The sequence below is a fragment of the Protopterus annectens genome, chromosome 14.part0 (assembly GCF_019279795.1).
Source record: "Protopterus annectens isolate FY-2018-M chromosome 14.part0, PAN1.0, whole genome shotgun sequence".
In the NCBI taxonomy this organism is placed as follows: domain Eukaryota; kingdom Metazoa; phylum Chordata; order Ceratodontiformes; family Protopteridae; genus Protopterus; species Protopterus annectens.
This window is the reverse complement of record NC_056748.1, coordinates 834705325-834777413: the sequence shown is the minus strand read 5'-3', so window position 1 is coordinate 834777413 and position 72089 is coordinate 834705325.

Here is a 72089-nt window from a genome sequence, read left to right as displayed (position 1 = left end):
ACATTAAGCTTCAAAAGATATGTAAGTATGTATTTATATTTTAAGCTAAAACATTTTTCATGATAAAGAATATAAATGATTAGTTTTACTTGTTTACCATATTTACAGTAAAAAAATGTAATATATTTCATTCAACTAAACTTTTATTAATGTTAAACAAATACTTCCTGTAAGAGAATGGTATTACATTATAAGCAATAGAAGTGGTATCTTTAAGACTATTTATGTTAAGAATTTAATTTTGTTTAACTTTGCTTAGTATGTGCATTGCTGGGTTAACTGAATGTCATTTCTAAGTAATATGCTAATTATAAGTATTAAAGTGTTGTTTTTTTCTGTGTAACACATTCCTTTCACAAGCCATTTATGAAACAAGTAACACTGAAACAATTGAGAACAAAAGAATGTTCTATTTGTGTGAGAATGCAAGATTCTTGCTTGCCTTGTTTCCCACCTTGAGCTGTTCTGAAGAAAATCTAGGTCAAAGTTTGTCACTGATGTATATGAAAACAGAAAGGAATTTTTCTTCATTTTTCTCAGTATATATGTACATAAAATAACATATTTTTTCTCCTAGAAGTGAAGAATTGGTAAAATAAAAGCTATAGTAATGTTTTATACCAAGCTGTTGCTGATATATAATTTCCTTACATTTTGCTGTATGTTAATAGCTTATGCTATAGTGTTATTAACTCCAACTGTATATATTAATAGAAAGAAGTTAGATGTTTGTTACTGATTAGGACAGTTTAAAATAATTTAGAAGAAAGAGAAATTTAAGAAAAAAATAGTAGCTGCTGTGTGCTGTGAGTTGTCATTCTCAAATGCAGTAATCAGAACAGCAGTTCACAATGGCTGAAAACACATTTCAAATGAAACAAGTAGGAATTCTTTTATATATAGTCAAGATTGCTTATAATACTAGAATTAATAAGAAGAATAAACATCTTATGAATAATATGCATATGCGCAAGGAATGAAATATCAACTATGTAAGATTAATAAAAGAGCAGTATCAATAAGTTAAGAAATATATACACACAGTGTAATCTCTAATAGGCCACTAATGATTAAATAGCTATTTGATGGGAGAATTTAGAAATACAAGATATAGAGAATAAGGTAGAATATTATGGGGAAATAAGACAAAAAAATATATTTAAATAAATTGCTTATAAGAAAGGTATGTATTACATATACTTGCATATGGCAAAATGTGAATATACAAAGTCTCATATAATTTACATAGTAAATCATATAAAAATATTTTAAAATATCCTGAAAGCTGAAATTTGAAGTTTGGTCATGTGAACTTTAAAGCTTTTTACATATTGTAAGTTATTAGATTCATTAATACTACCTGAAATAACTCATTTTATAAGTCAAAGCTGAAATTTGAGTGTTATATTGCTGAATCACTACATCCATTTTGATAGGAAATAAAGCAGATTTTGCAATATGTTTGAACTTGGGAAGGGAGAATGGGACTTGAATTAATCACATTACACATTGTAACTTCTGAATACAATACAGTGCATTTTGTGACTCCATAGAAATAGCAAGAGATTCTCTTTGACCTCAGCAATGTACATATTTTATGATTAGTTTAATAAGCTAACTGATTTTTAAATATTTTTATATTTATCATATTAAGAGTATTACACAGTTCTGAGATATAGACACTTGTACTTGTAAATTAATTCAGAGCTTTTGTTAGATCTGAAAAATATGTGTGTATCTTTTAGCATGCTAACTATATATGTGCATTGATTTTCATTTTGTGTAACAGTTTAGTATGATAAGATAATATTATCGCTTCAGGTCCCTTTTTTCTATTTGAGATATAGTTATAATTATGTTGAATGAGGGAATAATTTAGGAATATTTAATGGATAATCTATATTATATTACATAAATAAGTAGTACACTATTTATTGGATTATTTAATATTTGTAATTAAAAGAAGAGGATCATTAAACTTTTATGTACTAATGGAGAATAGTTTTAAATTATTTACTTACTTATTTATATTTGTTTACCAGGATGGTCCAACTAGGTGGAAGCCCATTTTAAGCAAAGGCCCAGGGAGAAAAATTCCATAGCATAAATATATAGACTTAAAATTACAAGCACAATTCACAATATTAAAAAGCAGGTTATCAGTGTTATACATCATGAGAGTGGAAAAATGATATAGATAGTTACAAAATCTAATAGACACAAAGCCATTTTACTTTTTTTTAAAATAGCAGGTTACTAGGCAAAAATTTACAATTCTTTAAAAATACTGGGTTACTAGAGTCTTTCAACAAGACAGTGGAAACATTCACATTTTGTACATATGTATTTTTTGGCAGACTGATTACATGGATTTTATGGGCATGGTAGTAGAGGAACATAATTTAAACTAAGCAAAATATATAACTAAATTAATAGTCTCTTATTATTTTAAGTTATATATACTATTATATTAATTATTTGTAAATCACAGTAGCATTTGACTAGTTTTTGATGAATTTTTATGTGTTGTAGGTAAAGAGATAGTGTAGTTTGTCTATTTGATAGGCAAACTAGGAACTTTGATATCTATGGCAGGTTGTGTTTTATTAGTAATATATACAGTTATAGTTGAAGACTTGTTTTTTTTATTTAAGAGTTTTAGTAGTTTAGTTTGTAGAAAGGAAGAATTCAAAATGTGGACTGTTAAGATAGTGATGAAGGAATGCATTAGCATCTTATATACAATTTAATATGGTGGATAAATGTGTCATATATTTTAAAATATGAATAGTTTTGCTCTATCTGTTAATGCAAATTGATTAAATAATGACAAAAGGAAATCATTAACCAGATATCTAAAATTAAATAGAGGAGACATTATATTCTTTAAAGATACTCACTTGATAGATAAATATATACAATATTTAAATATCTTTAATAAAATTAGGTTAGAAATTTTATCATCTGCTTATTTTAACAAAAAGAGGAGAGGAACTGCAATTCTTTGGAGAAAATCCATTGTACAGCCTAAGGTCATGGAATTCATTAATGACACAAATGAATGTCTACATTTGTAAGAACTAAATATAATGGTAAACCCTATACACTAGATAATTTTACTGTTTCACTGGAATAGGTGCAAGAGTGGCTAAAGATCACTTAAACTTACTACAAAGTCATTGGAAGGGTAGTTTAATTCTAGCAGCGAATTTTAACTGCACATCTAATATAGAAGATACAAGTGAACAGAAGAAAACTAAAATTCTGGCAACAGCTAAAGCACTAAACAGATGGATTAGTAACAATAATTTAGTTGATTTAGTAGTAAAAGCAGAAGATAAGTAATTGTTCTTCACTTATTATTCTTATGCACATGGGATGTAAACTAGAATTGATAGGATTTATGCTCTACAGATTTACTTAATAAAGTGAATTATTTTAAAACTATTCCTTGTCCTTTACTTGATCATAAGGCACTAAGTATTACTATATTAAGAGTTATCTTAAGGAAAAAATTGACAATTGTTTATCTTTAAATGATAATAGTCAAGTTAGTAAAGTCATACTATGGGACTCCTTAAAATGCATGTTAAAGATAGAATGGGAAGATGGGCTAGTAATAAAATAAAAGAGTGGGATACAGAGTTGTTAGAAATACAAGATGAAATACACAAGTGAGGTATGAACGACAAATAAATAAGATAATACTGAAATTATTAAAAAATTAATGACTAAATACACCAGTACCCTCCAGGGAATCTTTAAAGTCTGCCAACTCATTACACTCCCAGAAAATATGTTCCCAATTACCTCTTTCTTCCCCATCTCACCTCCAATAACTGCTGTCCACCTGACAAAAAATTCTCTGGAGTCTACTCGGGGTATAAAAACACCTATGAAAACACTTCAAAGCAAAAAATCCTAAATCTTCTATATTTTGTTTAAGAGACACCTCCTTTGACTATGATATTGTATCCTTTATGTGTGGTTTAAGCCAGGTTTCAGTGATTATTGGCTTTACTGGAAAGGCTCACAAAGACTCTGCTACAGCTTGCTGTGAGAGAAAGGTTAGTTTGCTTTTTATTTCTTGTATTTTGTATTATTGTATTGCCTTTTTCTATTTTGTACACTGTGATGTGTTTTCTTTACAATGTGTTCTACTTGTATTCTGCTTTTAATTGCATATTAAAACTTGAAAAGAGACCACAGCTCTGTCTCTTGTGAGTCAGACAGAATTTTTCCCACCCTTGCACCCTGTTACTGTTGTGTTCTTGAGCACCACTGTGTTTCTAGTTGCCTGCCCCTTATGTTAATTTGAAATATATCTCATTCCCTCTCTCGTTTCACTAGCTGGTATGAGTAAGCACAAAATTATCATTTTGTGAAATCACTCCCCTTCAGCTATTTAAACTTATTGGCCATCCTATTGTATTCCAAAGTACCAGAATACAAAAGTGCCCACCCCTTTCAATCTATCTTGCTCTTTTAAAAAATAGTGGCTCTCCACAATTAACTTTTTAAATAGCTAAAACTGAAGTTACCCATTTTCATATCTAACTGCTTAGTGCACACTGCAGTGTTTAGAATAAACATTTTTTTTCTTCATCTTACCTTTAAGCATCTATGGTAAGGCAACCAGTTACTGGAAAGCCCACATTTTGCCTCTCAGTAGTCATCTTGGGATTAGTGCTTCTGTTTTCTCCTGGTGAGAGAATGAGTACAGGGACATTAATTTCTGGAGACTGCTGATCACTAGAAAGCCTAATAACTATTTTATAGGTGACAGCTTGGAATCTGTGCTTATATTCTGATCCTGGTCGGAGAAGGAGCAGAGTGCATTGATTCCTGACTGCTTCTGGTTGGAGAGTGCGTGTCTGTGCTTAATGTACCTGATTGGTCTGGTTGCTATTCAAGGCATTTACCAGAAAAAGGCTACAAGCCTACAGACCCTTGCATCATCTCAGACAAGACTGTGGCTCACCAAACAGGCTGTGGCCTACGTCTCTTCTTGGGAGTGATGCTAACATTTTGCTCCTAATGAGAGAAGAAGCAAAGGAGCATTGTATCCCAACTGAGTGAAGCTGTGATGGGATCATCAGTAGTAGTAGCCATTCATGAGACACCCCTCTTTTCATCATTCTTGACAAGCTAATTCTTTATTTTCAGTAAGTACTGCCTGATTTGTTTCTAACTTCAGAATATCTGCCTAAATACTTCATCCTTAAATTTTCAGTTTTTATGTATTTGCTTCCCCTCAAATGTTTGGCAGTGCTCTGTATAGACTCAGACACCTTGAGTGACATTTTTCCTGTAAAAGCACAATTTAAATTTCTCAAATACCTAGTTGCACACAGGACAACTAGTCTGCAGTGAAAGCACTGCACACAGTTGCAAACCGGATACTACTGTCAGTGACTGATATTCTCACTCCAACTGTCTAATCAATAAAAAAGGGTCAGTTGCCATGGATATGAACTTTCATACCGTCTCCATTACTGGCTTGGTGGATATGGGCATCATGAAGCAATGCAGAAATTGCCTCATGTTTACTGACAACCAGTTAATTCTCAAACAAACTGATATGGTATGTGAGAGATGTATTTACACAATGTCACTGGAGGCAAAGCTCTCACATAAAAGTACTCCTAATATCAATATAAGGCTGTTAGTAGTACACACGCTGCACCCATCACGCACAATTCAAAGCAGATGTATACACCCACATATGCTGAGGCACTTGCATGTAACCTTCCTAAACCATATAGATCTCCTAGATGAAGTACAAATAACAAATACCCTCAGCAGCCCCAAATTTACTCTTTCAAAACAACACCCACATCAACACATACAGCTATATCTCATGGAGCCTCCACCTCTAAGCCAGTAAGGCAAGTCATCACACAATCTAACATTCTAGTCATTGGAGACTCCATCGTGAGACACACTGATGTCCCTCTCACCAGGCTAAGTAAGGGAAAGTTATGGTCAGTTGCTTATCAGGTGCTAGCATCCACCACATTATGCATGCACTCAGATCATTGGACCACAGTTACCAATATAACTCAGTCATTGTCCATGTGGGAGTAAATGACCTGAGACGTACCTCCCTAGACTATATAAAGAGAGACATCATGGAGCTCTTGGAAAGTGTGTCTCAGGCTGGTATGAGCCTAGCAATGAGCAGCATTTTACCCTCTCCAAGGATGATGCCACAATACGAGTTATAATTGGCTTAGTTTCTGGTGTCATTCTAAGGGGGTGCAGTATTTGTCAGCATGGAAGGAGATGGTCAACAGACCACGCTGCTTTGCTAGAGATGGTCTGCACCTCTCCCTTCTAGGCTTTCGAATATTAGATAAAACATTGTCTTCTCCCATAGTGCCTTTTTAGGCAATGCCAAACTGAAAGTAATTTCGACATAGAAAATCAAAACCAAGAAAATCTAATGGTATTACTGTTCAGTGCTAGAAGTCTAAACAAAAAACTCCACTCCCTAGAAGCTCTCTTTACCCTAGAGAATGCTGATGTCTGTAAGGTCACTGAGATATGATTTAAAGCTGTGGAGAGCACACCAACATTGCAAGCTTATAATGCCTTCCACAAATGTAGGCCAGCTACTTCACAGGCAGGGACTAAAGGTGGCGGTGTCTCTATTTACATCAAAAATAAATATTCTTCAAGGCTGGTCAAACAGGACAATACACTTGAGTTGCTCCATGTTCAAACCACCATAGGTAAAATCCAATACCACTCCCTTGCAAGCTATGCGTTCCCCCTCTATGACTCAAGAAACCCATACCATGTATTTAAACTTATTAGAAACACTAACCATCCAACCCAATACCATATTCATGGACAACTTTAATTAGCCCACTATTAACTGGGAATCATATATGACACCAAAAGCACAGGCACAGAGATTCCTGGATTTTGTAAACACAAACTCCCTGGACCAGATAGTCAATACACCAACCAGGAGTGCAACCATACTGGCTCTGGTCTTCACTAATATGGGAGACTGCAGCACACCTCCTACTGTAATGCCTTCCCTGGCAAGATCAGACCACAAAATGGTCTCCTTTGAAGTAAAAATAAAACCTGGGCCACCAGCTAAACCTGGAAAATTCAGGAACTATTCTAAGGCTAACCTCCTGCTATTAAGTGAGAACCTGGCAAAATGTCAAGCCCCCATAAACCATGTGATCACTTCTGCCTGTGCAGAACTATTCACAGAAATCCTGTACAAGCATGTTAATAGCTGCATAGTGACATTTGTACCCAACAGGAGGAAGTATAGAACTAACTCAAAAAACAAGCCACCCTGGTGGAATAATAAAATCAGTCATCTATATAACAGAAGGAAGAAAATCATGGCAAAAATTAGGAGGTGCAGTATCCAGTAGGATGAAAGCACTCTTATCAAACTAAACAAACAACTTAAAGAACAAATAAAGTCTACCAAAGCCAAATTTGAGGTAAGGTTGGCTTCCCAGGCCAAGGGCAATGACAAAGCATTCTTTAGCTATGTCTGCAACCTCAAAGGCAATACACAATTGTATGCAGAGCTCATTGTAAATGGAGCCACCTATATTGTGCCAGAAGATATAGCAAACCTCCTGGCTGATAAATTCAGCTTCAACTTTACTCCTCTCTCCCCCTCAACCTTCTCTTAAGAAATATCATCAAATATAACTCCCCCTACTATCACTAAAGAACAGGTCCTTAATGCACTCTCTAAGACCAAGAACACTGCATCAGTGGGCCCAGACAGTATCCCAGGATGCCTTCTAAATAGCATGAAACATGACCTATCAGGGCCTCTGAAAATTACTATTTAACTGTAGCCTGCAAACAGGCTTCATGCCTCATGAATGGAGAAATGCAACAGTAATCCCTCTGCATAAAGGTGGGTCATCTACAGACCCTGGAAACTACAGACCCATATGTCTTACTAGTCTTATATGTAAAGCCATGGGAAGAATTATCATGGAGATGATCAACAGAGATATAGTAAACCTCCAGACACTGGACCCAACCAAGTTTGATTTTGTCAAGGGCAGATCATGTCTACCCAGCCTGGTAGACTTCTTTGAGAAGGTCACCAAAGCAATGGATGAGGGCAAAATCATTCACACTGCCTACCTTGACCTGGCCAAGGCATTTGACACAATACCCCACTCAGGCATTGTTGACAAATTCAAGAAGTTAGGTACAAATCTGTATGTCACCCGGTGGATAGCCAAATGGCTCACAGACAGGGCCCAGGAAGTTACAATTGAGGACTCCACCTCTACAAAGAGGCCAGTCACAAGTGGAGTCCCTCAGGGATCAGTCCTTGGTCCACTCCTTTTTGGCATTTACTTCTCAGAAGTCAAGGCCAATGGCAGTGGTCTTGGCTGACTAAATTTGCAGATGATTGCAAATTAGGAGCAGTCATTGAATCTCACACTGACCAAATGTTCTCCAGGAAGGGCTGACACAGACAAACAACTGGTGTCACAGCCATGGACTAAAACTAAATGCCAAGAAATGCATAACAGTATCCTTTCAGAAGTCATCCATCCCTGGTAACTATCATATTGATAACACACCCCTTAGAGTTGACCCAGTAGTCAGGGATTTAGGGACACACACAGATAGTAATCTAGCCTTTGATCATCATGTGTCTACAGTGATGAGGAAATCATTCTATGTTGCGCAACTTATAAACAAAGGTATGGCATCTAAGTCTAAGGAAGTCATTGTTCCACTGTATTCAGCATTCATCAGACCTATCATTGAGTACAGCCCCCCTTTGGTATGTACCTAACCAGGCATATCCAACAACTGGAACGTACACAGAGGTTCCTCAATAAAAGTATACAGGGCATAAGTAATATGTCCTATGCTGACCACTTCACAGCCCTATCCCTGTATTTTGTCTCCTACAGGCTTTTGAGGAGAGATCTATGCCTGGGATATAGGGCATTGTCAGACCCCACTCTGATGAACCTCCTGCATATCCACAAAACAAACAGCACCAGAATTAGCCTTTCTAAAGAATTACCCTTTCTAAATACTTAAACTTTGCCTGTGATATAAATAGGACCTGCTGGAGAGATAGGTATGTATCTCAGAGACTACCCAAATATGGAATAGGCTCCCCATCCATGTGAAGCAGAGTTCCTCCCTAACTCAATTCAAGTGCAACTTGGACAATTGGATGGGAAACTGGAAATTCATCCCTGGTTTGGCACCTATGTCTCTAATGGACACAGGTAACCTGTAAATGGTTCATCTCCCAGGCCCATGCTTACACTTATCAAGAGTATCAGAACTTGTCAGAGATTTGGGATTCATAGCTAGGCTTAAAAAGGCCCTTGTGGTCATTAGCCTACTTAACACCTATGAACCTATTACTAGTATGTCAGGAGATTGTGCAGTCATCCAAGCATGCAACTCAGACATTTTCTTGCACATGCTATGTGTGTTTACTCAGATAAATGTAAGCAGATTTTCTGTACCTGAAATATAAGTTGAAGATGTGGATTGTGAGATGTTGGGACCAGGGTTAGGGTGGATGTCACCACAGAGCTGGAGGAATTTCAAGATTGTATAGTAAAGACAGGATTTCATTTTGGTTAAATTTTTGGTTAAATTCTCAGCAAGTATAATGTTAAAAAGGTATAGCTGTCCCTGAAAGACTTTGGGTTTAAAGAACAATATATTGTCTGTATGAAAGCGATGAGTAGTGATGGGCAGGGAGCAGTAATTTGTGTTATTGGTGTAAGAGGTAGTGTCTGTAGGAGAGCTTAGAATAGGTTGGATATGGACTAGATATGATGATAGTGAAGAGAGGGAGGAAAGCATTGGTGAAAGAAGAGTAAGGAGAATCATTTTATATTAGGGATTATTAGAGAGTTAATCAGACAAACTACTTAAGTGGGTAATTTAAGAAGAGTAATAAAGTTTGTAGAAATGACGGAAGGGGAGTAGTATGTAGATAGGGTGCTAGTGTGATATCAATAGGAATATGTTTAGAGATGGAGAATATGGATGAGGAGGGTGGAGCTAACAGAGGAAGGGGATGAGTGGGGTGGAACTGGCAGAGGAATGGGCGTGGTGTGGATAGGTTTAAATGTAGAGGTAGTGGGGCAGGAGGGATTAGAGGGCAGGGTAGGGGAGCAAAGTGAGCATGGAGAGCAACCTGAGCAGGATGACATCCCAGAGAACAAGAACCAGCAGGTAAGTACTCAGAAAAAAAATTATCAGTGAGGCTGCAGCAAATCTATTTAAGATGCTGGTTATAGGGTCAGTTAAGTATGGGGTGCAAAGTAGTAAAGTATATAAGGGTGCATTTGCAGCTTATAAAGAATATTAGCTTAAGGGTGTTTGGTACTCCTCCTTAACTAAGCACAGTGGAATCAGAAACTGCTGAAAGTACAATTCCTAATTAAAATAAGCTGGGAGGGAAGGGTGGTGTGCACACTACACAGATTGCAAGTGTAGCAAACACATTTATATTAAACTATTCAAGCCAAATAACATTGATTATTGAAAAGCCAAAAAAAGGAAAAAACATTTATACACACTTTCTTATTTTTAAAGCATTTAGGCAGATTTGCAGAGAGCTTGCGGGTGATTTTTATTGTTTGAGTCCTGAGTGTTTAAAATCATCCAGGGGAGTGCCTTGTAGTTTAGTGAAGAAGAGAGGATAGCACAATTTATTATTTATAAAACATTTTGGCAGATTTGCAGAGAGTTTGCAGGTGATTTTTGTGACTCTTAAATCAGTTAAAATATGTATTTAAAACTCTATTAATATCAAAATGGAAACTTTTGTGCTTTACCACTGTACACATCTCTACATTTATGGAAACTCATAACAATGTTAAAATGAATTTACAAAAAAGGAATTGATTAGTTATTACGGTCTGATTACTTTGAAAAAGTAAAAGCAAAGTCACCAGAATATTTAATGAAAGATTGCAAGTTGGATGAATCTGTTAAACAGTGAAAATTATCCATCAATAAGAAATTAAATACATTTCTAGATAATATGAGTGAAGAGGAACAGAACAGTATTCCCCATTATATGAATGCTATCATTGGGGGTAAATTGGCCTACAAAGGAAGCTTGCCCAAGTTATATAAGTTAATTATAACTAATAATAATTTTGAGTGCTATACAAAGGAAGTTTGTCCAAGTTATATACGGTAATTATAAATAAATAATTTTGATGCAAAATTCTGGAACTTTTTAGATAGTAGTGGACTGAGTGACTCATTAGATGGTAGAATGAAACTTTGTTATGTAAATCAGTTAGTCAAACTTCTTCAAGTTTATACTGGAACGTTTACGTGGAAATATATACGTAGAATGTTTGTTACGCCTTATAAAATTAATAAAATGACCTTGTCAGTCTGATGGAGATGTAGTAAAGGTGTAGAAGCTGACTGGGCACACATATTTATGGATTGTGAAAAAATCATTGTATATTGAGAAGAGATACGTATGTTTTTAAGGGGGTATGATCTGATAATTGCTTTTTAACTAGATCAATAATAATACTAATGAATGTTCTACTTTCTTTTACTGTAACATGCAAACAACAAAAACTGCTCTGGAGTCTCCTGGCAGCAGCTAGAAAAGTTATTACAAAAAACTGGAAGTCAAATTCATACATTCATAGAATTTTTAAATTTAACAGTAATAGCATATAAAACTGAAAAAGAAGTGATTGGAACTAGAGCTACAAATAATACAAAGACTTTTAATGGTCAGGATAGCCTTGAAATATTGCTGTAAAAATATTAAGACTCTTAATGTGTTAATAGTATAAGATTACTTTGATGATTCAATGCATTCCTGACATTGTATAACAGTTTGTCATGTTAAATTTCTTCCTCTCTGTATATACTGTAAATATGTTAAATTAATAAAAAAAATCTTAAAAAAAAGCAGTGAGGAGATCTTAGCAAAATTAATATTGTAATATTCATTACTAATTGGTCAGTGGTTGTTCTATAATTGTTACAACAGTGTTGCTTTTCATGAAAAAGGTATAGAACATGTTGATTTTTGTAGTTCAAGGAGATAGGATCGTGATTTCCTAGTCTCCCACATATGTGTCTTTCTGTGTAATAAAAGAGATTGTTATTCTCTGAAGAACTGTTGATAAGGAAAGTTATTTGGTACCTTAACAGTTTGGTGCTGTGCTTACTCTGAATTCTGAGCTATTTGTGTGTTGAAATTGCCATTGGGCAAAAAAGAGAGTGAGGTTTTCTGTCAGGTAAGTTTCTGGTGTAACAATATGCAATTTGAAATCACAGCAGAGTTGAAGTGTCTACAGGTAAGCTTTACTAAAGCTTTCTGCACTGGTTTGGATTGAATGTAAGCAGGTTAATTGTATGAATCAAGGAAATTGTATGCATGTGTAATTTGCTATACTAACATGCTTTTGATATAATTATGTGCTAGTGGGGTCTAATCAATATATACAGTGACACAGTATTCTTGTCACAATGACTGAGTTTCCTTGTCAGAAGGACATAGTATCCTTCTCAGGAGTGACAGTGGATTCTAATCAAAAATAAGGAAAAGGAACAGAGAATTCCTTTATTGGAAATGTAAGTGACCCTAATTATAATCATGGATCTATCCCTTCGATATGAGAGTGTTTTTTTTTATAATGGGTACCAGTACAAGTGGCTTAAAATGCCATAGTATAGGACTCCAGGCAAGCACATGTTTAATAGGTATGGTAGAGACATCTGTAATTATCTGATAAAATAGTCCAAGCTCATAAGAAATGATAGAGCTTTAAAGTTTCTGGAAAAAAGGTACTTTTGATTAAAAAAAAATTAGAAAATCTAAAAAAATAAAATAAAACATAGGAGTAATAAGGTACCAGCCTCTTGTTAATCAGCTTTTAATGACTGGCAAGAAGAATCTAAAAATAAGGAAAAGGAATCCATAGTTAGAAGCTTAAAATATAACTCAGCTAGGTTTAAGTCACAGCTGCAGGCAGCTAATAGAACAGTAAATATATTACAAAAATGTGCAGCTCAAAAATCCCATTCCTGGGTTATGTATTCATTAAGACAATTAACAGAAATTATTATTCATGCAGCCAGAATCTTGATGAGTGATCTCCATTACTTTTTTTCACCCTTCCACCTTGTCACCCACCCGTGCCTCAAGAAGCTGACAGTTCTCCCTATCTTAGAGGGCAGGTGGAGGTGATGTTTGCATAAACTACCACCACTTCCCCAAATACAGCCCAAGTTACATCCAGCACTTCCATTCTCTCCTTTAGGTTGTGTTATAATACTAGACTCCATCAATAAGATCATTCAATAATACTGTACAATCAAATGTTAATGCACATAGCTATTAAAGGGAAACAACTGTATCACAAGCATAAATTCAGGGGAAAATTAAAAAGATTTCCTAATAAAAGTCAGTCAGTAAAAACTAGCACTTTGGGTAAAAATGATTTACTTTAACTTTGATTGTCATTGGGGTGGAATTTCAGTAGACATCTCCTGCCATTCAACTTGCAGGAGAAGAGACAGATTATGACTCTTCTACTGATTCTGAAATACCTTCCACACAAATGCAACCCTTGCAAAAAGTACCAAACCCCATAGTAGCAGCAGCAGCTAGAGATTGTGAGTCTGAACCTACCATAAGAGTAGTACAACCATGGAGTACAGTGGATTTTCAAACTATTCTACATTCTCTCCCTCCCATTCGAACACATTCAGTAAAATATGCAAACATCTTCCATCAAAAACCTGAGAGCCATATTAAAAGCCTCAAGACCTCCTGATATTTTTATGAACATAAGGGATAAATCTAACATAGGTGAAAACATTCCAAAACATACAAATGATGGATTTCTTCCTGCTAGAAATAACCTCTTACAAGCCATAACCACAGCATGCCCCTGCCCTTAATTGGACAAGAATAAATACTATTGTACAAAGAGAGAATGAATCTACTAATGCATAATTACAATGCACGAAAGATGTATTTGAGGCCTTCACTAGACATCTAGACCCTACGGAAGGTGCAGCTGCCAGTGGGTTGTCAGCAGCTTTTGTAGAGGAACAAAAAAAAAGCAATAAACTGTTAACAAAACCCAAACGAATGCAAATTGGGTCACAGAAACCAATGATACAACATGAAAACCAGTTTAAGCCACTTGGTTCTAAATCCTTTATTCACCAGTTAATCACTTTAATTCCCAAATAATGGAACTTCATCAGCACTGGTTAATTAAAACCCGCACAATTAATTTATACAATTGAACCACCAATCAGAAATTTAAAAAACATCACATGATACTAAATGAGAAAAAAAGGATTGGAGCCAAGTGGCTTAAACTGGTTTTCATGTTGTATCATTGTTTTCTGTCACCCAGTTTGCATTAGCTCGGGTTTTGTTAACAGCTTTTGTAGAGGGTTTGTTTCCACCTATACAAGAAAAAATTAAGAAGGTTTGTTTGAATTGGCCAAGCTTAGGCATTGATGAAATTGTAAATCAGGTAGAATGTGTAGCAGATAATATACTTTGAAAAGAAAAGGAACAAAAGAAAAAGTTAGAAAATATTCAGCTCCATCAGTTCAATACCAATACCTGAGGGCAGGGAAAGAAAAGAAGAAATCATGAGTGAAGAGACAGAGTCCAATTCTTTTAGCATCTCTCAGGACAGTATTAGCAAAATTATGATTCCCCTGATTCACCATAGGCACCTCAGGGTGCACCATTATTAAATAGTTGTTTTAACTGTGGTCAAACAGGGACTGGAGAAATGTATGCCCATTTGCAGGGTGGCAAGCAACTTTGCCAAACATTCACATATCACAGCAACCTGAAAGAAACCCTCTTGTATGGAACACTGCTTAGCAGCCAACAGTGTGGCAGCAAACTCATTACACCAGCAATAAGCAGGAAGCACAGTCATTTCCCTTGGTACTAATCGTTCAAGATGGTCCTTTTGTCAATATTACAGTGCAATATACAGCTATCCATTTTTTTTATAGTTACAGAAGCTACTAGATCTATGATTACATCAGCAAATGCTGAACAACTTCCACTTTCTAAACATACATTATCCAAAAACTAAAATGGTTCACATTCAAATTGGTCTGCTAGATGATCAGCATTCTTTTATTGTAGGAAATTTGGCTCCTTTAAATCTGTTAGGTAGAGATTTACTATGTAAACTTAGAGGTGCTGTTTATTGTACACCTGATAGTGTATTTTAGATATTCCTAATGAATTATATTCAAATACTATCTGTTCAGATGAAGATGCCCTTTTTGCTTTCATAACAGCAGAGCAAAAGGCAGAAAATACTAGTATGGATGAATTAACTGTTAGCCCTCTGAAGCTCTGGACTACCCATGACAATGAGGTAGGGTTCATAAAAGATGCAGAATCTTTCTGTATAACACTAAAATCTTGTGAGCACTTGCCTATGATAGTTCAGTATCTTTTGTTGGTAAAAGCAGAGAAAGAAATCAAACCTGTTATTTCTGCCTTGTTATAACAAGGTAACATTGTCCCAACTCAGATGTAATACTCCTGTTTTACCAGTTTAGAAAACAAAAAAGTACATATAGGTTTGTAAAAGATTTAAGTGCAGTGAATGCTGTAGTAGAGCCAACATTTCCAGTTGCTCCTAACCTTGCAACAATACTGAACTCTATTCCTTCAAATATCTCCACCTTCTCAATGATAGATAATTCATCTGTCTTATTTTCTATCCCTGTACATATCTGTTTGCTTTTACTTCAAGGACAGTAGTACACATGGACTAGATTACCACAGGGGTATGTAGAATCTTCAACCCTTTTCTCTAGAGAAATGAAGAAACAATTAGACCTGATTAAGTTGCCTTGTCAGTCTACTTTGATTAAGTATTTAGATTATTTGCTTTTAGATTCAAGAACTATACATGACTGTAAACAAGACACTATTTTTCTTTTGATTCAGTTAACAGTATTAGGATTTAAGGTTAATAAAGAAAAAATGCAGTTGTGGAAATCGCAAGTTCAATACTTGGGACATCTCATTTCAGAGGGTGCTAGAACTGATTTTGCCTTCATATATTGTTGCAATACAAACTGCACCATGCCTTACTACATTGAAATAGCTGCAAGCTTTTCTGGGTTTAACTGGTTACTGTTGATAATGGATTTCTCACTATGCAGAAGTGGTAAAACCTTTGTAAGAACTGTTAAAGAAAGATACCGCTAAACTTTTACAATGGCAGAATCATCAGGAACAAACTTTTGTACAGCTGAAAACATTACTTTTAAATTCTCCTGGAATTTGGGTACCAGATTATACCAAAATATTTTTTCCTGTTTTGTAGTGAAAGAAATAATGTATCATTAGGATTGTTAGCACAATGTAGAGTTTTAGACCTGTTGTTTATTTTAGTACAAATCTTGATCCTGTAGCTGCAACCCCACCCACACTGCCTTAGGGTGGAGGCCTGAAAAGTGCACATAGTAGACATAGCGGTTTCAATAACTCTTGGGCACAAGACTTACGTGGCAATTTCGCATTTTGTAGAAGCTTTCTTACTGAAGACCAAAATGCAATATTTATCTACACCATGATTATCTAAATATGATTTGTCTTTACTTAATAACCCACAGATTGCTCAATGTCCTCCACTTAACCCTGCTTTTTTAATACCTACAGTGGATGATGGTGAACCTCACGATGGTGTAGTTATTACTAACACTGTGCTTCCTCCTACATTAGATTTGAAAGGCATTCCTTTACAGAATTCGAACCTGATTCTTTTCTTTGATGGCTCCTGTGTTCGCAGAGATGATGATGAACTTGTAGCAGTCTTTTCCATTTGCACAGAAGACAAAGTTTTATTAAATGGACAATTAAATGGAAATGTATCTGCTCAAGTAGCTGAACTTGAAGTTATAACTGAAGCCTGTAAAACTGGCAAAGATCAGGCAGTAATCATTTTCACTAACTTGTTATGCCTGTGGTGTTGTCCACAATTTTGCTACATTTTGGAAAGAAAGCCAGTTATTACAAATGCTGTTTTGTTACTGAATTGTTACTTGCTTTATTATTACCAAGGTAGATAGCTGTAGTTAAATGTGCTGCATATAAATCCAATGAATCTTTTGTTACGAAAAATAACACATTTACAGTTTTGGCAGAAAGACAAATAGCATTGTTTTATCCTGTTCAGGCTATATTTGTGCAGCAAATGAATGATTACAACAACTTTTCTTTGTAGAAGTTATTGTCTTTTCAACATCAGACAGTGAACTCCAAGAGAACGATGTGGATAACCAATGGCTGCAGTCATTATCTGGACCTTTTGTGGTACCAGATGATCGACTAGTATCCGTACTAAATTTCCTATATCAATTGGTAAAAACCTATGACTTGCCTTTTCATTTGGATAGAAATGCATTAATAAAACAAATTTCCAGTGATTGGTATGCCCCTCATCTCTATGAAATCATTTAACATTTTATAAATACTTGTGTAACTTGTTTAAAATATGTTTTTAAATCAGTACCTGCACATATTCAGTCACTGAAAAAGCCTTGGGGACCCTTCTGTCTCCTTTAGTGGGACTTATCTGAATTTCCTCATGTGTAGAAATTTCAACATGCTTTAGTGATAGTTGATATTTTTCCTAGATGGGGAGAAGCATATTGTGTTAAGAATGATTCACACACAGTAGCAAAAAAAAATTATTGTCAGAACTTATTCCTAGATTTGGTCTTCCCTGTAGCATCCTGTCTAACCAAGTAATACATCAGTATTGTACAGTATTAAACATTAAATTGCAGTTTCATTGCCCCCATTAACCCCAGGCTCTGGGATATTTGAGAGAGATAAATTAGACTATTAAGCTTAGACTAGCTAAAGTTTGTGAAGAAACTGGCCTTAAATGGTGAGAAGCATTATCTTTAGCATTATTTAATATTAGAAGTGCAGTTAGTACCCATAGAAAATTGTCCGCTCTTGAAATCCTCATGGACAGACCCATGAGAATGCCGGCTACCCCACTAAGAATTTAGAATCACAATATATTGATGAAATAATGCTTTCAAGTTGTAAATCCCTGCGTTCTCGCTTGAAGAAATACCATAGTGTCATTCTGCATACAGCCCTATGACCAACAGAGCAAGATCACCATGACCTGCACTCTGAAGACTTTGTATGTATCTAAGTCCATTCCCAGAGAAACTCACTTAGACCCAGATGGAAAGGACCATGCTCGGTTTTCCTCACAACTGCTACTGTCAGCCATTGTGGAGGCCTCCTCACCTGGATCCATGTGTCTATTGTCAAAAAGACTTTCTCTTGTGATGAGTATAACCGAGATACTTCTGACATCAGGCCACAGGAACTAGTAGAATCTATCTCCAGCCAAATAAGATGACAAACCAGGGACATCACTGCACCCAGAAGTCATACCCAAGATATTTTGCCTCCAAACCAAATCAAGAATCATCTGTGAAATATTTGTTCTCCAACCTGTTTCTACATCTGCCATCAAGCTTGCATCCTGAACTTAATACAGTTAAGTTACACTTTCTAATTGACCAGGAAGTTAAAAACTGTGATTCTGCTACCTCATCCTGGTCTGATTCAACTTTCAGTGATTCTTCTTCAAGTCCGACAATATTTTTTCTTACTTCCTATTCCAACATTACTGATTCATCCTGCCTTTTGGACATCAATTTAGACAGTGTCTTATCCAAACAGCATTCCTTTTCAAAGTCATCTGTGATTAAGGCCCTTGGTCTACAACTTTTTGGTGATTGTTTTTGTTTGCTCAATGAACAGCCCATCCAACATATTTGTATATAATTTCTTCACAACTTTCTCCATCCCAAAAATGCTTATTTTTGCTGTGGGCCAATCATCACTACAGTCACTGTGCTTTTCCTCATCATTTTGTTTTGCCTGCTTTTGCCATGCTGAATCATACGTGTTTCATCCTCTGCAACCACTGAAACTGTAAGTACTGATTCATTTCTTAATAGACATACATGCATTGCTAAAAATTGAGACAGATGTTTGGTTAGAACTGAATCAGTAGCTCCTGAATGGGTAGACTTCCAAGATGGCTGCACATTGAGTAACAGCATAATTCTAGCTCTCCAAGTGTGAAATCAGAAACTTAGCAGAGAAAGCCAATGGACCTTGATTTCTGGGTAAATTCCAGTAACTGGTTGGTAAGTGCACTGCCTAGATGCCAGGAAAAAAGAAATACAGAGGAATGGAAGGAAAATCAGCTACAAAAGGTGACAAAAAACCCTGACTGGCAAGAGCAGTGCAGCTGTTCAGCAAAAAGCAGTGCAAGTTCCAGATGACTTCCAGCAACCTAGAGGAAATTATAAGACAACTGCACACCACAGAACTGATTAAAATAAATGAAAAACTGATGGAGTATATCAACTCAAACAATAAAAAGCTGAAAAAATGTAAGAGGTTTTAAAAAGATATTCAATTAAGGCGATAAAACTGCAAAACTCAGAGGTTAAAATGAAGAAAAGGCTGGCTTAATATGAGAGTGCACACCAGGAGATGTTTCAAAAATAATAGAGGACAAAGCACATAAGGAAAACCTGAGATTTTTAGTTGTATAAGAGAAGATAGAAGGAAAAGAGTGTATTAATTTTATGAAAGCACAAATAAGCAATTGGACTTGTATTCCACAACAGGAATTGTTAACTGAAAGGCCACATTGTCTATATGCTCAAAACCTGGCTGTGAGAAAACAACCCAGACCTTTAATAGTAAAGATGAAATCTTACCAGCAGAAGGAGATGATTCTGACAAAACAGTGACAGAAGGACAAAGTACTAAAAGTGAGAGACAGCAGAGTGTAGAGAATGACTACTCATTGTATAACAGGCAGAAAAGGAGTAAATTTTATAGTGGATGAGTTTCTTTGCATGTTATAAAGTTTTTTTTTCAGTTATTTTTAAGTGTAATGGAGATACTGATGTAAATAGGTGCTTCTGTTTTTTTCTTTCTCCCTATCTCTTTCTCCTTGTTCAGTTTTAAGAAATGTACTCACTGCAATGTAAAACAAAATCTGGTTAAAAGAGCATGACAAAAGAAAAAATTGTGTGCTTTTTCTCATTCTTGCATAGGGGAATGACTAGGTTAAGGCCATTAACTTAATCTAGTAACAGGTTTTAAGAGAAAGCAAGTAAATGAAAAAGAATATTGAATATTATACATTTTTTTCTAGCAGACAAAGGTATGCTTTGCAGTTTTATGTCTGTTTTTATGTCTCTAGCAGACAACCTGAGAAAAAATAAATGGCTTGGAGAAAATGTTTTCTCAAAGCATTCAAGTGTTTTCCCAGATGAGAGAGGTATAAAGATATGATTTCCCATATGACACCCATGCAGACAGACAATACAGTTATGACTGCTGAATCCTACACAAATGCACTCTATAAGCACTTACACAAGTGCATGGATCGTGCTGTCCCAAATAGAACCAAGACGCTATCCTCCAAAAAAAGGAAGCTAATTTGGTGGTCCCCTGCCATAAACAAACTCTACAACAAAAGGAAGAAACTGTTGCAAAAGAGAGTAAAATCCCATGAGTGGAGGAGTTCCCTGGTCAGCCTCAGTAAGAAGCTGAGATCCCTTATAAGATCCTCCAAAGCTAGCTATGAAAACAAAATCACCACTGATTCTAGGGACAACCACAAAGCATTCTATAGCTATGTCAAGAATCTCAGTGGCAACACCCAGATCTGCTCTGAGTTACAGCACAATGACATGAAAATTACAGAACCAACTGATATTGCAGATAGGTTCAGTGCTAACTTTACCCTCCCTCATCCCCTAAAGGGCCCATATGTATACAGGAAGAATACAGAGTCCCTGTAATCACAACTATGCAGGTAAAAGCTGCACTCTCTAAAGCCAAAAACACAGCATCCATGGGACCGGACAACATCCCAGGCTGCATTTTACATGAACTTCAGAATGAACTGGCTCCTCACCTAAGCACCATGTTCAATCATAGTCTCACATTAGGCTTTGTGTCCACTGAATGGTGCACAGCAATAGTTATCCCACTCCACAAAGGGGGAGCCACCACTGATCCCAGGAACTATTGCCCTATTAGCCTGACGAGCCTGGTCTGTAAGGCCATGCAACGTATCATCATGGAACTCATAAACAAAGACATTGGTAACCTCCAAACTCTGGACCCCACCCAGTTCGGGTTTGTGAAAGGCTGATCATGCCTCCTGAACCTGATCGACTTCTTTAAGTAGTCACCAAATCTGCAGATGAGGGTAAGGTGGTTCACACAACCTGTCTTGACCTCACCAAGGCTTTTGACACCATCCCCCATTCTGGAATTATAGCTAAACTCACTAAATTAGGTATAAATCCCTACATCACAAGATGGGTTGCCAACTGGCTCACTGACAGAACTCACACTGTAAAAGTTGCAGACTCCAAATCTGACTTCAAACCAGTGACAAGTGGAGTACCACAAGTTCAGTCCTGGGACCTCTCCTGTTTGGTATTTACTTCGCTGAAGTACAGGCTAACATAGAAGGCCTTTGGCTAATGAAGTTCACAGATGACTGCAAACTAGGAGCCATAGTTGAGTCCCCAAATGATTTAGACATCCTACAGAAGGGCCTCACTGAGACAGATGTCTAGTGTTAGAGCCATGGCCTCAAGTTCAATGCCAAAAAGTGCATTGTCATCCCCTTTGGTAAAATCTCTGTACCCATGAACTATCACATAGGCGGCAATCTACTTAACGCCGAATGTGTGATAAGAGACCTGGGGACCCAGGTGGACAGTAGTCTCTCCTTTGATAATCACATTGCCACAGTAGTCAGGAAATCCTTCTACATGACACACCTCAATCACAAAAGGGTTCTCATCTAGGAAAAAGAGGTCATTGTTCCCCTCTACTTGGCACTCATTAGACCCATTATAGAGTACAACACCCCTTTTGGAATGTACTGCACAAGACATCTGCAGCAGCTGGAAAGGCCACAAAAGTACCTCACAAAGAGGATTACTGGCCTCAAACAGATGCCCTACACTGACCGTCTCAAAAAACTCCAGCTTTACTCCGTAGCATATCGCCTGCTCCGAGGTGATCTCTGCCTAATATATAAAGCTATGTGAAACCCAGAGCTGTTGGACATGCTACACCTAAAAAAATCCCAATCCCTTTGAGCTACATACTCCAGGGACCTAAACCTTGTCACCACAATAAACAGGACATGCTGGAGAGATACTGGTAATGGAGGAGGATTGCACTGGCATGTATTTATAGTCCACCGAAAACTGCTATAATGGAGCTTAAGAAAATTCTGGAAGAAATAATCAGTTTTCAGCAAGGAATATTAATTATAGGTGGGGACTAGAATTTGATTTGCAACAGTGAACATGTGTCTGGGGGGCCCAGAATGGAAAATGTAACAAAGGAGAGTAGATATTTTAAAGAAATTTATGAAAATATTTGGCATGGAAGATGTGACTTCAGTACTAAGAGTTCTGAGTGAATTTACATATTATTCTCCAAGATACAAAATCTGGACTAGGTTAGACAGAATTTACATTTTACAGAAACATGTACATTTCATTGAAGATCTTGATATGCATCCAATAATGCTTTCAGACGTGTGCCAATAATAACTAAAATAAAAACACAGGGTAATGAAATGAAAATGAGACACTGGCACTTTCCCACCTATGTGTTGAAAAGAGAAGAATTTAAAGAGTAGGTAGCGGAAAATATTTAGGAGCTATTAGAAAAGGTAGAAATTTCTTCCGAAAAAAATAGCTAGGGAGTGGGATAAAATTAAAGTGGAGTTTAAAAATAGGGTGGAAATAAAAGAAATGGAGATATGGTTAAGAAATAACAAGACTTATTTAGAAGGGATGACAAATGTTAAAGTATTGCAAAATAGGAAGAATCTCATAGAACAAGACGAGGAGCAACTGCAGAATGCTGAACAGAAAATAAGGGATTACCTTGATAATATGCATGAGTTTAGAAAGATTGTTGTTAAGCAACTATTTTTTGATAATAACTAGAGCAAAAAACTTTTAGGACAATGACTCAGGCAAAAGAAAGTAGAAAGGGCTGTCACCATAGTATTAGAAATATGTTGGAAATTCTATGAAAGTCTATATAAAGCAGAAAAATATGGAAATCAAGAAAAGGTACAAATGGAAATGTTTATGGAAGAATTAAATATGCTAAGGTTAGAGGTAGATGAGGCTCAGTTACTAACAGTTAGGATAGGAGAAAATGAGATAAAAATGGTGATCTATAACCAATCTAAAGGAAAGTCCCTAGAAATAGATGGTACTCCTGTGGAAGTCTGGAAGCTAGGAGGGAAAGAAACTGATAAAGATCTGTAAAGTTTTGTTTGACAGTATTTAAGAGGAGGAGATGTGCCAACATCTTGGAAGAAAGTGGTGATAGCTGTAGTACCAAAAGAGGGTAAAGCTTCATCAGATCCAGCTTCATACAGGTCCATTTCAATACTAAACCATGATTATAAAGTGAGCTCTTCAGATCATTAACAACTCATATTATGCTGCACTGATATATATATATATTCAAATCTAAACAACCTATCACATTCACCAGATAATTAAATCTTAAAGAAAACAATTAAAATATTAAAAACATAAAAAAAAACATATCCTAACCATATGTTATATATTTATATATTATATTATTTATATATATATATATATATATATATATAAAAAAAAAAAAAAATAAAAAAAACACATAAACTATATATAATACATATGACATCATATAAATTAAAATGATGATGCATTGCATTACCATCTAATATATTCCTCCTTTTCTTTAACATGGGTTTGATGAAGCCCCTCATTCAGTCCAAGACCACAATCAGCCCTTAACCTGATTATCCAATAGCTCTATAAAAATACAATTAAAAACAAACACATACACATACACACTTATCCTACATAGCATAATAAATACCTATATATTTCATACCATAAATAAATTACAAAATAATATATAATTAATAAATCTAAAACCAGTAAAATATAAAAAAAAAAAAAAAAAAATAAAAAAAAATAAATATATATTGTATACTCATACTATAACATTTTAACATTTAACACATTCATCACCTATACATGACACACAATATGCAGTCTTAAAGACAAACCAAAAACAAGTAAAGACACATTTGCCCAGCCTATAGCAGGATATATAAATGGACATACTGATTAATACCCTGGGGGTCGATGAGCCCCTTAATTTGAAGATCCATTGTAACTCAATATTCTCCAAATAATTCATATGAATTGTCTGATGGTTTTCAGTTATATTATATTACAGGTTTATGTGTAGGTAATAGCTTTTAAGATTTAATTATTGGTGAATGTGATAGGTCAGTTAGATTTGAATATTTGTATATATTCAGTGCAGCATAATATGAGTTGTTAATGATGATTATAAAGTGGTTATGTCTATAATGGCTAAAAGAATGGCAAACGTGATGCCAACATTGATAGATATGGATCAAAGTGGTCTTGTAGAGGGGAGGCAAACATTTGACAACATTAAAAGAACACTAATTATCCCGAGGGAAGTAGAAATTAAGAAAATACTATTGTTGGTGGTGGGTCTTGATGTACAGAAAGCATTTGATAGAGTAAGTGAGTACAGTAATGGAAGCATTTGCATTCTCTGATAAAATTATAAAGTTGATTAGGAGGATATATGAGCGATCAGAGGCAAAAATTAAAGTGGGTGGGGTCCTCTTTGATAATTTCTGCCTGTGGAGAGGAATCAGGCAGGGGTGTTCTCTCTCCCCTTTGTTATTTGCATTATATTTAGAACCACTGGAAAAGAAAATAAGGGACTCAGAAATTCAAGGATATAATTGGTATGGTAGGCAAAAAAAGCTGGCTGTTTTTGCAGATATTATTTTATACCTGAAAAAAACAGAAAGGCACATTACAGTGTTGTGGAACATTTTGAGACAGTTTCATATCCTTTTGGGATAGAAAATTTAATGAAGCTAAAACAAAGGCAATAACAATAAATTATGTCCCCACATACGAATTGGTTCAACAATATCCATATTTATGCAGACATGATAAAATGAAGTATTTAGGAGTATGGATTAAAAATGATTCCAGTGTAAAAGGGTAGGAGCAAACTAAATAGGAAAAAATGGGAATTGTTGGAATAATATATACAGGGGTGGAATGAGGTTTACAAGAAGGCAGGACCTAAATGAGCTATGTAATGTTTGACTGAAAATGATTGGGTAGATTATAAGTGATGTATAATGTTTGCAACTGGGAGTGTGTCAGTATGGTTTGTGATCTAAAATGCTTGCAGCTAGGATTGTGTGGTGTGGTTTGTTTTTATTTATATAAATGTATGATTGCTTGTGTCATGAGTGATGATTTAATAAAGAGGTTTCTAGTATTAAAAAGGGGGCAGGAAATGAATAATTTATGTAATGTTGCTTAGGTTATATGATATATAGCAATATATGTGAAGTATAATGTTTGTTAATGTTAATTTAATACAATTTGATTACTTTCGTATAAATGTAAATTTGCTTGTGTCACAAGTGCTAATTCAATAAAGGTGTTTAAAAATGATTCTGGTGTGGCAGCTAAGGATATGTAAGAAGAGACTAAAAAGATAATACAAAAACTGAGAAAATGGAAGGTCTCTTATATGTATATCTATATTAGGATACAAGCAATTAAAATGTTTTTAGTCTCTTTAGTCTTATACCCAGACCAGGCAGATTTTTATCAACCAGAGGAAAAGTTGTGGATAGCAATTAATAAAGAGCTGAAGGATTTTATCTGAGAGGGGAAGACAGCAAGAGTCAAGTGGGATAACCTTATTCTTCCAATAGAACAAGGAAGATTGGGATTACCTAGTTTGAAGGGGTATTTCAGAGCAACACAGTTAAGGCTCCTATTCATAGCATAAGAGGAAAATATAAATCAAAGTGGAAAGAGATGATGATGATATGGGGAGGGAGCTCAAGAAACAAGTAGAGACTTGAATTTTGGATGCAGACCTTTAAAGAGAATAAACAATAATCATACAGAAAATTATATTCATAAAGTAGAAAAAAAGTATTCTGAGAACTAAGCCAACAAGGGAATGGAGAAAGGAGATTCTGCCGATAGGGATGATTGCAATTAGGGATACAGACAATAGGCAAGAGCGGACTGGAATTTACTGGAGAAAACTGGCAAAAGAACAAAGGTACTGGACAATAGAATAGGAAGATGCCAAGAATGTATTTGGTCTGGAGTTCCACGATGACTGCACACTGAGTAACAGTTTGTTTTTATCTCTCCCAGTGTGAAAAGAGAAACTCGGCAGAGAAGGCCAGTAGACTTGTGTTTATTGGTGAATTTCAGTAACTGGCTAGTAAGTACACTGCCTGGATGCCAGGAATAAAGAAATACAGAATTCCTGGAAAAAACAGCTACAGAAAATGAGGAAGAAACACTGACTAGGGAGAGTTTTGCAGATGCTCAGCAAAAAGTAATGCAACCTTCAGGCATGACTTCCAGTAACCTACAGGATGATATAAGACAACTGCATACAGACCTGGTTAAAATAAACAAAAAACTGATAGAGTATAGTAAAACAAACAACAAAAGGCTGGAACAAATGGAAGAACGTTTAAACAAATATTCAGATGAGATGATAAAGCTGCAAAAATCAGAGGTCAAAATGAAGAAAAGGCTGGCTGACTATGAGACTGCTCAGGAAGTGATGTTTCAAAAAATAATAGAAATAGAGGACAGAGCACATAGGGAAAACTTGAGATTTTCAGCTATACCAGAGAAGCTGGAAGGAACAGACTGCATTAAATTTATGAAAGCACAAATAAGCAGCTGGACTGGTATTCCAGAGCAGGACTTATTAGTTGAATGGGCACATTGTGTGTATGCTCCAAATCTAGCTGTAAGAAAGCAACCTAGACCTTTAATAGTAAGGATGCAATTCTACCAGCAGAAATAATTGATTTTGTCAAAACTGTGGCAGAAGGACAAAATACTAAAAGTAGGAGACAGCAGAGTGTTTGTGGAGAATGATTACTCATACACCAGGCAAAAGAGAAGTAAATTCAGCCCTCTGTTCAGAGAATGCCAAGATGCAGGTGTGAGATTCAAACTGCTGTATCCAACTGTCTTCAAGATATTCTTCCCTGGAGGGGCAAAATAATTTTTTGATGAAGTGCATGCTAAGGAAGAAATGCAAATGTTTGTCCAACAAAAAGTTAGCTGTGAAACAGAAAGAGATTCGGATTCTCGCTCCTCTGGTAATAAGACCACAGAGAGACTGCACCTGTGAAACCTTTTCCAGTATTTCAACAGAAAATGCCAGAGAGAAGGAAGGGAGCATGAGAGTTGACCAGAAGAGTCAAGAGTATGTTGGAAATGAAGCAGAGACAGGATCTGGGTGATTATATTTGTTATGTATGACAGCACAAGAAAATCTGGAAACATTGGACTTCTTCAAAATTTGTTTGCTGAGTGGAGGGACTCAAATATATGCCCCACTTCATGCCATTAATGTTCGGAAAAATGCTTTGGGGAGGGGAAGAGAGGGGAGAATGCTAGCTATAAGTAAAGAAAACACTTTCTTTTCTTAATAGTATTATATCTGCGTTGCATGGTTTTCTTTGCATGCTATTTTTGGGTGTAATAGGGATTGCAAACAGGTGTTTTTATTTTTCTTCCCTCTTTTCTTTTTCTTCTTGGGCAGTTTTGAGAAACATAGGCAATGTAATGATTAACAAAAAAGGAGAAATGGAGCCTGGTTAAGGGGGCATGACAGAGTTCAAACTCATGTGCTTTTTTTCATTCTTGCATGGGGAAATGACTGATTAAGGACCTTTGTTTTAAAATAGAGAGCAAGTAAATGAAAAAAGAATATTGAATATTATAATTTTTTTCTAGAACTTGCAAATATGTACATTTAGTAGCATTTCTGCAGCTGCTCTTCATGCCTCCATGAAGACAATCTGATAAAGAGAAACTGGAGACAGTCTGATGGAAGGGGATTAGCTGAGGGAAAAGAAGAAAAAAAGAACAGAAAATTGACTAGGACATAATGTTCCCTGAAAACAATCAGGGGGTTTCCCAGATGTGACAGCTTTAAAGATAATTTTCTTGTTCACCGTTCTTCTCTCTTTTTCTTTGTCCAGTTTTGAGAAATATTGGCACTGCAATAAAAAAGAATGAGGAGGGGGAGAGTAGAAGGGTCTGGTTAAAAGAGTATGACAAAAGAAAAATCAGTGTGCTTTTTCCCATGCTTGCATAGGGAATTGACTGGGTAAAAACCCTAGGCATTATCCAGTAACAAGTGTATTACAAAGCATGTAAATGAAAAAGAATATTGGGGGCAGTCACAGTGGTGCAGCAGTTAGTGTTGCCACCTCACAGCAAAAGGTTATCATGTTCAATTCTCAGCTGGGGTGCCTTCTGTGTGGAGTCTGCATGTCCTCCCTGTGGTCGCGTGATTTTCCTCTGGGTGCTCACACTCTCAATTGGCCCTATGTGTGAGTGTGTGCATGTGTGTGCTTTCTGTGGAAGGTTGGGCACCAAGCTGGCAACTCGGCACAGTAAAACTCCACTGTCGATCGGTCTGCGGACCATTGTTCCGCTGTGGCAGCCCCTAACTGGGATAAGCCAAAAGGAGATGATGATGTAAATGAAAAAGAATATTAAATACTGTAAGGCTTTTTTTTCTGATAAACATGGTACCCTTAGCAGTTTTGTGTCCGGTTTCCATGTCAATAGTAGACAATTTGATAAAGAAAAATGGATTTAAGAAAGTGTTTACTGAAAGCATTCAAGTGTTTTCTCAACTGGGAGAGTTACATAAATATAAAAAATCAAATAGCACTTACTAATAGCACAGGCTGTACCATGCATCTTAGCATGATTAACCTTTCTTTTTGGTTAACTTTAGCGTGTCTGTGTAGCTATCAACTTAGAACTTATGTTCTTATTAAGAAGCAAAAACTTCAGTATTTGAAGATGTACACAGTTTTGTGTGTTATTGTAAAGTTCATAGGTTTTATGAGGGTTTTTGGGGGGCTGTTAGTTCTGTTTGAGGGCTTTCCAAAAAAACAAAAAGTTATGTAAGATGTGACATAGGTGCAAATGGATTTGACATGAAACAACTGTGACCAACCTGCCAAACACTATATACATGTAACATAAAAGTTGGAACTAGACATTTAGCAAAAGAGTAGTTATATATAAAAGGCGGTAATAATAACTATATAAGAAAATTATGCTTTCTGTAATGTCTTTCAATCTAAATGGTTTTACCGATAACTATAAAAAAGAAAGAGTAGTGAATTATATTAAAAATGTAGAGTGCAAATAGCTATGCTGCAGGAGACACCCTAGAAAGAACTGAACATGTGAATTTGATAAAGAAAGGTTTTCAGGATGGTTATTCACTGGAATATTTGGGGCAAAGGAAAAGATGAGTACTTATATTAATTGCAAGAGCAGCTCCAATAGTGATAGAAGAGGAAAACAAAAAGATAATAATGGAGGATATATAGTACTAAGGGGCTACTGGCTAGGGAAGAGGATTACACTGGCATGCATTTACATCCCCCCAAAAACTGCTATAGTAGAGCTTAAGAAAATGTTGGGAGAAATACTCAGCTTTCAGCAAGGAATATTACTTATAGGTGGAGATTGGAATTTGGTTTGCAACAATGAAGATATGTCTAGGGGGCCTAGAAGGAAAAATATAACAAGGGAGGGTAGAGTTTTGAAGAAATTTATGAAAATGTTTGGCATGGAAGATGTGAATTCAGTACTAGGAGTTTGCAGTGAATTTACATATTACTCACCGAGATACAAAAACTGGGCTAGGCTAGATAGATGTTATATCTCACAAGAACATGTGCATTTAATTGAAGGTCTTGAAATGCACCTAATAACTATTTCAGATCACGCACCAAGAATAACTAAAATGAAAATGAGACATTGGCACTTTCTCAACTACCGATTGAAAATAGAGGAATTTAAGGACTGGGTTGTGGAATTAATCCAGGAGCTACTAGAGAAGATAGAGTTATCTTCAGAAAACATAGCTAAGGAGTGGAATAAAATGAAAGTGGAATTTAAAACTAGGTTGTAAATAAAAGAAAGGGAGATATGGCTAAACAGTAACAAGAATTATTTAGAGGGATTGACAAATGTTAAAGTATTGCAAAACAGAGGGGAATCTCTCAGAACAAGAAAATGAACGACTGCAGAATGTTAAACAGAAAATAAGGTATTACCTCAATAATATGCATGAGTTTAAAAAGACTGCTGTTAAGCAACTGTTTTTTTGATAATTCTTGAGCACAACAACTTCAAGCACAACAACTCAGGCAACAAAAAATGGAAAGGGCAGTCACCAAGTTTAGCGAGCCTATAACAAGGAAGATAAGAAGAGACCCTGTGGAAGTATTAGAAATATTTCAGAAATTTTATGAAAATGTGTATAAAGCAGAGAAATATGGAAATCAAGAAAAGGTACAAATGGAAATGTTTATGGAAGAATTAAATATGCCAAAGCTAGAGGTAGATGAGGCTCTATTACTAACAGGGAAGGGGTGAGATAAAAATGGCTATGTATAACCAATCTAGAGGAAAGCCCCAGAAATAGATCCTGTGGAAGTTTGGAAGTTAGGAGGGAAAAAACTGATAAAGATCTGGAAGGTTTTGTTTAATGGTATTTAAGAGGAGGAGAAGTGCCAGCATCCTGGAAGAAGGCAGTGGCAATGGTAATACCTAAAGAGGGTAAAGATCCATTGGATCCAGCTTCATACAGGCCCATTTCAATACTAAACCATGATTATAAAGTGTTTATGTCTATAATGGCTAAAAGAATGGCAAAAGTGATACCAAAATTGATAGATATAGATCAGTGTGGTTTTGTGGAGGGTAGGCAAACATCTGACAATATTAACAGAACACTGATGATCCAGAGGGAAGCAGAATATAAGAAAATACCACTTTTTATTGGTGGGCCTTGATGCAGAGATCGCATTTGACAGAGTAGACTGGAGCTTCTGATACAATTATAAGGTTGATTAAAAGAATATATAGGTTCATAGGTGTGTACTAGGCTAATGCCCCTGGAGCCTATACAAGCCTAACCCACAGAACTGCCCTGGCATCATGACACCCAATGTTAGTTCCCAGTGCCTCTACCAAGTAGAGCCACTGGAGTGATCCCCGGGGTGAACTTTCTATTTCCCATCCACTCATCAAGATTTTTCTACAAGAGGGACAGCAAGGTGCTCTGCTTGACATGTATTTGAAGTGTATTCCAGAGCATGGGCAATCTCTGGGTGAGGAACCTGTCCCTCCAGCATGTTCTGTTGATTGTGGTAATGAGGTTGAGGTCTCTGGACCATGTAGTGAGGAGGGATTGGGATTTTTTTAGATGTAGCATTTCTAACAGAGCTGGGTCAGACATGGCTTTGTAAGTCAAGCAAAGATTGCCTCTAAGAAGGTGATATGAGACAGAGATTAGCTGGAGTCTTTTGAGCTGGTATGGTGTAGTGGTAAGTCACTGTGCCTATGAAGCTATGAAGTCTGTCCATGTAGGACATGGGTTTAATGCCTAGGATCCCCTTCATGAGGTACTTCTGTGGCCTCTCCAGCTGTTGCAGGTGCCTAGTGAGGTACATGCCAAATGGGGCATTATACTCAATGATTGGTCTAATGAGGGAAGAGTAGAGAGAGATGATGACCTCTTTCTTCCTGGATGCAAAATTTTTGGTAATGAGATGTGCCACATAGAAGAACTTTCTGACCACTTTGGCAATGTGGTGGTCGAAGGAGAGGTTGCTGTCAACCTGCATCCCAGATCTCTTATAACACCTTCAGTGTTCAGTGTGCTCCCATCGATGTGGCAATTAGTGGGAACTGAGTATTTACCAAAAGGGATGATGACACATTTTTTGGCATTAAGCTTAAGGCCATGGTTTCAACAACAGACATTGGGCTCAGTGAGGCCTTTCTGTAGGATGTCTGCATCACTTGGGGAGTTAATAATGGCTTCCAGCTTGCAGTTGTCTGCAAACTTGGTCAGCTAGAGTCCCTTTGAGTTGGCCTGGACTTCTGAGAATTAGATGCTGAACAGGAGAGGACCCATGACCGATCCCTGTGTGACTCCACTCGTGACTGGTAGGCAGTCTGACTTGGGAGTCTACTACTTTCACACTGTGTGTTCTATCTGTGAGCAAATTTGCAACCCATTTAGTGATACAAGGGTTGATGCCTAGTTTGGCGAGTTTATCAATAATTCCCAAGTGAGGAATGGTATCAAAGGCCTTGGCCAGATCGAGGTAGGATGTATGCACTGCCTTACCTTCATCCACAGCCCTGGTGACTGACTCAAAGAAGTGAACCAGGTTGAGCAGGCATGATCTCCCTTTCACAAAGCCAAATTGTATGGGGTCTAGAGCTTGGAGATTTCCTATATCTTTGTTAATTTGGTCCATGATGATGCACTCCATAGCTTTACATATCACACTCATCAGGCTAATGGGGTGATAATTCCCAGAGACTTTAGTTGCTCCCCTTTTATGGAGAGGGATGACTGTAGCAGTGCGCCATTCGGTAGGGACAAAGCCTGAGGTGAAGCTGTGTCTGAACAGGGCACACAGATGTGGTGCCAGTTTGCTTTGTAGTTCATGTAGAACACAGCCAGGGATATTATTGGGCCCGATGGAAGCTGTATTCTTGGCCTTGGACAATGCAGCTTTAACCTGTGCTGCAGTAATGCTGGGTGCCTGGCATTCTTTCAGTATTGTGATTGGTCCTTTGGGGGGGTAAAGTTGGCACTGAATCTGTCGGCCAGTATGTTGGCAATATCCGTTGGCTCATTATAGGAGGTACCATTGTGCAGTAACTCAGAGTAAATCTAGGTATTGCCGTGGAGGTTCTTGATATAACTATAGAAGGATTTGTGATTGTTTTTATTGTCTGATGCAGTTCTGCCTTCATAGCTGGCTTTAGAGGATTTGATGAGGGATCTCAACTTTTTGTTGGGACTTCACCTTTTTCTGCACCATTTTCTTCCTTTTGTTGTAGAGTTTATTAATGGCAGGGAATCACCAGATTGTCTTCCTTTTTTTGAAGGAGAGTGTCTTGGTTCTGTTGGGTATGGCTAGTTCCATGCATTTATGTACATATTTGTACAGTGCATTGGTGTATGATTCGGCAGTCATGCAGCTATTTTCCATCAGCATGGGTGCCGTGAAGTTAGCCTCCTCTGTTTTTAGGAGCCCAAAGTAATCTTTGGAGAAGTTTTTCAAGGTGGTTACCTTTGCGGGGGTGTGGGTGAGATGTGGATTTCCATGATGATTAGTTTATGGTCAGATCTGACCAGGGAGGGATTGGAGGGGTAGTTGAAGTCTCTTAGTATGAGACTGTTGGGTTGGACCTTGATAGATTCCAGGGTGCTTAGGAATGTGGAGTGAGAGTCTTGGGACATGGTTGGGGACCTGTAGCAGGCTATGACCTGGATCGCCATCTTACCCAGTGTTAGTTGTACCTGAAGTACCTCAAATGCGTTATGCTGAGTTACTAGTCTGGAGGTGTGCACATCCTTTATGAATATGGAGACACCACCACCTTTGGAGCTATGGTCCATTTTTCAGGGCCGAAAGGTGTGGAATGAGTTATAACCTGATAGTGTAGGGGTGCTTTCTGACACTTTAAACCAGGTCTCTATTACAGCACAAATGTCGATGTTCTCCATTTTGAGGAGTGCTTCGAGTGAGTGCATCTTGAGATTTAGAATTCTAGCACTGAGCAGCATGACCCTCAGATTGCATTTATTTATAGCTATCACAGTGGTAATTTGGTCTTTGGAAGATGTCCTACAAAAGGCAGTATAGGGGTGGCAAGAGCCTTAGCCAGTACCCGGAAACCCAGGAGAGACAGATGCAGGCCATCTCTGACAAAGCATCGAGGTCTGTCAGTCATGTTGTCCCATGCAGACAGATACTGGATCCCCTTAGAATGACACCAGAAACTTAGCCAATTGTTGAAGTCAATCATTTTTTTGTTTGTACTGTGGTATCATTCTGGGTGACAGTAGGATACTGCTCAGGGCTAGGGTCATACCTGCTTGGGCCACATAATTCAAGAGCTCCACCTTGTCTCTTTTCATGTAGTCCAGGGAGGTGTGCCTCAAGTCATTCACACCCACATGGACAATGACAGAGTAATACTTGTACTTGTTGTGGAGTGACCTGAGTGCATGTGTTATGTGTCAGATTCTGCCACCTGATAGACAGCTGACTGTTACCTTCTCCTTATTCAACCTAGTGAGTGGGATATCTGTATGCCTCACTATTGAGTCACCTATGACTAGTGTATTGGGCAAGGTGTTTAGCCTTAGGAACTTAGGTTGAGGGGCACACTGTGGAGGTGAGCTATGTATCCTGTGGTTTGTGCTGTGTTGTGGTGGTCGAGTGCGTTTCTGTCTTGGAGGTCTCTGCTGTTTGGTTAAATTTCTATTGAGAGCCACCACGAAGGTGGGTGTGTGGTTTGTGTTTTTATGTGAGAGGTGATGGTGGGTGTTCTGGAGGGCTATGTGTGCCATGTGGTGTGGTGCAGGTGTTGACCTTCTCCTCTTGACCAGCTAGTTCAGTCTTGGCTGAAGAGTGTGTGGCTTCCAGTTTGGTGATATAAGTGCATCTCTCACAAGTCTGAGTGTTGGGAGGTAAGAGGAGAGGGTTGTCTGTGTACATGAGGCAGTTGCTACACTGCCTCAGAATGCCCAAGTGCACCAGGTTAATAGGAGAAAACACAGGGAAATGCCCTTTAATCATGCCAGGAGGGGTGGTCATAACTACTAAGTACTGGAGGTATTTCCATGAAGAACAACTAGTGCTGATAGCACTTAGGTGTGCTACAATAATTGCTACAAAAACCTGTTGAAGTGCAAAGAGATTAAGCTATTTGAAGTGCAAGAGAGAAAGAACTGGCAAGATTCAAGGGAAAAACTGAAGAGCAGACTTTCTGGCACCAGTAATAGTTTACCTCATCTCGGTGCCACTAGGTGGAGCTTAAACAAGCGTAAACCCATGCAAACGTGGGCTTTTAAACCAGAAAGTTGAAAGGGATGGAAAAACTGCCCAAACAGCCAATAAACTACAATTTCTGGGCCAGGAAACACTCCTCTTGTGGTAGATAGGCTACCTAGTGCTTACCACTCCCACTGATAAGGTAGAAGGCTTCCCTACAACATAGAAATACTTGGGGGGCTCAGAAGCTTACAAACAGTCCTGGATACAGCAAATCTCTATCTGGACTAGACTAGTTACAGGAAAGGCGGGAAACAAGTGCAAATGCAGGCTGAAGGATCAGAGGCACAAATTTAAGTGGGTGCAATAATTTCTGCTTGAGTAGAGGAACCAGGCAGGGTTGTCCACTTTCCCCTTTGTTGTTTGCATTATATTCAGAACCACTGGCAAAGAAAATAAGGGACTCAGAAATTCAAGGTTATAACTGGTATGGTAGTCAGGAAAAGCTGGCTCTATTTGCACATATATTATTTTATACTTGACAAAACCAAAAAGGGACATTACAGTGCTGTGGAACATTTTAAGACAATTTCAGATCTTCTCGGGATACAAAATTAATGATGCTAAAATAAAGGCAATAGTGGTAAATGATGTACCCACCACAAATTAGTCCAGCAGTATCCATATTTATGGGGACATGACAAAATGAAGTATTTAGGAGTATGGATTAGAAATGACTCTGTGGTGGTAACTAAGGTTATGTGGGAAGAGACTAAACAGAAAATACAAAAAGTGAGAAGCTGGAAGTTTTGTTATATGGATATGGATACTAAGATACAAGACATTACAATGTTTTTAGTGCCTTTAGTCTTGCACACAGGTCAGGCATACGTTTATCAACCAGAGGAGAAGTTGTGGATAGCATTTAAAAAAGTGTTGAAGGATTTTATCTGGGAAGGAAAAACAGCAAGGGTCAAGTGGGATAAGCTGATTCTACCAACAGAACAAGGAGGACTGGGATTATCTAATTTGAGGAGGTATTTTACAGCAACACAGTTAAGGCTCTTTTACATAGCACAAACAGAAAACTATAATTCAAAGTGGAAAGGAATGATGCTAACACAGGGAGGAAGCTCAAGAAATAAGGAGAGATTGGGATTTTGGATGCAGACTCTTAAGGAGAACAACTAAAATGATACAGAGTATTATATTCATAAAATAGCAGGGAGTATTCTAAGAACCAAACCAGCATGAGAATGGAGAAGAGAGATTTTGCCGATAGGATTGACTGTGGTCAGGGATACAGATAATAGGTAAGAGGGGGCTGAAATTTATTGGAGAAAACTGGCAAATGAACCAAGGTATTGGGAGCAAATAACTAGAAAGTGAAAGGTAATAGAATGGGAAGAGACCAAGAACTTATTTGGACTACAGGTTAGAGATTGTCTTCCCTAACAAGAACTGATATCAGAGTATAGGCAAAGAGAAAGAAATAGGGGGGGGTCCTAAATGAAAGACCAACACTGATACAGGTTTTAGTAGAATCTAGAACAGAAGTTGCCATTAAGAAAGTAATAATTAGTACAGCATATAAAATATTGCATGATAACTATAATAATCAATCACAGAAGGTTAGAAAGGATTGGGGAGAGAGACTGGATAAACAATACACAAAGAAACAATGGGGGTATACATGTATATCTCCCAAATATGGAAGAAAGTCTAGAAGATATAGGATCTTTTCTTGGAAGTGTTTACATAGGTATTCGTATGCCCCAAGTAGACTTCAAAGAATTTTTCCTCAGGTAGATGAAAATGTCAGAGGTGTGATAGGGAAGAAAGGGTTAACTGGGAACATATTTTCTGGGACTGTAATGAGTTGGCAGACTTTAACGATTCCCTGCAGGCTACTGTATTAGAGATAATGGGAGAGCAAATTGGCATGAAATTATTTTTTGAGCTATGACACAGAATTGGAATTGCCTAGACATAGTAAGGCCTTGCTGAGTCTAATTATGGTAGCCAAAAAGCAATTACTAGAAAATGGAAACCAAAGTCTAAATCTGCTTTACTAGAAGTAGAAAAGATAGAAACAGAGATAAAACAACTATAATTGGGATCTTTAGAAAAGGGTAGGAGCAAAATTACATAGGAAAAACTGGAAAACGTGGGATCAATACATGCAGAGGAGGAATGAGGTTTAAAAGTAGGCAAGATTTGAATGAGCTATGTAATGTTTGACTGACAATGACTGGATAATGTTTGCAGCTAGAGTTGAGTCAGCATGGTTTGTAATGTATAATGTTTGCAACTGAAATCCTGTTAGTATGGTTAATTTTCATTATATTTAAATATAAGATTGCCTATGTCATATGTGATCATTTAATAAAGAAATTTATTGTTTAAAAAGAAAAGAGCACCTGAATGGCATGCTAGATTTAATACTACTTTTGCTGCTTTGCATACTTATGCATAGACCCTCGATGTTGGCTATTGCTGGATTTGAATGCATATTCATACTGCACATGATGTGGGTATTCCACTGAATCCAATACCAGTGACTGATACAGAGCTTCATACTGTATTTTACCTTGTTTACTCCTCTGAATTTTAGTAAGAAAAATATGTATCTAAACCCTTTACCGTAATGCCGCTTCAGCCATCAATGACTGTTAAAGGGCATGTTTGTTATCGTAAAAATGGAACACTTTTAGTCAGAATTAGTGCTTGTGATTTTATCTGGAGAATTTATGACTGGGCTGGAGGGTTGGGCATGGCAGCATTGCATGAATTTTACTACATTTGTGGAAATCAAGCTTATAGACAGGTTTGGTTGTTGTCATATGGACATGTTATTCCAGCTTTTTGACATATAGCTGCTTTACCAGAAGGAAAGATTCATAATGCTCATTGCAAGAGAGACACTGAAGACATTCCTAACCCAGTTGGTAAAACAGATGCTTCCTGGGTCTATCTTAATACAGTGGAACAAACTGCTTTTAAAGGGCTTGCTCACATGGATCTTGGTGAAGGGGTCATTTCTGGAGCAGGCATTGTACCTGCTTATGGGGGTTATCTAAGCTCCTAGAAATATTAAGTAATTCCACTTTTGACTTTTGATAACCCAAAAATTGACTGCACTGCACAGTCTGGCGCTACCACATGGCACTCAATTTTCCTCTCATGTCTAAATGGGGTATGTCAGCATTCATTCATATGGATTGCTGCTCTTTTATTCCAAATAAAACTGATGCTATCCATAGTCACCTAGAAGTAATTCAAAAAGTCTTTGAATATTCATATGCTGGAGAAGCTGATAATTCCCAATGGGCATGGTTAATCAACCTTTACTCTGGATGAGGAAGAGGTATTCTAAATTTTTTCATGCTTATAGCCATTATAATAATTATGTTAGGCCTTCTTCTTCTGATGCTTAAAGCATGCATTTTAAAGTTATTAAAATCCAAAAGAAATGTTGACTTGCAGATACATAAAGCTGAATTGTTACTGCTGATCATTATTAATAAAAATCATAGTAAAGTAGAAGATGAAAATAAAGTGGTGCAAGATTTTAGTAAAATATATGATAATCTACATAAAGAATAGGGGAATGTGAAAATATATATAGTATAGAATGTATTACCGAAGATTATTTACAGTATTCAGATTGTATTTTTGTTCTACCAAAATGTAGGCATGGTCATTCCAAATAAGACTATATTTTGAAACAACTGTGTAAAGATTGTTCATGTCAGGGACAGAAAAAAAAAAACAGCATCTAAAAATGTCTAATAGCAAGTGAAAGAGTATCCATCCATCTGAGAACTTGTAATCGTTGTCCAGCCCTAAACAAGTATTATGGCTTGGGTGATGCTTTACAGCCTCAGATGGGGAAATGTGAAGGGTGAGAATTACAGACAAGAGAAAAATGTTAGTGCATGCATTTCATTTCTTATATGCTTTCATAGTAAAATGAACTCTTGAGTGTCCTTCAGTGTTTATCTGTTGATTTGCTTTCCGTCTTATATTAGCAAGTGCTGACAGGGTTAGAAAAGTATAAGAGTTGTCCTGAGCAGAAAGTTCTATCATGGAATTTGGAACTCATACCTAATATGGAATGCCATAAATAGGCAGTCAGGAGATCTTAGCTAGCAAAATTAATGCGATTGGTGGAGCCTGAATGGCTAACTGAAAGCAGCAGTATTTTAGAGCTCCATATAACTAGTTAAATAAAACAGGAAAAAAATATTATTTTTTTCTTCAGAATATAAAATCTTATAGATAAAGGACTAAATTACATAATTAGAAACTTTGGTGAAGTTATACAAATATTTTCCTGTCAAAAAGCTTGGAGATATAACTCACTTGTTAAAATGAGTAACTCAACGAATTCTCACCAGGATGCTACCTTAAAGAAGGAACTACAACAGATGACATCTACCCTGCAGGAGCTGTCTTTGAAGATGGATGATTTTAAAGAAAACCTAGAAAATCTTAAAACAAGCAGTGAAAAACAGATCGACACTCTCAAGGAAATGTTACAACAACACCAGACAAGGATAACAGGTATAGACGTTTCACTAAATGACATAGAAAGCAGACTTAAGGAAGATGAAACACAAAAAGAACTGCTTCTTAGGCAAAACATTTGGCTGGTTAATAAAGTAGATGACTTGGAAAATAGGGAGAGGATAAATAACATCAGGATTTTCAGATTACCTGAAAACACAGAAGGTGAGGATATTATTTCCTTTTTATCAAGCTGGATCCCTGACTTTTTTAACTTAAAAGAAGGACTTTTGTTTGGCATTGAATGGGCACAAAGAGCTCTTGGGAAACTTGCCATTAACTCAAATTCTCCTCCTAGGTCAATAATTATAACATTTCTTTCATACATGGACAAGGAACTGATTTTAAGATCTGCTTGGAGGAAGGCGCCTCTAAAATCTAAACAAAGCCTGATAAGGTTTGATAACAACTATTCTTCCAGAATAATAGAACAAAGGAAAAAAGTTTGGCCAATGATAAAATTTCTGAAACAAAATAGCATCAAGGCTCAGCTTGCATATCCAGCTAAGATAAAAATACTGTATGCCAATGAGAAGAGGACTTTTAATGACTTAGAAGAAGCCTCTTCATTTATTAAAAATAATAATGTGATTACCATACCAGAAGATATGGAATGGATGACACCTTCTCTTAAGAGAACAAAAGAAACAAATGTCTGGACAGATGTCAAAAAGAAAAAGCAAAAGACTGATACTGTTACAGTCAAATCTCTCAAAGCATCTGCTATGATATTAATTGTTTTAACATTACTTTAAAAGACCAGTTTTACTGCTTGAAATTTTAAAACAAAGGTAACTAGCTACTGGAACATTTAACTCTATTTTTTGAAAATAGATGACACATGAGAATTTTCAGATTACCTCAGGTATGTGAAACAGGGTACTTTTCTTTCACAAAAGGAGGGTTATATAGCACATAAAATATATACATTGTTAATCAACACACACAGTATGTGTGTGGGTTTTTTTCTTCTCTTTTTTTCTCATTATTTACTTTTATCTGCATCTTGTCTCCCTTTCTATATTCTTTTCTATTTAGTATACTAATATAGTCCGTATATAATTAATAACCCACTACCTATACAAAGATAAATAATAGTCTAAAGCAATCTAGTTATAGGGTAGATTAATAGGAAAAGTGGACTCAATTAGTTATTACAATATTTATTAGATTGATGGTAGACACTGTTATGCTTATTGGGTTATGGGACATGTTTGCGATTAACTCTGAAATGTTTTGTTTATATACATATGTCAGTTGAATTATTTCCTTTTAGTATTAACAAAATATATAAAAGGAGGGAAAAATGTACTGTTGGTTGACAGAAGTGAAGCTTTTTTTATATTCTATTAGCCTCGCAAACTATTATAGCAATAACCAACTATTTCAAAATCCTTAAAAAGATGGATTGATTCATTTTTTCATTTAATGGACACTTTTAAAATAAAAGATGATAAATCTTTATTATTTTCCCATAAAGACCATAGATTTGGAACATAAACCAGAATAGACAAATTATTTGTAGTTCAAGATTTACAAACAAAAATCATCAACTTTTCAATAGTTCAATGCCCCTTCTCAGATCATGACTCACTGATAATGAAACTTCAAATAGAGTTTAAGCCATTAATATTCTTAACTAGAATTCCATCATACATCACAGAAATTAAAGAATTCAGACCCTGGATGTTGTCAGAACTACAATTATTTATTGAAATTAATAATACAACAGAAATCAGTAGAGTCATGGTATGGGACTCATTAAAAGCATATGTATTTGGTAAGACCCTTAGCTGGTACAAAAACAAAGTTAGAGAGTTGGAATCTGAATCACTAGACTTGCAAACCAGACTCTTGATAGTAAAATCTGAAAAAAAATCAAAACTGTCCAGAAGTCAAAAAGGAAATAGAGGAATTAAATAAAAAATATAATGAAATTCTAACACACAAAACTTGCCTAGCCTTTGAAAAATTAAAAGTAAATTCATTAGCCACCTCCCCCAGATATCTACATAACTTATCTACAAGAATTAAAATACAATCCAAAGCAACTAACATTAGCAATATATATCATGAAAAGAAAAGGGAAAAGGTATCAGATATAGGAGATATCATTGAAGCATTTTGGTTACATTATATGGAACATTTCAAAAAAGAAGATTTAGATACCAACCAAATAAACTTAGATACAAACCTTATCAATATAAAAAAAAATTCCAGAAAACTTAAAACTAGACTTACAAAAACCTATATCCTACAAAGAAATTGTTGACAAGGTAAAAGAAAGTAAATATAACAAAGCTCCAGGGATAGATGTCATAATTACGGAAATTTGCAAACTCTTCTCTTCAACAGTAATCTCCCTTTTTCATAAAACTTTGCTAGAAGTTCAGTCAGAAGCAAAAATACCACCCTCATGGAAATTTTCTCTCATAACACCAATTCTAAAAGATAATAAACCACCGAACCTTTGCACCTCATGCAGACCTATATCATCACTGAATAATGATTACAAAATATTTATGTCAATCTTAGCTAACAGAATGAAAATCCCACTTTCAAAGACAATTAATAATGACCAAACTGGATTTATATATAACAGGCACACACATGACAATATTAAAAGGATACTTACTCTTATAGATTATGTGAATAAAGAAGATAAAGAAACACTTGTAATTGGATTAGACATAAGAAAAAGCCTTCGATACCCTCAACTGGGATTATCTATTTAAAACTTTAGCATTATTTGAATTTCCTCCTTCCTTCATTTTACTACTAAAAAACATATATATTAACAACTTAGCCTACATTAAATTAGGTCCTTTCACCTCAGAATTTATCCATATAACAAAAGGTACTAAACAAGGATGCCCCCTATCACCTATTCTATTTGCTTTGGCTGTAGAAATATTTGCAGAAATAATATGTAATAATCCAAGAGAAAAAGGAATAGAAGTCTATGACCAGTACATCTCTAAAATAATGATTTTTGCTGATTATTTTTTATTAACCCTATCAAACTCCAGAGAGTCATTAGAAGAGCTAGAAGAAGTAATGGAGAAATTCTATAAGATCTCAGGTTTTCATTTTAACAGATCAAAATCAAAATTTCTATTTTTAAATAAGAAAAAAGAATTAAAGTTATAGATAAACCCATCATAGGAAAACAAGAACTTACGCTAAATTATTTAGGAATAGTGTTATGCAAAAATCTAAACGAAACAGTATTAATAAATTATAAAAACGTTATTGAAACAATAAAAATATATATGGAAAAGTGGAACAAAATAATATTAACTTTTGAAGACAGATTGCAATTAATAAAAATGGTCTTACTGCCATAAATACTATATGTAGCATTAGCAATACAGTTAGTTCCTGAAAGATGCATTCTTAAAGAAATAAACTCATGTTTAATAAGATTTTTATGGCATCCCAAAAAGACTAGAATAGCTCTAACACATCACTTAGACCCTGGAAACAAGGAGGATTGAACTTCCCAGAAATTGAAAATTATATATAAAAGCATCTGTGCTTAAAACTACAATAGATTGTATAAACCCAAATTACTTTGCCAACTGGAAATAATTAACAATGGTTATATTAATAAATGAATTTAATCTATTACAAAAATTCTTAATACTAGACAACTCTAACAAACCTTGGTACATACTAAACATTAGTATACAATATAATATAATAAAACCTGCTAAAACATTTCTGATTAATCATTACATTAATTCCTTTAGGAAACTTATCAATGCAAACATAACTCTAAATCTTTGGTTTGATCTTTTAGCCTCGTTTACCAAATTTTCTTCACAAAATATATAGGGAAACAATAACCTCCTGGGAACAAAATGGATTCTTATGCTGGTTTCAATGTGTAAAAAAATTAAATGTTTTAGATATACATATGATAAAAACTACTTATAATATTGCAACACAGGACTAGTTAACTTTTCAAAGTATTCTAATGTGCACTCAAGATTTATGCAGATTAATCAATAATTCCTCATTTAAAGATATACCAAATCTAATAAGTTGTCTATATGAATTTATATATAATAGTTGTGAAAAGAAAAATTCCATTTCAAATCTATACAAAGAGTTAATAACATATAAAACAATTCCCAAACCATCATACTGGCAGTTCTTAATAAAAGGCCAGTCATTACAGTTAACAGAAGAAATTAAATTAAACATCTTGCTATCAGTTAATCACACCTCTAACACACAGTACTGGAAAATATTTAATTGGAAATAGTTGTACAGAGCATTTTTAACACCAGATAGAATTAAGATAATTTCTACTACAAATGTTTTTTTTTCTGGAGGTGTGAACAGTCAAATAAAGCAGACTGGAATCATATTTTTTATGAATGTAGTAAAATGAAATCATACTGGAATGGAATTAATCATTTTTACAAGCTTTATTTAATGAATATTTTACCTTAATTAAAGCATTGATTATATTAAATGTAAATGAAGGTCCCTACCTGAATAAGACAAATATGTATTTGTTATGGACAATACTTGCTATATCTAGGAAATGCATAACCAGAAGGTGGAATTCAAATACATCACCAACCTCGGAAGAATTCTACACTTTACTGTTGCCTCACAGCAAGAGATTCTACTGTTCGATTCTAGGCTGGAGTGCCTTCTGTGTGGAGTCTGCATGTCCTCCCCGCGGTTGAGTGGCCTCCGAAAGACATGCGTGAATGGGTGTGCCATTGCTGAAGGTTGGGCATCGGGCTGGCAACTCGGCACCATAAAAATCTACTGCCAATCATTAGTGGACCGGAGTTCCGCTGTGGCGACCCCTAACCGGGAAAAGCCAAAAAGACAAACAACAACTGAGGACAACTGCATCGATGGAAATAAAAATCAAAGAACTACAACTCTATCCCAGGCCATTGCTAATAATCCATGGAAAAAAGTTATATCTTTGTTGGACACTCTGCAATAATTAATATTGTCACTCTGATAACTGATCTGTCAATTCTATATTTACTAATATACATTGAATATAGTTGAAAGTCAGGCTAATGTAAATATCGTATATAGTTGTTTAAAATATTTAAAAATATTATGAAAATGTTATATCTAATTGAAGATAAAGACTATTTGAGTAAAAAAAAAAATTAATGCGGTCACATTCAATTCTAATTGGTCAGTGGCTGTTCTGTGATTGTTACAATAATGTTGCTTTTAATGAAAAAAGGCATAGAACGTATTGATTTTTTAGTTTAAGGAAATATGATCTTCATTTCCTAGTGTCCCAGTACATGTCTTTCTGTGCAATAAAGGACATTGTATTCTCTGCTGAGCTGTATCATGTGAAAGTTATTTGGTACCTTAACAGTAAGGGCACAGAAAATAGGCATGAGAGAGCTGGAATTTATTGGTGAAAAATTAACAAATGAACTGATGTATTTGGAGCAAATAACTAGGGAGGGATAAGTCATACAGTCAGATGAAGTCAAGCATTAAGTTTGGACTGCAGGTTGGAGGCTGCCTTCCCTACCAGGGATTGATAACCAGGTATGAGCATACAGAAAGGAATAGGGGATTGTTAAATGAAAGACCAGCTCTTGTTAAGACTATAGCTGAGTCTAGACAGAAGCTGCAATAAATAAAGTATAATTAGTAGGGCATGTAAAATAATGTACAATAACTATAGGAATCAATCAAAAGAGTTTAGACAAGATTGGGAAATGAAAATGTAAAGGCAAAATAAAAAGAAACAATAGGTGGATATTTGTATGCCTCCTAAGTATGCAACACAATATAGAAGGCTTATCAGGGTTACCTCTTTTTATTTTTTAGGATCTGTGTCTGCAATAAAAGCCCTTATCAGGGCTCACTGAGTAAACAAGACACTGGACCCATAGCCTCTCACAGGGTGAATCAAGACTATCGCACCAGAACCAACAGCCCTTATCAGGGCTCAGTATGTTTATCCCCTATACGATCACCAACCCCCCGTAAGGGATCCGCAGGACAGGGAAAGAGAGTTTGAACACTTCGACATCTGTACACAAAAAGTCCTTACCAGGGCTAAATAACATAGATAAATCTGAAAGAAAAACAAAGCTATTTTAAGGGCTCTGCATCACAAAAGCCTTCCAAAGGGCCACTCTAAGGCAAGGCGTCCACTTCAGAGCGGATCCCCACAGCAACAACAGCCCTTTTAAGGGCTACATAACCATTTCCTCGATAAAATCCATCTTGAGAGAAGGGGAATTTCACCCCGAAGAGCAAAGTCTAGTTTAGCATTTGTACTTTCCTCTCCGGGGCAAGCATCGCTCACACAGGTAGAGTAACTGCTTTTTCTTCATTTCGCAAGGTTTAGGATTTTGGAAAGAAAGTGTTTACATATGTATTTTTATACCCCAAGTAGACTTCAGTGAATTTTTCCACAGGTAGACAGCAGTTATTGGAGATGTGATGGGAAGGAGGTGGGTACCTGAGAACATTTTTTGGGGAATGTAACAAGCTGATATATGTTAGAAATTCCCTATAGTGTATTTTGTCAGAAATGTTAAGGTAGCAAATTATTTTAAATAAGGAAATTCTTCTTTTCTGCTCAACTATACATTGAATTGTTTAGACACAGAAAGGCCCTACTACAGTTCATACAGTTAGCTGCCAGAAAAAGCAAAATAGAAACTGTAACAGATTTGTTGAATATTGTAAAGGAGATAAAAGAACTGGAGGTGTAAATCTTTAGAAAATGGGAGGCATAAAGTACAGAAACATAAATGGAATTTGTGGAAATAATGCATACAAAATAATATTCTGGAGGAGTGATGTTTCAGAGAAGGCAGGACCTGAACAATCTATGTAATAATAAACTTAATAACTGTCAACAAAAAAAAAACGTATTTGCATAAGTTGTACAGAAATTATTGTAATTGTTTTCTCTTTTATAAATGAATGTGTTCAAATGTTGCTATCCTATGTATAATGTTAATAAAGATGTTTAATAAAAAAATATCACTGCTACTTGGGCTTCTTAGCAAAACTGAAATAGAACACTGTGTAATATTATGATATCTAGGATCCATTTTATTTCTGTTTTTTTCTTTATATACTAATTGTTGCATGTGTATATGATATTTAACAGTTGTATTACATTGTATTGTACTGGACTGGATATCATCTTGTAAGATTTTTTAACTGTGGAGCTTTTCTTCCTGGGCCTCTGCTAAAAAATAGGCCTGTCATGGCCCAGTCAGACTGCCCCATTAAACAACGGTTAATAATAATAATTATAATAATAATAATAATAGTAATAATAACAATAATAGCATACTTACTAAAACCCTTTCTGCACCATATGGATAGTATTTTTATGTACTTCTGTTGCATATCTCTCAAACTGTTAGTGTTAGAAATCTCGACAAAGCCTAAAATAATAGGGGGCAAAGGCCCAAAAATAGGGACAGCTTTTAAATATTGCTTTTAACAAACTTAGTTGCTAGAATAACAGGATTTGTATAAGCATGCATTATATAAAGGATCTAAAATCTGAAACTCAAATGTATGCCATTACTTAGTGACTTCATTCCTCACTGATTTGCCAGAAAAACACATTTTGTTATGAGGAACAGACAAAAAATATGAGGCAAAAATCTGAACATTCTGCAAAAATCTGGACAGTTGAGAGGTATGCTGTGTTGCTAAGCTGACTCCATACACAAGTTCCATTTTAACCACATACATCTTGAAAATGTTATGTTCCTGCTGTCTGGAGTACAGTCTAATTGGCTAAAGACATATCTGAGGTCTTGTTTTCTGAATGTATCTGCCCCACTCATATCTCATATCTAATATTATATCATTAACTGAGTGTTAAGTAAAGGCCCTTCAGATCCAGCTTCAGAAAGACCAGTTTCAATTTTAAATCATGATTTTTAAGTGTTTATGTCTATTCTAGTTAAGAGAATGGCAAATGTCTTGCCAAAATTCAAAGATATGGATCATTGTGGTTGTGTGGTAGGGAGGCAAACATTTGACAACATTAATAGAACAATGATGATCCAGAGGGAAGCAGAATATAAGAAAATACTGTTGTTTGTGGGACTTGATGTAGATAAAGCATTTGAGAAAGTAAGCTGGGAACTGATTAGTAGGACAATGGAAGCATTTGTATTCCTTCACACAATAATAGGGTTGATTAGGGTGATATAGCAAGGATCAGAGGCAAGAATTAAGTGGGAGGGTTCCTCACCAACAAACTGTGTTTGGACAGAGAAACAAGACAGGGGGTCATCTTTCCTCTTTGTTATTTGCTTTATATTTAGATCTGCTGACAAAGAAAATAGGAGTCTCAGAAATTCAAGGATATAAATTATGGTAATCAAGAAAAGTCGGCTTTATTTGCAGATGATATTACTTTGTACTTGATTAATCTAGAAAAAGACATTTCACTGTTGTGGATCAGTGTGAGACAGTTTCAAGTTTTTCAAGACATAAATTAATGAAAATAAAATATAACAATAAACTGTCCTCCCATTGTCCCTTTGTATATTAACTTTCTAGTGTCTCTGCCCAATCTTTTCTTACCTCCTCTGATTGATTATTATGGTTATGATGTATTGTTTTATATGCCCTACTAATTATAGTTTTTTTAACAAGAACTCCTTTTCTAGACTCAGATAAAAACTCTACCAGATCTGATATTTCATGCAACGCTCTGTCCTTTTCTGCTTCCCTATACACTGATATCTTCCCTGGTGGGGAAAACAGTTCCTAACCTGCCATCCAAATTTCTGTATAGCCTCATCTCACTCTATCACCCCCCCCCACCCATGTTATTTGCTCTAAATATTGTGGTTCCTTTTCCTAAATTAATCCAATAAATTCCAACCCTCTTGCCAATTTTCTTTGCCACTACTTGTAGAATGCTGCTTTTATCAAGACTAATGGAAACATATTCAGAGTAAACAGGACTGATGCATGTATTCAATTGTAAATAACATAACTATGTTTAATTTACAACAAAATTGCAAACATCTTTCCAGGCTATAGAAAAATACCTCACTAACCATCAACTCATATTGAACCCAAACAAAACCAAGTTAATAGTTTTCAATTATAACAAACCCAAAACATGCCAATCCCCACTAACAATTCTCTTCACAAATAGAATCAAAATTGACCCCACAAACCAAACCAAACCAAACTTCTAGGTGTCACAGTTGATGATAACCTAAGGTTTGATAGCCACATCTCCCTCACCATCAAAAAGGTACACTCCAAACAAGACACCCTATATGGAGTCAGACCGTACCTTACTGAAAGTGCCAAATTAGCCACCACCCACTCACAACTACTTTCCACCCTCCTCTATGGATCCCAGGTATTTACCAATATATGTAAATCAGACCCTAATAAACTAGAATCCTGCTACAACAAAATTGCCAAATTCGCTACAGACCACCCTTACAGAGCCTACCACAACTCAATACTCTCCCAACTCAATTGGTTAGAACCCCCAAACCTCCTAAACTTAAACCAACTGTCCATAGTCCAGAAAATAATTCACCAACCTAATGACTGCCCTGATCTTACTAACCTTATCCAACCCAATAAACATCCTAGATCACTTAGATCCTCTAATAAACTGATGTTAAAGATTACCCAAGCCCACAATGCACAAGGTACCTCACTCTACTCTCATAAAATTGCCAAACTCTGGAACACTCTTCCTCAACCTACAGCCAAAAAACCCTAGCTATCATGAGTTCAAACAGCTCCTTAAGAAACATCTAGCTAAACACTGGCTCTCCTCCTGCCATACTCCAGGCTAGTCAACCTGCTTCCAAACAACATGCCTCTCATTTATTACTCCCTCACTCTCTCCCTAAACTAGCTCATACCCCACAGCTACTGTTGTTATCTGCACTTGGCTATTTTGCTTTAACACTATCTTGCATATAGCTGCTAAACTGCTTACAACTAAACTGCTTCCATCCTAGGCAATTGAAATATTCATGCATTACGAACTGGACTGACTCTGTTGGCCTAAATTATGTCTCCTTGCAAAAACTGCAGGATCATACAACTGTTTTTGGAAACTTATTTCTTTTTGGCCTTAATAATTGTATCAAACTTTTTTACTATTATTTTACACTATTAAACATTTCAAACTTGACTAATTTTTGTTAATATTGTAATTGGTTTAGATTTACTATACTGTATGTACATTACAAACATTATTAGTTTTGTTAACTTTTGTCAGTACTGTTCATTTTTCTCTACTGTATCTCAGGAGCTTTTCTCCCTGGGTCTTCATTGAAAATGGGCCCCGTGCCCAGTCGGACATTACCCAGTAAACAAAAATAAATAAAATAAAATAAATAAATAATTTAGAAACATCAATAAATTAATTTTTTTTCCAACATAAAAGGAAGTATAGGCATCAGATATTCCCTTCAGCAGGTTGGAGAGCTCTGCACGTAGACAAATATGAACAAAAGAGGTGAGTATGTTGCAAAATGAAGATCAGTTCTCACAGAAGGGCAAACTGATAGCTGGACACCTAAGACAAAGAAAGCTAGAGATGGAGATTGGAAGAAGAAAAAAATACACTCCAAAGCACATTAAAGCACGCTGGAAAAATTTCTTCACTAGTGAAGTTTTCAGGTCTATATTAGAAGACGGAAGACTCATTCTTTTGAATGCGTCTTGGTCGAACTTAAAAGGCAGAAAACGGAAAATATTCAAGCGGCTGTTAAGCAAATTCTTTTCCCTGGGAAAGAATTTGCTTGGTCTCATTGGTACTTTGCCGTTTTTGGCACTGTAGTGCGGTCTCGGAGTTGGTATATTAAGTGGGGGGGGGTGAAGCCCCCCACTTAATGTAATGTTTAAATTCATGTTTATTTATTTATTTTTTTTGTTGGAACAGTGATTTTTTTTTCCCTTGGAAAAAAAATCGCTGTTCTGACACCGATATTGTAAGCTTTCACTTACATAGGGTTGATCAATCACTGTTCGCTTTTTTAAGCACTCGGTGATTTAATATAGACCCAATTTTTCAGGATGCAAGAAAGAATGAAACAGACAGAGAGAACTACAAATAGAGATATACACTGTACAGTAATGTATTTTGTCTATGTGGGGAAACAAGGTATCTGGCAGCCTGGGAAAGTGTAAAAGTTCATTCTGCTGAGTGATCCTAATAAATACTACCTAAACTCCAGATCTTATTGATTATTTATTTATTCATCTATTAACCTGGTAGGTGGACTGGCCTGCAGGCTGTTTTTCAGCTGTGACCTGTATTCATTTTGGAGTAGCAATTTATAAAACTTAATTTATATACTAAATTATGTAAGAATAAGTCTGAGAAAGCAAATTGAAAGTATTGAAAAAAATACGTTAGTAAAGGATTTTTACTTGCTTTTTCCTAGTGTCTACTGACCATCAAACCTCCTCCAGCTGGACTTTGCCACTTTGCTCTCCTGTGTTGGGAAATTTTCACAGTACCTGTGAGGGCAAAAGTCAACTAGTGGAGCCATCAAACAGGCAGCCATGAGGGTTACTTGTACTGAAATGGTAAGGTGTTGAATTTTGACAGCCCAAATGAAGCAGTTGGGAAAACAGAAGCATTGCCTATGAGAGTTGTTCAATTAGAAGTGGTGGAAAAGGAAGAAAGAGGCAGCTAAAACTATTTCAGAGATACAATTAGACTTAGAATAAGTGTCTTTTTATGAGTACACTCCCCAGGACAAGATGGCTGGATAGACTGTTCACCACAATTGAAACATTAGCTTGATCTGTAAAAAATGTTTAATACATTAGCAGTTCGATTCTCGGCTGGAGTGCCTTCTGTGCAGAGTCTGCATGTCCTCCCCATGGTGAATTGAGCTTCAAAGACATGCAGGCAGGTGAATGAGTGTGTTTGTGCCTTCTGTGAGGACCAGTGATATGCTGTGGCAACCCCTAACTGGGATAAGCCGAAAGAACAACAACATTAGTAGTTCATTTTATTGAACTTCTAAGACTTGTAATGCACTCTGTTCTTGGAATATGGTTTACTTCTATCTATAGCAATGACATGGTTCTGTAATTACCCATTTTATTTTTTTTTCTTTATCATTGGCATATTCTTCTGTCTGACCCACCTCTAGTTTTTCTTAACTAAGTAGTAAATGGGTTCAAATAATCAACTTATTATTTGTTTACAAATGTGAACTCTTTGTACTTTACCCATTTCAGTTTATAGGAATACATCAGCAGCTTTAGGACTACCCAGCACATTTAACAGCTCTCTTGACAGCCCCAACTGTTGATGGATTTCTTCATCATTGCAAACAGACATTATCTTTGAGTCATCGTTTGTTGCAATAGCCATACATATGCTTTCTTGGGTCAATGCACAAACAAGGAGTTTCAGACGGAAAATACTGTCTTGCAGTAGCCTTTATAATATGGTCATTCACCTTAATGTAAGTTGATATTTCTTCCTTTTGTAATATGTTTTCTTTTAGCACCTCTGATGTTTTTTGTGTCCTGCTAATGACTTCCAAACTCTGGCATGTCTAGGAAGACCATTCACTACTATTAGGCTGCTGCCTCTGACCATCTCCCATACCACCAATAGTACCCCTTCCCCTAGAAGGAATACAAAACATGGGCCACAAACACCCATTCATAGCCACAGTTGGGACTGATAACCCCGTCATATGACCAAAACTATTCCCCCAGCAGGAACAGATAGTGTGGTGCACCTCCCAAATTCATGGCCAGTACTGGACCTCCCCTATCCAGACATGGTTGTATGACAACTCAATTATACTACAACGGCTACTCTCTAAGTAGAAAACCACTCTCCAGTAAATTATGTCAAGTGTTGCATTTGCCATGTGATATTTGGGCATGATGTATGACAAGTTGATGAAAGTTTCTTCCTCTTGACAAGTAACTTGCACTTCCCCATAAAGTTCTCTGAAGTATGCAAATCATGCAATGACACAACAAATGCAATCCATGCAAGTTCCTGCAAATTCCCAGATATTCTGCCAACACATAGATGTGGAGAGTGAGTATGCTGTCTCAGCATTCCCAAATCGAGATGGATGACTGTCACAAAAAAATAACAAAAACCTCAAACCTATCCCAGGGAATGATGTCTAGTTATGTGGTCATCCTATCTTTATTCCAGCTACTTATATCTGTTACTGAATACGGGTCGCAGCTCACACAGATGGATGCTCTCGTTCTGCACCAGTGACTCTTTGTACCCCCCACTCCCTACTTTCTAACAACATCAGTGGCTGGATCTGCCCCTTTTTCCTTGGTGCCTTCCACTCCACACACTAAAATTTACTTCATTAATTCCGCTATTGCCTCCAGACCCAAATAAGTCACTGGTGATAGTGGTCCCTCTGAATAAAAAGAAATGTCTTATCTTTTTATACTGAAAGAAGATAGCAAAGGAAAGAAATATCCAATCTGCAGATAGGTCTCTCACATGGAAATATATGCAGGGTCTGTGGATATCTCTTTTGCCAGGGCAAGATTACTGAGTCATCTTAGGATCCATCCTTCTTCCATGGTAGGGATCATCCATAAAACAAAGAACTGCCAGTGATAACAACTGAAATATGTGTATTATTTTTTTTACTATTACATTGATTGGATGTCACGTTTTAGCCATGATTGGTTCCTATTTTAAAATGTGCTTTTTGATTGGTTAATTCCAAATGTGATTGCCCAGGTTTTAATTTAAATGTGTTGTTTTTTTGGTTTACTTTTATGGTCTGATGAAGAGATTTTTAATTGCAAAAGTGTTTACCTATTTATTTGCCTGTTTATTTATTGAGGTTTTATTAAAACGTTACTGTGATTTTATTTTGCCGTGTGTCAGTGATTCTTGGACTTTTCTAAACAAATAAGACAAGCTGTCAAATCCTCTAAGGGCTCCTTTGAGAGAAACGTAGCAAGTACAGCCAAGGATAACCATGAGGCCTTTTACAGCTATGTACATAGCCAAAAAGGTAGGACCCAAGCATGTGCAGAATTAGTGACCAACGGTATCACACACACTGACCCCACAGAGGTAGCAAACCTGCGAGTGGATAAGTTTGGTGAAAATTTCACTCCCTTATCTCCTCCTAACTTATCACAAACCTTCCCCCAACCCTACATATCTAAATAGCAGGTCCTCATAGCCTTGTCCTAGGCAAAAAAAAAAAAAGATAAAACACAGCCTCTATGGGACCAAATAACATCCTAGGCTGTCTTCTAAACAGGTTAGAACATGAACTAGCATCACCATTAAGTACACTTTTCAATCAGCCGAACCACAGTCTTTGTTCCTGTAAAATGGAAAATAGCAACAGTTATTCCCCTTCATAAAGATGGCCTAGCAATAGACCAAGGGAATTACAGACCCATAAGCCTGACCAGCCTCATCTATAAAGTTATGGAATCTATCATTATGGACCTCATAAATAAAGACATAGGCGACTTCCAAACCCTGGATCCTAACAAATTCTGCTTTTTCAAGGGCAGATCCTGCCTTTTAAATCTGGTAGACTTTGAAAATGTGAACAAGGTCATTGATGAGGGCAAATCTGTCCACACAGCATACCTTGACTTGGCAAAGGTTTTGACACAATCCCACATTCAGGCATTACTGATAAACTTAGTAAACTGAATGTAAACCCCTTCATTGTAAGATGGGTTGCCAACTGCCTAACAAATCTGGCACACACCATCAAAGTGGGTGACTCCACATCAACCAGCAGACCTGTCACCAGCAGGGTGCCACAGGGGTCAGTGCTGGGCCCCTATTGTTTGGTATATACTTCTCAGAAATTCAAATCAAAACTAGGGGGCTGTGGCTGGTCAAGTTTGCAGATGACTGCAAACTAGGTGCAATCACTGAATCTCTAAATGATGTCAGTATACTCCAGGAAGGTCTCACGCAGACCAACAACTGGTGTCTTGGTCATGGTCTCAAACTGAATCCAAAGAAATGCATCATCATTCCCTTCAGCATAAACAATGTCCCTTCACACTGTCAAATCTACAATACCCTAAGTACCCATGAAGTGGTAAGGGACCTGGGATCACAAGTTGACTGCAACCTTAAACTTTGACCACCATGTGTCTACTGTAGTAAAGAAGGGTTTCTACGTAGCACACTTGATTAGTAAAGGCATCGCCTCGAGAGCAAAAGAGATTATAACTCCTCTATACTCGGCACTAATCCAGCCCATAATTGAGTATAATGCGCCATTCGATATGTACCATACAAAGCACCTGCAGCAACTGGAGAGACCTCAAATGTTTCTAACAAAGAAGATCAATGGACTGCAGCATGGGCCTTAGACAGTCAGACTAAAGTCCCTGTCACTATACTCTGTGTCATATAGACTTCCTAGTGGAGACTTACACCTGGCCTACAGAGCAATCCAAGACCCTAACCTAATGAACTTGCTGCATATCAGTAAATTAAACGGGAGTAGAGCTACCCATTCCAGGGACCTAAATATGGTCTGCAACTTAAATAGGATATGCTGGAGGGACAGATTTATCTTCCAGCGACTGCCACGCCTTTGGAATGGGTTATCAATTCATGTGAAACAGAACAGCTCTATGACACTGTTCAAGTGGAACCTGGATGAGTGGATGGGGCACCATAAATTCTTACTGGGGACAGTGCTCACAACTCTCTTGGACATGGGCAGTCATCACTAAATGCAGTCTTGGGTACTGACGTGCGTTTTCATGGGATTACATTGGGATGAAATGGTTAGGCTTAAAATGACCTCCGGGTTGACAGAGTAGCAATCTCTTATGATCCTATGACAGCCTCTCCCAATCCATCCTTACCCTGGTGATAGGGAATGAATTGGACAACTGACTGTGAAGAGCCTGACGATTAGCAAAAAAAAAGGCAAAAAGAAAAAAATCTTGGATTTTAAAAGTTGGCCTTTTGTGGCATACTTCTGAGATATTTTTGTTTGTTTTTTTTTCTGTCATGGAACCATTTATGTTCCTTTGTGTGTGTAACACTCACTCCTCTAGTTCCAGTGGCATCCAGCAAGCCTCATCAGTGTGAGGATCACCCATTTCTGATAAGGGTTGACTTAACATCACGCCATTTTTCAGAGTCATCAATAGGGTTTACAGGTGAGCATTTGTGGAGAGGGATTATGTCAAGTCCTGGGAAGGTTATCACTTTTATGCTTCCCTAAATTTGCCCCACTTACCTGTTCCATCTAATTGTCATACAACAGGTTCCCCAAGCTTTGCTTTGTCAGGGCAATGTCTCATGTCTTGTTTTAAAACACCTTTATTGAATTATCACTTGTGCCTTAGGCAAACTTACATTTATATAAAAGTAATCAAATCATGTTAACAGATTCACATTTACAAACATTATACATCCCATATATTATGTCTCACGTCTTTTGATATTACGTGCTATGAATATACTTCATCTGTGTAATACTACTTGGCAGAATGGTCCAGGCTCTCAATGTCACACAGTATAACATACTGCTACATAGTCCTTTCAAACAGTTACACGAGGTGGGACTAATATACTTAACAAGTGGCAGTATAAGACTTAAAGTTAGCTAGTAACTGGCTAAAATAGCATGAAGAAAAACTAAAGCTTTAATGGTTGGGCTTGAAGCAGGAAGACACACCTTTTATTTGGTTCCTTTACATTACAGGGTTACCATAAAAGTAGAAAATATAAGACTCACCTTGGGTTAGGTGCTACCATCGTTGGTTTAGATATTATTGCCAGTAACTCTCAAAAATCACTGCTTCCAACTGCAGCAGAGCAAGTAGTTCCAGTCTCTTTATTTCTCCCTTACAAGCTAGACACTGCCAGGCTGCTAGCCAGCTTTCTATGGACTAGCTAAGTTGCTGTTTGAAAAATGATGGGTAGTAAGCACAGCAATGGCTAAGATTAGTTTATTACAAAATACTGAATAGTAAACCCATATACTAATGTTCCATCTGGTGGTCACTACCATACAAATTTGGTTCAGCCACATGAATACACTATAAGAAATCTTATGGGATAAAGAAAAATGAAACTTTGTATAAAGGCACACAAACATGTTTTCACATGGCTGCCCTACCCATGTATAATGCATACATACGTGTTTTTTATGTGGGTGCTCTACCCCCTTCTAACTACCAGATGACAGATGTCCTCAAGGTATATGCAAACTGACTACATGGGTGTCATGCTCAGCTCCCTCTAACTAAATATAATAGGAAGGGTGCAAACCAAGCATTCATTTTGTCCCCAAGATAGCACAGCCTCACAGGCAATATGTTTAGTTAACACTCCTACAAAAGCAAAGGAGTGCACTAGGAGATCATGTATCCTTCATGCATACTTTGGCTGTCAGTCATACAAGGTTGATCAATCCTATGCAAAAACAAGAAGGGTATATTATTTATTTGCTGGGAAATTATAAAAAAAAAAAAAAAAAATTTGCACAGTCTGGGTGAAAAAAAAACATACACAAGTAGCAATACACTATGCACAATATACACAATACACTATAATATTTATCAATTCCAGAAGAACATTCCTTCTTCCCTATAACTCTGCATGGTTTGCACATGGTCTGCTTTTCTGATACAAGCTTTATGGCAATTCCAAATGGCCACTAACACCTATAGTGATCAGAAATGAAGAAAAGAGATGCTTGCTTTGCAGAAATCATTGGCATAAATATGAAGGAATTCTTGTCTGCCTAATCATTTCATTCATTTGCCAACTAAAGTGTGAAAATGCATAATTTTTCATGAAAGCAATTACTTGAAGAATTTTTTCAGTATTTTTTAAACAAGTAAGAGTTACTGTTCTGTGGAATAGAAAGTTGCACCCCCGACTACAACCCAGCTGATCTGGAGTCAAATACTGGCCCATATGCTGAAAAAATTGCTGAAGGGGAAGGGACTGTTATGGCCAGTATCTGTTCACCCATCCTGGTTAAAGGACAGCGGTTTGGTTTGTCTCAGCACAAGAAAAGACAGTATGCCACCTAACAGGATTGTTTTTTTTTCCTCCCTGCACCCCAAAATTGACTGTCTGCTGTCACTATTAGCTCTCCTTGTTCAGCAAATACATTGGACACTCCTGTCTACCACTGGACTGAGTCTAACCCATACTTGGGCTGGTGAGAAGATTAAGGCATTCCAATGAAGCATCATATTGCTGCTGGAGTGGGGGGGGGTTCTACTTTATGCTGTGTTCCCTGTGCGTGCCTCTGCTATGCCCCACGGGTTTGATGTGCAGTGGTCGGGAAGGGGGCATGCCAAACCGGTTTACCTTCAACTTCCACAAATACCAAAGTGCGACTGTCCAAAATATCGAACACCACATTTCCAAATGGCAAAATCTCACCCCCTTTTTGACCCATGGTAGCACTGGTGTGTAGGTGTGACGCGGTCGGAAATGTCAGAATTCTACATTTATTTGACATTTAGAAGGATTTGCGGTTCTGGTTTTGTGGAAACGGTTCGATGAAGTGGCTGGTCGATCATGTGTGATTGACAATATGCCAAACCTCCTCTCATTTCTGCAAGGGGCTGACATCAGCAAGCCTCCCCTCTCACTCTTAGGAAGCACTACAGAGTGTCTTTCCCCTTGTCTCTGCCAAGGAAATCTGTGTTGCGTACCCTGTACATGTTCCTCCTACCAAGAGAGGGTCATCCCTCCTCACTGCCAGTGCCTAAGACTCTTGAGCTGCTAATCAAATCCACATCACCTGCATCATATTCATGACATTTTTTTTAAACAAGAAACCTCTTTATTAAATTATCATGTACAACATAAGCAATCTTATACTTATATAATTGAAAACAAAACACATCAACATAATCCTAGCTGCAAACATACATTACAAACCATGCTGACATATTTGTAATTGCAAACATTATATATCACGTATAATCTATCCAGTCATTGTCAGTTAAACATTACATAGCTCATTCAAATCCTGCCTTCTTTTAAACCACGTTCCTCTTCTGCATGTGTTCTTCCCACAATTCCTATGTTTCCCATGTAAGTTCCTCCTACCCTTTTCTAAAGATCCCAATTCCAGTTGTTTTATCTCTGTCACTATATTCGCCACATCTAGTAAAATTGGTTTAGACTTTAATTTCCATTTTCTAGTAACCGTTTTTTTGGCGGCCACCATAATTAGACTCAGCAAGGCCTTACTATATTCTATTCAATTCCAATTCTCTATCATAGCTCAATAAATAAAGTTTCTTAGTTACACCAGTTTGCTCACCCACTATCACTGACAAAGCAGTATGCAGCGAACCTTTAAAGCCTGCCAACTCATTACACTTGCAGAAAATTCCCATTTATCTTTTTCTTCCCCATTACACCTCCAACATTCGCTGTCTACCATAGGAAAAATTCTTTGGAGACTACTTGGGATATAAAAATACCTATGTAAACACTTCCAAGCAAAGATCCTAAATCTTCTAGACTTTGTGGCATATTTGGGAGACATACATATACCCTCCATTGTTTCTTTGTGACTGGCTTATCCAATCTCTCTTCCCAAACCTTTCTAGCCTCCTCTGATTGATTCTTATAATTATCATGCAATGTTTTACATGCCCTACTAATTACTCCTTTTTTTAATGGCAGCTTCTGTTCAAGCTTTTACTAAAAACTCTACCAGTGCTGGTCTTTCATTTAGGACCCCCATTATTTCTTTCTATTTGCCTATACCCTGATATCGGTCCTTGACAGGGAAGGCAATCTCTAACCTACAGTACAAATAAATTATTGGCGTCTTCCGATTCTATTACATTTACCTCTCTAGTTATTCCCTCCCAATACCTTGGTTCCTTTGCTAGTTTTCTCCAATAAATTCCAGACCCTTCTTGCTTATTGTCTGCATCCCTGATTGCAGTCATCTCTATCAGCAGAATCTCCTTTCTCCATTCCCATGTTGGCTTAGTTCTTAGTATACTTTCTGCTACTTTATGAATATAATATTCTGTATGATTATTGTTATTCTCCTTAAAGATCTGCATCCAAAATTCCAATCTGTCCTTGTTTCTTGAGCCCCCTCCCTTCATCATCATTCCTTTCCACTTTGAATTATAGTTTTCTGGTTGTGCCAAGTATAGGAGCCTTACATGTGTTGCTCTGAAATACCCCTTCAAATTGGGTAATCCCAATCTGTCTTGTTCTGTTGAAAGAATCAGCTTATTCCACTTGATTCTTGCTGTCTTCCCCTCCCAGATAAAATCCTTCAGCTCTTTATTAATTGCTATCCACAACTTCTCCTCTGGTGATAAAAATCTGCCTGCCTGTGTATAAGACTAAAGAGAGTAAAATGCTTTAACTGCTTGTATCGTACTATCCCTATCCATATGACAAAGCTTCCATTTTCTCAGTTTTTGTATTATCTTTTTAGTCTCTTTCCACATATAATTAGCTGCCACACTGGAATCATTTTTAATCCATACTCCTAAATACTTCATTTTATCATATTCCCATAAATATGGATATTGCTGAACCAATTTGTGTGCGGGTACATAATTTACCGCTATTGCCTTTGTTTTAGCTTTATTAATTTTGTATTATGAAAAGACATGAAGCTGTCTCAAAATGTTCCACAACACTGCAATGTCCCTTTCTGGTTTTGTCGGGTATAAAATAATATCATCTGCAAATAGAGCCAGCTTTTCATGACTACCATACCAATTATATCCTTGAATTTCTGAGTCCTGTGTTTTCTTTGGCAATGGTTCTAAATATAATGCAAATAACAAAGGGAAGAGAGGACACCCCTGCCTGATTCCTCTTCTCAAGCAAAAATTATCAGATAGGATCCAACCCCTTTAATTTTCATCTCTGATCCCTCATATGTCCTCCTAATCAACCTTATAATTTTAATAAGGGAATGCAAATGCTTCCATTTCCCTGCTCATAATGTCCCAGCTTACTCTGTCAAATGCTTTATCTGTATCAAGGCCCACCAGCAACAGTGGTATTTTCTTACATTCTGCTTCCCTCTGGATTATCAATGTTTTGTAAATGTTGGCCTCACCCCCACAAAACCACAACGCTCCATATCTGTCAATTTTGGCATCACTTTTCCCATTCTTTTAGCCATTATAGACAAAGACTTTATAATCATAGATTAGTATTGAAATGGGTCTGAATGAAGCTAGATCTGATGGATCTTTACCCTCTTTAGTTATTACAGCTACACCCACTTTCTTCCAGAATGTTGGTACTTCTACTTCTCTTAAAATACTGTTGAACAAAACCTTTCAGATCTTTATTAGTTCTTCCCTTCCAAGCTTCCAAACTTCTACAGGAATAGCATCTATTCCTAGGGACTTTCCTGTAGACTGATTATACATCACCATTTTATCTCATCTCCTCCTATCCTGTTGCTAATTGAGCCTCATCTACCTCTAACTTTGGTATATTTAATTCTTCCATAAACATTTTCATTTGTACCTTTTGTTGATTTCCACATTTCTCTACTTTATACAGACTTTCATAGAATTTTCAAAATATTTCTAATATTTCTACAGGATCTCTTATTATCTTCCTTGTTATAGGCTACCTAAGCTTGGTGACAGCCCGTTCTAATTTATTTTGCCAGAGTCATTGGGCTAAAAGTTTTGGTGCTCTAGATTATTATAAAAAAAAAAAACAGTTGCTTAAGAGCAATCTTTCTAAACTGATGCAGATTATTGAGGTAATCCCTTATTTTCTGTTTAGCATTCGGCAGTTGCTCCTGTTCTTGTTCTGTGGGATTCCCCCTATTTTGCAATACTTTAACATTTGTCAGGCCCTCTAAATAATTCTTGTTACTTCTTAACCATATCTCCCTTTCTTTTATTTCCACCCTATTTTTAACCTCCACTTTACTTTTATCATAGGTAGGTACTAGGCTATTGGCCTGAGGGCCTATGTAAGCCTAGCCAACAAGGTACCCTGGCTTACGCCACCAAAAAAGTTATTTTCCTGTGCCACGGTCAAGCAGAGACACAGAAGTGATCCCTGGGGTGTATTTCCTAGTTCCCATCCACTCATCAAGATTTTTCTTGAAGAGTGCTAATGAAGAACTTTGCTTGACATAAATGGGTAGCCTGTTCCAGAGTATGGGAAGTCTCTGGGACAGGAATCTATCCCTCCAGCATGTCCTGTTTATTGTGGTGACAAGGTTTAGGTCCCTAGACTGTGTAGCTCGGAGGGATTGGGATTTCTTGAAGTGTAGCATGTCCAACAGCTCTGGGTTTGACATAGCTTTATATGTTAGGCAGAGATCACCTCAGAGTAGGTGATATGCTACGGAGTAAAGCTGGAGTTTTTTGAGACGGTCAGTGTAGGGCATCTGTTTGAGGCCAGTAATCCTTTTTGTGAGGTACTTCTGTGGCCTTTCCAGCTGCTGCAGATGTCTTGTGAGATACATTCCAAAAGGGGCGTTGTACTCTATAATGGGTCTAATGAGTGTCGAGTAGAGGGGGAACAATGACCTCTTTTTTCCTGGATGAGAACCCTTTTATGATGAGGTGTGCCACATAGAAGGACTTCCTGACTACTGTGGCAATGTGACTATCAAAGGACAGACTACTGTCCACCTGGGCCCCAAGGTCTCTTATCACACATTCAGTGTTAAGTAGACTGCTGTCTGTGTAGTAGTTCATGGATACAGAGTTTTTCCCAAAGGGGATGACAATGCACTTTTTGGCATTGAGCTTGAGGCCATGGCTCTGGCACCAGGCATCTGTCTCAGCAAGGCCCTTCTGTAGGATTTCCACATCTTTTGGGGACTCGACTATGGTTCCTAGTTTGCAGTCATCTGCGAACTTTGTTAGCCAGAGGCCGTCTGTGTTAGTCTGTACTTCAGAGAAGTAGATGCCAAACAGGAGAGGTCCCAAGACTGAACCCTGTGGTACTCCACTTGTCACTGATTTGAGGTCAGATTTGGAGTGAGCAACTTTTACAGTGTGGGTTCTGTCAGTGAGCCAGTTGGCAACCCATCTTGTGACGTAGGGATTTATACCTAGTTTAGTGAGTTTAGCTATAATTCCAGAATGGGGGATGGTGTTGAAAGCCTTGTCGAGGTCAAGATAGGCTGTGTGAACCACCTTACCCTCATCTACGGCTTTGGTGACTGCCTCAAAGAAGTTGATCAGGTTCAGGAGGCATGATCTGTCTTTCACAAACCCGAACTGGGTGGGATCCAGAGTTTGAAGGTTACCAATGTCTTTGTTTATGAGTTCCATGATGATACGTTCCAAGGTCTTGCAGACCAGGCTCATCAGGCTAATATGGTGATCAGTGGTGGCTCCCCCTTTGTGGAGTGGGATAACTGTTGCTGTACACCATTTAGTGGGCAAAAAGCCTGATGTGAGGCTATGATTGAACATGGTGCTTAGGTGGGGAGCCAGTTCATTCTGAAGTTTGCATAAAATGCAGCCTGGGATGTTGTCCGGTCCCATGGATGCTGTGTTTTTTGGCTTTAGAGAGAGCAGCTTTTACCTGTGTAGTTGTGATTACAGGGACTCTGCATTCTTCCTGCATAAATATGGGTTCTTTAGGGGGTGAGGGGGGGTAAAGTTAGCACTGAACCTATCTGCCAGGATGTTGGCAATATCAGTTGGTTCTGTAATTTTCGTGTCACTCAGAGCAGATCTGGGTGTTGCTATTGAGATTCTTGACATAGCTATAGAATGATTTGTGGTTGTCCTTAGAATCAGTGGCAATTTTGTTTTCGTAGCTAGCTTTGGAGGATCTTATTAGGGATATCAGCTTCTTACTGACGCTGAACAGGGAGCTCCTCCACTCATGGGATTTTACTTTCTTTTGCCACAATTTCTTTCTTCTGTTGTAGAGTTTGGTTATGGCAAGGGACCACCAGATTGGCTTCCTTTTTTTGGAGGATAGCATCTTGGTTCTGTTTGGGATAGCATGATCCATGCACTCGTGTAAGTGCTTATAGAGTGCATTTGTGTAGGATTCAGCAGTCGTAACTGTATTGTCCATCTGCGTGGGTGTCATGAAGTTCACCACTTCTGTCTTAAGAAGCATGAAGATGGCTTTGGAGAAAATTTTTGCTGTGGTTTCCTTAATGGGGGGTGGGGGCGGAATGTGGATATCAAGGGTGATTAGCTTATGGTCGGATCGGACCAACGAGGAGTTGACTTCAGGTGTGGAACACCAGTCACTCATGTTGGTAATGACTAGGTCTAGGATATTGTTGCTCCTGGTGGGGGTGTGGATAAGTTGATCCAGGGCATTGGAGTTTATGAATTCCAGAAAGCGTTGTGTGAAGGAGTTGGTACACGAGTAGTTTTCCCAGTTAATGGTGGGGTAGTTGAAATCGCCCATTATTAGGGTGTTTGGTTGAACCCTAATATTTTCCAGTACATCAGGAAAAGAGGAGTGGGAATCTTGGGGTATGGTGGGGGATCTGTAGCAAGCTACAATTTGGATTGCAGTTTTGCCCAGAGTTAGTTGCACTTGGATAACCTTGGATGCATTATGCTGAGCAACTAGCCTGGAGGTGTGGATATCCTTAATGAATATGGACACACCTCCACCTTTGGTGTTCCAGTCCAGGTTACATGGCCGAAAAGTGTGGTATGAGTTATAGCCTGGTAGTGCAAGGGTGCTCTCTGGAGCCTTGAACCAGGTCTCAGTCACTGCACAGATATCGATGTTATCCATTTTAAGAAATGCCTCGAGTGAGTGCATTTTGAGATTTAGGCTTCTAGCATTTAGTAGCATTACCCTCAGTTTTTGCTTGCCTGTTCCTGTTACGGTGGTGAATTTGTTATTTGAACCTTGACTAAAAAAGGCATTATAGGGGCGGCAAGAGCCTTAGCCAGTATCCAGAATCCCAGGGGCGACAGGTGCAGGCCATCTCTGGCAAAGCATCGTGGTCTGTCGACCATGTCATCCCAAGCAGACAGATACTGGATCCCCTTAGAATGACACCAGAAGCTTAGCCAATTGTTGAAGTCAATCATTTTGTCCTTGTACTGTGGTATCATTCTGGGCAATGGCAGAATGCTACTCAGGTCATACCTGCCTATCTACAAGATCGGAGAGCTCTTCCATGTCTCTGTTCATGTAGTCCAGGGAGGTACATCTCAAGTCATTCACACCAACATGGACAATGACAAAGTCATATTTGTACTTGTTGTGGAATGACCTGAGTGCGTGGGTTATGTGCCGGATCCTGGCACCTGACAGGCAGCTGACAGTAACCTTCTCCTTGTTTATCCTGGTGAGTGGGACATCAGTGTGCCTGATTATAGAGTCACCTATGACTAGTGTGTTGGATATTTTGTTTTGTCTTATTGACTGTGGTTGAGTGGCACACTGTGTCTGTGGGCTAGGTGTCATTTGGGTTGTGTTGGGGGGTGGAGGTTGCTTGTGTTTCTGCTTTGGAGGTCTCTGTTGCTTGGGCAGATTATTACTGAGAGCCTCCGCAAATGTTTTTGTGTTTCTATGTGTGGATTTTGGTGGTGTAGATTTAGTGAGACTATGTGACAAGTGTGGTGTGGTGCAAGTGTTTACCTTCTCCTCTTGAAGGACAAGTTCAGTCTTGGTTGGAAAGAGCTTTACCTCCAGTTTGGCAAGATAAGTGCATCTCTCACAAGCTATAGTGTTGGGTGGTAGGAGTAGAGGGTTGTCTGTGTACGAGGCAATTTCTACATTGCCCCAAGATGCCGAGATTCATCAGATAGACAGGAGAAAACACTGGGAGCTGACCCTTGGATATGCCTGAATAAAAAACTATTTTACTCTAGATAAATGAGGAAAGTGAGTACAAGAGCTGCTTTTCTCTAAGCAAGTGAGAAAAGTAAGTGCAAAAACTGTTTTCCTCTAGGTAATGAGGAAGGTTTAGTGCTATAGTAATTAGTAGCTTATTTACTGCTTACAAGTTCTGAACAAGTGCTAAGCACGAATAAGCAAATTCAAGTGCTAAAACTAAGAATCTTTGTCTGCACTAGACTAGTTACAGGAAAGAAACAATTGCAAATGCAGGCTTTCAAATCACAAAGTTGAGAGAGATGGAAAAGATTGCCCAGACGGCCAATAACTACAATTTCTTGGCCAGAACCACTCCTTATGTGGTAGACAGGTTACCTAATGCTTACCACTCCCACTGACAAGCTAGAAGGCTTCCCTCCAATAGAGAAAGTCTTGGGGGGGTGCTCAGAAGCTTACATACAGTCCTGGATACAGCAAATCTGCATCTGGACTACACTAGTTACAGGAAAGGTAGGAAACAGGCTTACAATTTTTTTTATCCCACTCCCTAACTACATTTGCAGAAGAAATTCCTGTCTTATCTAATAGCTTCTGAATAATTTCCACTACCCATTCCTTAAATTCCTCTCTTTTCAACAGATAGGTGGGAAGGAGCTGGTGTATCATTTTTATTTCATTACCCTGTGTGTTTATTTTAGTTATTATTGGCACATGATCTGAAATAATTATTGGATACGGAATACCAAGACCTCCAATTAAATGCACACATTTCTGTGAAATGTAAATTCTGTCTAGCCTACCCCATTTTTTGTATCTTGGAGAATAATACATAAATTCACTCCAAACTCCTGATACTGAATTCACATCTTCCATGCCAAATATTTTCATAAATTTCTTCAAAAATCTATCCTTCTTTGTTATATTTTCCCTTCTGCCCCACCCCCAGACACAGCTTAACTGTTGCAGGTCAAATTTCAGTTCCCACCTGCAAGTAATATTCCTTACTGAAAGCTGATTATTTCCTCCAGAATTTTCTTAAGCTCCGTTATAGCAATTTTTGGTGGAATATAAATATATGCTAGTATAATCCTTCTCCCTTGTCAGTAGTCCCTTAGTAGTACAAATCTGCCATTATTATATTTTTTATCCTCTTCTATCACTATTGGAGCTCCTCTTGCAATTAATATAAGTACTTCTCTTTGCCATTGCCCTGGGTATTCCACTGAATAACCATCCTGAAAACTTTCCTTTATCAAATTCACATATTCATTTTGTTTCAAATGTGTCTCCTGTCGTATAGTTATTTGCACTCTAAATTTTTTAATATAGTTCACTCCTCTTTCTTTTTTGTATTTATCTGTGAGAACATTGATGTTTAAACACATTATAGAAAGCATCATTCTCCTAAAAAGTTATTATTCCCACCTTTTATGTATAACAGCTTTTTTGTTAAATGTTTAGTTCCAGCTTTTGTGTTACATGCATATACTGTTTGATAGGTTAATCTTTTATACCATTGTTTCTTTTCATCTCCATTTAAGCCTATGTCACATCTTACAAAAGGTGTTTTATTGAAAGCCCTCAAACAAAAATACAAACACACACCAATACCCCCTAGAACCTATTAACTTAATAATAACACACAAAACTATGTACATCTTCAAATATTTAAGTTTTAGCCTCCTAGTGGGAATATAAAGGTTCCAAACTGACAGCTAAACACATAGAGTTGGGATAACCTAAAAGAAAGGTTATCCATGCTAAGACGCATGGTACAGCCTGTGCTTCTACTATTTGCCATCTGGCTTTGTCTTATCATTACAGCTCTATCGGCTGGGAAAACACTTGAATGCTTTCAGAAAAACATTTCTCCATGCCATTTCTCTTTATCAGATTGTCTCCTAAAGACATGAGAACCAGACACAAAACTGCCAAGCATACATTTGTTTATTAGGACAAAAGCCTTATAATATTCAATATTCTTGTTCAATTACTTGCATTTTCTTAAAACGTGTTACTAGATTAAGGTAAGGGCCTTAACCCAATCATTCTCGTATGCAAGATCAAGAAAAGGCACACTATTTTTTTCTTTTGTCATGCTCTTTTAACCAGATTTTTCTTCTTTTTTTAATACTGCAGTGCCTATATTTCTTAAAAGTGAACAAGGAAAAAGATAGAACAAAGAAAGAAAGAAAAAAAAAACAGGAGCACCTCTTTACATTAATATCTGCATTACACTTAAAAATAACTGAGAAAACTTAATTTTATAGCAAGAAAAGAAAATCATACACTATTTAAATAATACCATTATGAAAAAAAATGTTTTACTTATAGTTAACTTTCTCCCTCCTCTTCCCCACTCCAGAATATTTTTTCTGAACATTAATGACATGAAGTAGGGCATATGCTTTAAGTCCCCTACAAGTTTAACAAAGTCCATAGAAGTCCAATATTTCCAGATTTTCTTGTTCTGTCATGTTTCACAAATATAATTATTGCTTTGTAATCCCCCATTTGTCAATTTCCAAGTTACTGGTTTTATTCCTGTTCATCTCCATCTCCCAAATCCTGTCTCTGCTTCATTTTAACTTACTCTCGCTTCTAGTAGTTGACTCTTGTGTTTTTTTTTTCCTTCTTTCAAGCATTTTCCCTCAAAACATTGGAAAAGATTTCACTGGCACAGTATCTCTGTGGTCTTTATTACCAGAAGAACAAAAAGCAGACCCTCCTTTTGTTTCACAGCTCAATTTTTGTTGGACAAATTGTTGTATTTCTTTCTTAGCATGTACTTGATCAAAAATAAGATTTTGCTCCTGCAGGGAAAAATATTTTAAGAAAGCTGGGTACAGCAGTTTGAATCTCACACCTGCTTCTCGACATTCCTTGAATAGTGGAATAAATTTACTCCTCTTCTGCCTGGTGTACAGTGATTAGTCATTCTCCACAAACACTAATCTGTCTCCTATATTTAGTACTTTTGTCTTTCTGCCACAGTTTTGTCAGAATCAACTCCTTCTGCTGGTAAGATTGCATCTTTACTATTAAAGATCTAGGTTACTTTCTCAGTCAGGTTTGGAATATATACATGATGTGCCCTTTCAGTTAAGAGTTCCTGATGTGGAATACCAGTCCAGTTACATATTAGTGCTTTCATAAAATTAATACAGTCTGTTCCTTCCAACTTCTCTGGTACATCAGAAAATCTTCATTTTTCCCTATGTGCTCTGTCCTCTTTCTTGTGTAGTCTCATATTCAGGCAGCCTTTTCTTCATTTCTCTCTCTGAGTTATTCAGTTTTATCACGTTATCTGAATATGTGTTTAAAGCTTTAACCATTTTTCAGCCTTTTATTGCCTGAGTTGATATATTCCATTAGTGTTTATTTTATTTTATTCAGGTCTATGTGCAACTGCCTTATACTTTCCTCTAAGTTACTGGAAGTCATGCCTGGAGCTTACACTGCGTTTTGATGAACAATTTCTTCATCACCTTTTGTAGCTTATATTCCTTCAAGTCCTCTGTATCTCTTTTTTCCTGGCATCCAGGCAGTACACTTACTAGCCAGCTACTGAAATTTACCCATAAATGTAGGTCCACTGGCTTTCTTTGCTAAGTTTCTGTTTTCACACTGTGAGAGCTAGAATAGCTGTTACTTAATGTGCAGTCATCTTGGAAGTCCCCATCATAGTCATGACTCTATCCTTCAACTCCACAGTGCTGTTTTTTTTTTGGATATGTAATGTAACTAAATTGCATTGCACTGTTCTGTCCATCACCCTCAATCAATAGGGAAAAAGTTGCAAATATAACAATATCTTGCTATTTCAATGCTTGGGTACAAGTTGCATATATAACAATATCGTCATCATCTTTTGGCTGTTCCCATTAGGGGTCGCCACAGCAGATCATCTGTTTCCATTTCTTCCTATACTCTGCATCTTGCTCTGTCACACCAACCACCTGCATGTCCTCTCTCACCACATCCATAAATCTTATCTTAGGCCTTCCTCTTTTCCTGTTACCTGGTAGCTTTATCCTTAGCATCTTTTTTCCAATATATTCAGCATCCCTCCTCAGCACATCCACATCAACGTAATCTTGCCTCTCTGGCTTTGTCTCCAAACCTTCCAACCTGGGCTGACCCTCTAATACACATTCCTAATCCTGTCCACCCTCATCACACCCAGTGCAAATCTTAACATCTTTAACTCTGCCACATCCAGTTCTAACTCCTGCCTTTTTGTCAATGCCATTGTCTCCAACTCATATAACATAGCTGGTCTCACTACCCTCTTGTAGACATTCCCTTTCACTCTTACTGGTACTCGTCTGTCACAAATCACTCCTGACACTCTTCTCCACCCACTCCATCCTGCCTGTACTCTCTTCCTCACTCACCATTACTCTGAACTATTGATCCCAAGTATTTAAACTCATCCACCTTCACACCTCAACTCCTTGCATCCTCACCATTCCTCTATCATTACTCTCATTCAGACACATATATTCTGTTTTAGCCCTGCTGACCTTCATTCCTCTTCTCTCTAGAGCATATCTCCATCTCTCCAGGGTCTCCTCCACCTGTTCCCTACTCTTACTACAGATCACAATGTCATCTGCAAACATCATAGTCCATGGGGACTCCTGCCTGATCTCGTCTGTCAACCTATCCATCAATAATAATAAGAAAGGGCTCAGAGCTGATCCTTGATGTAATTCCACCTCCACCTTAAAAGCATCTATCACTCCCACCACAGACCTCACAGCTGTCATACTACCCTCGTACATATCCTGTATCACTCTTACATACTTCTCTGACACTCCTGACTTCCTCATACAATACCACAACTCCTCTCTAGGCACCCTGTCATATGCTTTCTCTAAGTCTACAAAAACACAATGCAACTCCTTCTGACCTTCTCTGTACTTCTCCATCAACACTCTCAGAGCAAACATCACATCTGTAGTGCTGTTTCCCGGCATGAAACCATACTGCTGATCATTATCATCACGTTTCTTTTTAACCTTGCTTCCACTACTCTTTCCCATAACTTCATGCTGTGACTGATCAATTTAATCCCTCTGTAGTTACTACAGCTCTGCACATCACCCTTATTCTTAAAAATCAGTACCAAAACACTTTTTCTCCATTCCTCAGGCATCCTCTCACTTTCCAAAATGTCATTAAACAATCGGGTTAAAAACTCCACTGCCATTTCACCTAAACACCTCCATGCTTCCACAGGTATGTCTTCTGGACCAACAGCCTTTCCATTCTTCATCCTCTTCATAGCTATCCTTACTTCCTTCTTGCTAATCCATTGCACTTCCTGATTCACTATCTCCACATCATCCAACCTTTTCTCCCTTTCATTCTCTTCATTCATCAACCCCTCAAAGTACTCTTTCCATCTGCTCAACACACTCTCCTCGCTTGTAAGTATGTTTCCCTCATTATCCTTTATCACCTTTACCTGCGGCACATCTTTCCTTGCTCGGTCCCTCTGTCTAACCAATCGGTGCAGGTCCTTTTCTCCCTCCTTAATGTCCAACCATTCATACAACTCTTCATATGCCTTATCCTTAGCATTCACCACCTCTCTCCTTGCCATGCACCTCATCTCCTTATACTCCTGCCTACTTTCTTCATCTCTCTGACAATCCCACTTCTTCTTTGCCAACCTCTTTCTCTGTATGCTCTCCTGTACTTCCTCATTCCATAACCATGTCTCCTTGTTGTCCTTCCTCTTTCCAGATGTCATACCAAGCACCTTTCTAGCTGTCTCCCTTACTAGCTCTGCTGTAGTTACCCAGCTATTTGGTAACTCTTCACTGCCACCCAGTGCCTGTTTTAACTCTTCCCCGAACTCCACCTCACAATTACCCTTTTTCAATTTCCACCATTTGATCCTTGGTGCTGCCCTCACACTCCTCCTCTTCTTGATCACCACCGTCATCTTACAAACCACCATCCTATGCTGCCTAACTACACTTTCCCTGGTCACCACTTTACAGTCTCCAATCTCCTTCAAACTGGCCCTTCTACATAAGATATAATCCACCTGTGTGCTCCTTCCTCCACTCTTGTATGTCACCCTATGCTCCTCCCTCTTGTTAAAATACACATTCACCACAGCCATGTCCATCCTTTTTGCAAAATCCACTACCATCTGACCTTCTGCATTCCTTTGTTTAACACCATACCTACCCATCACTTCCTCATCCCCTCTGTTCCTTTCACCAACATGCCCACTGAAATTTGCTCCAATCACCACTCTCTCACCCTTGGGTACAGTCATCACCACTTCATCCAACTCACTCCAAAATTTTTCTTTCTCATCCATCACACACCCAGCTTGTGGAGCATATGCACTAACAACATTCATCATTACACCATCAATTTCCAGCTTCATAAACATCACTCTATCCGACATTCTTTTCACCTCCAAAGCACTCTTAGCATACTGTTCCTTCAGGATAACTCCTACACCATTTCTCCTCCCATCCACACCATGATAAAACAATTTGAACCCACCTCCGATACACCTAGCCTTACTCCATCTGGTCTCTTGCACACACAATATACCAACCTTCCTTCTGTCCATCATATCGGCTAGCTCTCTTCCAATACCAGTCATACTG